This window comes from Myotis daubentonii, chromosome X, assembly GCF_963259705.1.
Source record: "Myotis daubentonii chromosome X, mMyoDau2.1, whole genome shotgun sequence".
In the NCBI taxonomy this organism is placed as follows: Eukaryota; Metazoa; Chordata; class Mammalia; order Chiroptera; family Vespertilionidae; genus Myotis; species Myotis daubentonii.
The window spans coordinates 16631279-16703367 of record NC_081861.1 but is presented as its reverse complement, the minus strand read 5'-3'; the positions used below and the strand labels follow the sequence as shown (position 1 = coordinate 16703367).

Sequence of the window (72089 nt, the reverse complement as noted above, 5' to 3'; positions counted from 1 at the left end):
AAGGGTCCCTAAAGACAACTACAGTTTGCTAGGAGTTTGCTAATTTATTTTGATCAACACCTCACTATTTTATAGATGATAAAGTCAAGGAAACAATCTAAGAAAGTCCATCAGAACTAGTAGAGTTCTACCAAAACATTAGCCAACACAATGTCAACTTACAAGACTATCATTAAGAAACAATTTAGCCCCAGCTGGTTTGGCTCAGTGGCTAGAGCACAGGCCTGAGGACTGAAGGGTCCCAGGTTTGATTCTGGTCAAGGGCACGTACCTTACTTGTAGGTTCCACCCCGGCCCAGGCCCGGGAGGTCAGAGTATATGCAGGAGGCAACCAATCGATATGATTCTCTCATATAGATAGATATTTCTCTCTGTCTTTCCCTCTCTCTTCCACTCTCTCTAAAAATCAATGGAAAAATATCCTTGGGTGAGGAATAAAAAGAAAGAGGAGAGAGAGAGAGAGAGAGAGAGAGAGAGAGAGAGAGAGAGAGAGAGAGAGAGAATTTACCTTTCTATTGGAACTGCCAAATGCAGAGAGACCATTGCCATTTTGTGACAGAGAAAAACAAAAATATTGTGTCTCTGGAGACTGGGGACTTATATATAGGCATAGATACACTTATGCATATTGGCAGAAACTTAGGTGAAGGAAATATGGAAATCCAGGCTTCACAATTGTATGACTGTATGAACTTAAGGCACTTCCCTTAGCTTATTGTATGGGGTAAGAGCATGAATCCTGAGCTAGACTGCATGAGTCCAAGTGTCAGCGTCACCAATTAAGAGCTCTATGACTCTGGGGAAGCTGCTCAAACCTTAGATGCCTCAGTTTCCTCATAAAGTTAAATGAAGATTGAGTTAATATTTGTAAATACTTAGAGCTGTACTGGGGCATTGAAAATGCTTTGTAAGTAACTGGAGAATAAAAAAAGAATCCTCTATTATGGGGAGCCGGCACGGCCATGGCATACTCAGCCCCAGGGCGCCTTATGTGCCATGCCAGCTCAGCCTGGTTCAGTGACCCTGGGGGGGGGGGTGAAAGGATTGAGAAAAGGCAGACAAGAGAATGAAAGCTGGGACTCGGTGGGACGCTGCTCCCTGATGAGGAGACAGCGCCAGCGCCCACAAGCTGTGTCTTTATTTTATAGCAGATGCCAGGAGGCAAAGTAGGAGCGTGATCATGTTGTTTACAGCATTCTCATGAGTTCCAACCTCACTCAATTACATTCACCTGAACTCTAGCACACAGGCACGTGGGGCCACGTGTTTGGACCATAGGTTCAAGCTTACAACCATAGCTGTTGGCTATAATTGTGCTGGGAGGGCCCTGCCCTTCCAGCTGGGACTTGCACGTGGCAATGAGAGGACCCTGTCCTTTCATTAGTCCGAGGCTTGAGCCTGGCCAAAACACTGTAGCCGCGCCCCATACTCTATATATTCAGAGCTTCCACCTTTACAATATACTATATACCTCCCATGGGTTTTCAGAGGAGATAAATAAATTCATTAAGTACAGGCGTGCCTTGGAGATATGGTGGGTTCAGTTCCAGACCATGGCAATAAAGCAAATAACAAAATAAAGCAAGGCACACAACTTTTTTGTTTGTTTCCAAGTTCATATAAAAGTTATGTTTACAATATTAGGTGTACAATAGCATTATGTCTAAAAATACCTTTCTTAATTTTAAAAATACTTTATTTCTAAAAATGCTAACCATCATCTGAGCCTTCAATAAGTCATAATGTTTCATGTTTGTTTCTTTGTTGCTGGAGGATCTTGCCTTAATGTTGATGGTTGGTGAAGGATGGGATAGTTGTGGCAAGTTGTTAAAATAAAAAAATAATGAAGTTTGCCACATAGATTGACTCTTCTTTCATAAACTAATTCTCTGTAGCATACAAAGATATTTGATAGCATTTTACCCACAGTAGAACTTCTTTCAAAGTTAAAATCAATCCTCTCAAACCCTGCTGCTTTACTAAATAAGTTTATTTAATAGTCTACATCCTTTGTTGTCATTTCAACAATCTTCACAGCATCTTCACCAGGAGTATAGTCCATCTCAAGAAACCACTTTCTTTGGGCATCTATCTGAAGCAACTGCTCATCTGTTAAACTTTTATCATGAGGTTGCAGCAATTCAGTCTCCACTTCTAATTTTAGTTCTCTTGCTCCATCCACCACATTTGCAGTTACTTCCATCACTGAAGTCTTAGTCCCTCAAAGTCATCCATGATTGTTGGAATCAACTTTAAACTTTTGTTAATGTTGGTATTTTGACCTCTTCTAATGAATCACAAATATTCTAGAATGGTGAATCCTTTCCAGAAGGTTTTCAATTTACTTTGCCCAGATTTATCAGAGGAATTTCTGTCTATGGAAGCTATAACTTTACAATATACATTTCTTAAATAATAAGAATTGGAAAGTTTAGATTACTTATTAATCCATGAGTTGCAGAAGGATGTTCTGCTAGCAGGCATAAAAACAACATTAACCTCATTGTATATCTCCTTAAGAGCTCTTGGGTGACAAGGTACATTGTAAATGTACTTTAATATTTTGAAAGAAATCTTTTTTTCTGAGCAGTAGGTCTCAACAGTGAGCTTAAAATATTCAGTAAATTATATTATAAATAGATGTGCTATCATTCCATTTCTAGAGCACAGGCAGAGTAGATTTAGAATAATTCTCAAGGGCCCCAATTTTTTTGGAATTGTAAATAAGCATTGGCTTCAACTTAAAGTCTCCAGTTGCATTAGCCCCTTATATGAGAGTCAACTTGTCTTTTAAAGCCAGGCAATGACTTCTCTTCTCTAGCTATGACAGTCCTAGATGGCATCATCTTCCAATATAAGGCTGTTTCATCTACAATGAAAATATTTTGTTTAATGTAGCCACCTTCATCAATTACCTTAGCTATACCTTCTGGATAACTTGCTGCAGCTTCTATGTAAGCACTTGTTGCTTGACCATACACATCTATGCTATGAAGATGGCTTCTTTTCTTAAACCTCATTGACCAACCTCTGCTAGCTTCAAACTTATATTCTGCAGCTTCCTCACTTCCTTTAGCCTTAAGAGAGACTTGAAGAGAGTTGGGGTCTTACTCTGGATTAGGCCTTGGCTTAAGGGAATATTGTGGCTGGTTTGATCTTCTATCCAGACAATTAAAACTTTCTCCATATCAGCAATAAGGACTGTTTTGCTTTTTTATCATTTATGTGTTCACTGGAGTGTCACTTTAAATTTATCTCGAAAACTTTTCCTTTGCATTCACAATTAGATAACTATTTAGCACAAGAGCATTTGGGCTATCTAGGCTTTTGGCATGCCTTCCTCACTAAGCTTAATCATCTCAATCTTTTGAGTTAAAATGAGAGACTCACAGCACTTCCTTTCACTTGAACTGGGTTATTTTGGCACCTAATTTCAATATTGTTCTGTATCAGGGAATAAGGAGGCCTGAGAAAAGGGACAGCAATGGGGAAATGGCCGATCGTTAGAGCAGTCAAAACACATTTATCGATTAAGTTCACTGCTGTATATGGATTCAGTTGGTGGCACCTCAAAAACAATTATAGATCCTATATAATAAAGAGGGAATATGCAAATTGACCATCACACCATCACAAAGATGGTGGCGCCCATAGTAAAGGCGGGGTTTCCATAACACAAGATGGCTGCACCCACAGCGGAAGTGGGGTTTCCGTAACACAAGATGGCTGTGCCCACAGTGGAGGCCAAGTTCCTGTAACGAGCCTTAACAAGCAATCAGCAGGGACCTGAGGCTGCATGGTGCTGGGCCAGGGAAGGGAACCTGAGGCTGTGCCCCCTGCCTGGTGGGGCTTGACAGGCGACCTCAGGTGGTAACCCCCGCCCTGGTGCCATGTCAGGAGACCTCAGGCTGTGCCCCTGCCCAGCAGGGCTTGATGGAGGACCTCAAGGTGTGTCCCCCACATTGGTGCTGGGCTGGGGGACCTCAGGCCACACTCCCCGCCCTGGCACCAGGCCAGGGATCTCAGGCCATGCCTCCACCCCGGTGCCAGGCCGGGGGACCTCAGGCTGTGCCCCCCACCCAGCAGGGCTTGACAGGGGACCTCAGGCCGTGCCCCCTGCCCAGCAGGGCTTGACGGAGAATCTTAGGCTGTTCCCCTGGCTTGGCAGATTTTGATGGGGGATCTCAAGGTGAGCCCCCTGACCTGGCCTAGGCTTGGGGACCTCAGGCCATGCCCCACCCCAGGCCAGGCTGGGGGACCTCAGGCTATGCCCCCTGCCCAGTGGGGCTTGACAGGAGATCTCAGGCTATATCCCCCACCTGGTGGGGCTTGACAGGGGACCTCAAGGTGTGCCCCCTTCACTGGGCCGGGAGACCTCAGGCCACGCCCCCCACCCAGTGGGGCTTGACGGGGGACCTGAGGCTACGCCCCTCACCTGGCAGGGCTTGACAAGGGTGGGGCCAGATGGGTCTGGGTCTCACACGATTTTAAGGCACCGCAGGTGGGCAGGGACTTGACTCTGCGTCCCGTGGCATGCCCCAGACTCTGATAGGAAGAAGATTTTCATATACATTTTACTAATTTCCTTTCATCTCTGATACTTCTATTATAGAGAAAGGGCAAATAGCAATATTAAAATATTTCCTCTAATTAATCCCATTTTAATGTGCACGAATTTCATGCACCAGGCCACTAGTATAATAATAATGAAAAAGTTTGAAATATTGCAAGAATTACCAAAACATGACACAGAGACACAAAGTGAGCTAAGTACTGTTAGAAAAATGGTACTGATACATTTGCTTAAGGCAGGGTTGCCAAAAACCTTCAATTTATCAAAAATGCAGTATTTGTGAAATCTAATAAAGCAAAGTGCAATAAAATCAGTATGCCTGTATATTAAATTATACATCACCATTCCTTTATATTCCTTATGAATATTCTAAAAAATAACAGTAATAATAACAAAGTTCAATTCCTATGAAGAGATTCTAAAATCTCATGGGATCAATCTTATATAATAAAAGCCTAATATGCTAAGTGTCCAGTTGACTGGTCGGCCATTCAACCAATCAAAGTATAATATGCCAATGATATGCTAAGGCCGCTCAACTGCTCACTATGACATGCACTGACCACCAGGGGATAGACAGTTGACCAGTCAACCAGTCACTATAACGTGCACTGACCACCAGGGGGCAGATGCTCCGACCAGTAGGTTAGCTTGCTGCTGGAGTCCAGCTGATCAGGACTGAGCAAGATGGGCCAGACATGCCCTGGAGCCTTCCCGTGGGCCCTCCCCAGCTGACCAACCTTCCACGTCTCTTCCTGGCCCTGATCTTGCACTGGTGGGGTCCTTCAGCCTGGCTTGTACCCTTTCGCAATCCAGAACCCCTCAGGGGATGTCGGAGAGCCTGTTTCGGCCTGATCCTGTAGGCCAGACTGAGGGACCTCACTGGTGCACAAATTGGCCTAGAGTAAACAAATGAAAGAAATAGAGTAAAATCTTTCTCTACTTGGGCATTAGGTGTGTAGCTTCCACAGGGAAGTAATTAGATTCAGTACTCATGGGATGTAGTGAGAGTTCATTCTTCACCAAGGATGTAGGAAGTAATCAATCATGTAGTTGGAAAAAGTAGACACTAAAAGACTAATAGAACCACAGATTCTTATGAAACAGGAAGTGCAGCCCTTTGCTTAGTATTAGTAAAGGGGGCAATTAAGATCAAGAGACAGGGTCTGGGTGGAGTTAGGCAAATAGGGAGAAATGGGGAAATCTGTAATAGTGTCAACTTTAAAAATAAAGTTAAAAAAAAAAACACACCTCGTCCAAGGTCACAAGAATCAATCAGTTAAGGTACTGGGACAAAGACTCAATCCAGGATTCTTTCAAACAAGTCATGCACAAATTCAAACTTCCATTTATTAGAAGTTCACACACCATATTTTCTTCAAGTTATTCAAAGGAGATAAATTGGAGGAGATTGTTCATTTTGAAATGAAAAGACTTTGTGTTAAAAAAAAATCTCACAGCAGGGTTCCTTTAAATAGCAGCTCTCTTACTGCATTTGAAATTAGACCTCACTCTTCCTGAAAATGAGAGGCCTCTGTAGTAGCTCACAGTCCCATTCCCCCAGTCACTAAATAAAGACTATGATGAAGTTTGAAATTAATTTCATTTGCATAAATAATCATAGTCATGACTTCACAAGCATATAAATCAGAAATGTTCTAGAGATGAGCATATGTTATTTTTATAGATACAGAAAAATTGCAGTTGGAGGAGCCTTGGGGAAGGATACATTTGGGTTTGACTTGGAGAGTGAATCTTTTCCTGGTTTGTTATGAACAGCCCTTTCCTCTTTGTCACTCACACAGCCATGTGACACTCCCTCTGGGAAAACTGAAACTAGTATCTTTCTCCATGATTAGACTATGATTTCCTCAAGGGCAAGGACAAAGTTCTTCATGTCCTTATCTTTCCGTCCCTACACTTCAGCATGTCACACAGAAAATAAGGTATTCAATGACAGTTGGTTGAAAAAAAATTGAGGGAATCAACTAATATTTCTCCAAATCAAGCAATATATATATACCTCTACAAAAGGTTTTGTGGATAGAAACTGACAATGTAAAAATAAATTATATAGTTCATCAGATAGTGACAAATCTGTGAAAAAAAGCAGGGCGAGGTTGCAGAAAGTGCTGGGAAGGTAGAAGGGAGTTTGAATATTTAAACAGGGATATCAGGAAAGCCCTTACTGTGAAAGTGGTATTTGGGCAAATATTTGAAGGAAATAGACTAAATTATGCTGTTGAATGGGAGAAAAGCACTCCAAGTAGAGGCAAGGATCAGTGCAAAGATCTTATTATGAGAGTCTACCTGTTTGAGGAATAGCAAGAAGCCTGTGTAGCTGGGGGAGAGTGAGTAGAACGAAATGTGGTATGACTTAAGGCCAGAATAGTAACTGGGGTACAATATCCTGAAGGATATGGTAGGCCATTGTAAGGGAAGCCAGTGGAAGGTTCAAAGCAGGAAACTGACATGATCTGACTTAGTTACCCTTTATTTAAAATAAGAACATCAATCTTATTGGAATAGAGTTATCTTAATGACCTCATTTTAACTTGATTACATCTGTACAGACCATATATATAAAAGCCTAAGTGACTGTCAGACCATTCAACCGGCTGGCTGGTAGCTATGATGAGCACTGACAACCAGGGGGCAGACGCTCAACACAGGAGCTGCTGAGCTGTGGTGATTTGGCAGCTGTGGTTCTCATGTGACGCACCCGGAACCAGAGAGGAAGGAGCCCAAATCTGGAGTGTGTCACCTGAGAACTGCCCTCTCGCAATCTGGGATTGCGAGAACAAGGGATGATGCAGGGAGGCCTATCAAGTGGCTATCTTCAATAATTTAAGTGGAAGTGGATGGTGATTTGGATCAGGCAGGTAGCATAGGATATAGAGGGAAGTGGTCAGATTCTGGATGCATTTTGAATATGGAACAGAGAGCATTTGCTAAAAGATTAGATGTTGGATATGAGACAGAGAGAAGAGTTAACAATTACACCAGGAATTTGGGCCTAAGAAATTGAAAGGATGAAGTGTCCATTCACTGAAATGGGGAAGGCTATGGAGAAGCAGAGATTTGTTGCCAAGATCAGAGTGTGGTATGGGTGTATTAAATCTTAGATGTCTATTAGATATCCAAGAGGATTCATAAAATAAGTTGCTGGAATTAATGGCAGGGGCCTAGAGTGGAGACATTATTTAGAAATCTATCAGCATATGAATGGTAAATTAAAATTGTTCCTCACTGCCAAAGTTTTGTATAACCTCCTCTGAGTGTGCTCAGATTTATTGAAATCTTCCTAATTATATTGCTCCAGAATTTCTATGCATGGGCCTATTTGATATCAATCTGGTTGAAAGGAATGTCACCATTCAGACATTGTATGACTAAGAAAATGACAAGTCTCCAAAACAAAGGTTACAGGGAGATGTGGGGAGAAGGGGCCACTGAAGGTGATGAATATCATGGGAGATTAAAACAAAAACAAAAACAAACAACAGTAAAATAAAACAGGACATTCCTGGGTTGGTTACAACAGAACTGAAGGGGGAGATCCAACCAGCACTGAGAAGTGATATCAGTATTATCATTTCTCCTGTTCTGGATTTTATACTTCTATTATTGTAGATTACTTTGACTCTTATTGCATTTATGATCAATGAATATTCTCACTTTAAAATATCTCTCTCCTGTCAAGTTGCTTTTTGGAGCCAAGGGCATGGTGGACATGCCTTTACTATTTTGTTTGGATTAGCTACTCCTTCTAAACCATCAAGATCTTTTTTTTTTGGATCCTAAGGCATTAGCTACCTTTAAAGCCTTAGCAATGTCTTCCAGTCTCATATCATTTGTGAATTTGCAATGCATAATCATTTGCTTAGAAAATACATGTGCTCATGTGTAATGAAAGCTAAATAAAAGTGGTTAGTTTACATTTCTAGTATTTCATTCAGCTTTCTTAGATCCCTAATAAGGCAACAGTTTTCTTAATGACTCAATTGATCACTTCATGCTATTTAAAGCAAACATATGGACTTTAATGCAACAGGTTCTAGAAGTTAAACATTAAAGTATAAAATTAAAACATAGGCTCTGTAAAACCTGCTACTGAAACTATCATGGTATTCAACACTTTGGGAAATAAAGATAACCTCTACCCTGAGAAAAGGAAAGAAGAAGAAAGTTTATAAATGTGAGAAATATGAAGTTATGTTTTCATAGTCAAACCCAATTTATACAAAATGCCAGTGAGCAAGATAACTGTCATGAAAAGCAAGGACAGGAATAATGCCCCTTTCCTTCTGTAAAGGCATTTACCATATTTGTGTGCTCTGGGCAACCTTATACACATTCTCACTCAGAGAGTAACCATGAATCAGCATTTTCTACCTCCTGGTACACTGATCTCCTCTGTGTTGTAATTATTTTTCCACATTGAGAAAGGCAGATCAAGCATGCTAGTAGATATTCAGGATTTCTAAATTCTGAAAACAAACAGAATATTGGAAGCTCAGGATTCTGGTGAATTCTATACCTAGATTTGGCCTGCTCATTCAATCAGTACAAAGCAAGACATGGAATCTCAAAATCAGGGCTTTGGTACTACCACTGACTAGTTCTGGTTTCTTAAAAAGATAGAGTTCTGTAAAATGAGGGATTAGATGAGATTAATGACTTTCTCACTCTTAAAAAAAGTTTGAAATCTTAAGAAATTTAAATTGAATCTTATGAAAACTCAATAAATGAGATAAAAAAATATATAAATTAATTTTCTAAGTAAAGCAAGGTGGTGGCCCAGGTACTTGCCAACTTAGCATCAGAAACACGTTTCAGAGACTCATAAAATTTCTGTAAGCACAGTTGGAAAACCATTAACAAGGCCCCTTCCAGCTTTATAGAATTCTATTCTGGCTTATAATAAAAGAAATATAAACTACTGTTCATCTCCTAAATTCTATGGGTGCATAAAGCAGTAGTTTGGAGGCCTGTAACAGATTGTCAATATTAGTAATAATCTTAATGACTACCATTTGTTGAGGTTTACTGCTGAGGAAGCTTATAATCTCAAAAGTCAGGTGACAAAACCAGGTTTTGAGTATAAGTCTGATATGATAATAGATAAATGCACTACATTGTACCAAATGCTAAAACAGCTCTAGCTACCTAATATAGGTGTCACAAAACAGGATGTAATTAGTTCTACTGAGAGAAGCTGAACCTTGGTCTGAAACTTGAAGGATCAACAGCAGTTTACCAGAAAACAAATTTTGGAAAGGAAGTAAGGGCTGTGGACACAATATGTACAATGGCAAGAAGGTGTAAAACATCATGCAGTAGGGGAGACTAATTCAAGACAAGGCTTCAGATGTAGGAGCCTTGTCTCATAATGAAGTAAGCATATCATCATGAATACATATGTGTCTCACACTAAGGAATTTAGACTTATCCTATTGGGTTGACACCATTGCAATGTTTCAAACAGCAGTGTGAGATTATTTCTCTTCCTGGAACAAATTTTCTCCAACTGTCTTCCTTTCTCATCCTTCGGAGCTCTGCTTACCTATATTTGACTCTGAAAGGCATTTCTTAACCTTTATCTAAAGAGGGTCTTGTTTCTCTCTCCCCTAATTAGAACCTAAGTTCCATGAGAGGTGGGGCCTTGATAATCTGGTTCATTGTTATACCGCTAGCACCTAGGAGAGTGCTTAGCACATATTAATTTCTCAGTAAATATTTGTTGCATGAATGAAAGAAACGAAGTCTTTCCACTGTTGCAATACCACTTTGCTAGGCCTGCTTTGTTAGTGACTCCACCCTAAAATAAGTAGGGGATATTGTATTGACCATCACAAGACAGTCTAAAAATAGAGGCAAGAATGAAAGCTCTAGTATCTCATTAAAAAAAAAAAAAGGGAGCAGTCTGTGTATAGAAGGCTCCTTATTGGCCTTAAATCTGCCCATCCAGATATACCTACCTAACTATTGGGAATCCTAGGTCCCTGGGGAAAATATGCCCTATTATTTTGCACTTATAGCAGCTCTGATGATTTAGATGATTTTATTTTATGTATTAAAATCATAATCACACCTTTCTAAATGTAAAAAATGCATTCTATCTTTCCAACTACAAAAAAAGTACAATGAACCTAATTGGCTGGAAGGAGGCTTATTATTATCTCTGGCAAGTCCCTTTGCCAAAGTTTCCTCAATTTTAAATTAGAAATTATAGCAGCACATCCCGCATAGGTTTGTTTTGAGGATGGAACCAGTTAATGTACATAAGGCACTTCACACAGTGCCTGGCACATAGGAAATGTTCAGTCAAAGTGAACTTTTGTGATCATTATTGTTATCAGTAGCATTATTAACACAGAGAAGGCGTTTATGGAAAAGAGCAATGCATTTTTGTGAAGGGAGCTCAATTTCCCTTTCATAAACCTACCCCTTCCTGTATTGCAGGTTTTAAACACTGACCACAAAAGGCACAGATTTGGTATCTATTCTTCCCCAAAATATCTTCAAACTTCCCTTTCATTTGTCTTTTTCCCTGACTAATAAACCATTCACCACTAATTACTTATAATCATTTTCTGCTGCATAGTTTTATATTTGTTTATTATTACACTCACAGCTGTATTGCCTAGCAAGGATAGAAATCTATTATATCATATGATGATACTCTAGTCTCCTGCTCACAGTGTCCTTGACTTCCATTCATTTCCTCCAAAAATATATTTTAGGCAGGACAGGATTTTCCGTCCTCCTTACCCCTTCCTTTCTATCCTGCACACACTTGTAAGGGAAGTGGTGTTTAGGGTAGATACAACAAGACAGGAACTTGTTAGCATCTAAACCAAACTAGTTAAACCATGAGATATAATTATATTACAAAAGATGGTCAAATATTTGTCTTACAGAGAGTACACTCCAAAAAATTTGTTTATTAATTAAAATATTTATTTAACATATTCTATGTTCAAAGTTTTGAGGATTTGGCTGTGAACAAAAACAGATTAAGTCCTTCCCTTTCATAAGCAGGTCTTATAATTTGGGAAACAGACAACAACTATGTATGTGTCATCAAACAGTGATTAATGTTGAGGAAAATAAAACTGGGTAAGAGAATAGAAAGTGTTTAGTGCATTGCTCGAGGTAGTATGATCAGGATAGGCCAGTGGTCGGCAAACTGCGGCTCGAGAGCCACATGCAGCTCTTTGGCCCCTTGAGTGTGGCTCTTCCTAAGCCTTAGGAGTATCCTAATTAAGTTAATAAAAATGTACCTACCTATATAGTTTAAGTTTAAAAAATTTGGCTCTCAAAAGAAATTTAATCATTGTACTGTTGATATTTGGCTCTGTTGACTAATGAGTTTGCCGACCACTGGGATAGGCTGTTCAAGAATGTTAATCTGATAATTGAAAGTTCTCAGAGGACTTGCAGGATTTGGTGCTTTCCCCTTGTCGATAAAGTCAATACTCAGGAGAAAGGGAGGGTGATAAAAAGACAAGAGGACCATGGGAAAGGAGTAGTAAATTCCCAACTCTTCATTTAAGATTGCCTCTACATTGAAAATGAAAGGGGAATGTTTGCACCATGCTGGATATTATAAAAAACGTTGCTCAATTAATAGTAAGATTTCAGTGGTATCATCTTGGACTTCCAAACTTATATATCATCAGGTGCATTAGTTTTAAAGTTGGTTTGAAGGGATAGTGTGGACAATGGAAATGAGACTGTTCTATAGCATCTAATCCCAAGATGCAGTGGAACAGGCCCCAGATTATTGAGTGGACAAGGGAATGGCAGGTCATCATTCCAGGTGGTTATTGTCAAACAGCTACTTCAAAAAGACACAAGATGTAGGAAAGCAAAAGAGCAAGACCAAATCTTCTCATTGTTTCTATAGGCCAGAGAATGCTGCCCTCTGAAGATAAGTAACAGCTAGGGAGGCAGCCACAAACATTTGAGTTGTACCACTATTCTATTATGCTTACTAATAAAGTCCATCATCATCCTAGAGGTGTTTAAGTACTTTAGAGTTTAAAAAATATTTAGTTGGAGAAACTAAGATGGCGGCATAGATAAACACTGGGACATTGCCGCCTCCCACAACAATTGAAAAATACCGCAAAGGACAGAGCGGACATCATCCAGAACAACAGGAAGGCTGGCTGAGTGTAAATTCTACAACTAGAAGGAAAGAAAAGCACACTGAGAGCCAGAGGAGCTGCAGAGGTGAAGTGCAGAGGTACAGCGGCTCGCGTGTGCGCGGAAAGGGGGTGGCACCTGAGGACGCGGCTGTCTTTTTGAATCACAAGCTCCCGACTGCTCTGAACTCCGGTTCCGGGAAGTCTCTGGGGACCCAGGACTCATACAGGGAGAAGCTGCACTGTCGGGCAGCGGGCGAACTTGAGGGCGGCTTTCCCTCAGAGGTGCTTGCAGCAAGTATCTGGTCACTGAAACACGCGACTCCTTAGGGCAGGGCGGAGAATCCACCATGGCTGCTTCCTCCGCCCTTTGATTCCCTGAGACCCCGCCCCACCCAGGCTGCAGCAGAGGCTTTTGCATGTGAATGTACCTAACTGCAGCCGAGCCAGGCAGACCCAGAACTTCCAAGAGAAGGCCCAAGGCCCCGCAGCGGCTTGCTTTGCTTCACAGCTGAGCCTCTTCGTGGCTCCTGCTGTGTGGCCTCAGGCAGAGGCTGAATTAGCACCTCCTTAGATCCAGGAGCCACTGTACCCAGTGGTCAGAGGGGGACCATCCAGATTGCAACTCCTCAGATCCATAAGGGACACACTCAGGGAGCAGACTCAGTGAGCACCAAAGCCCCACTGAAGCAAGTCTTGCCCCAGAAGGGTGTCTTCAGCACAGAAGTTCTCCCACTTCAGACACAGCTGATTCTCACAGCCAATTGACCTGGAGGTCAATTCCTCCCAGTGATCCTACAACAACCAAGGCACCAAGAGTGCACCAAGAGTGTCCACCTCAGGTAACTGGGGAGGCTGAGCCACTGGGCCCTACAGGACACCTGGCGCGCAGGGCCACTCTATTAACACAGGGAAGCAGCCAAAATGCGGAGACAAAGAAACAGGTCACAAATGGCAGAAATGGAGGAAAGCAAACAACTGGATATAGAGTTCAAGGCCACGTTTATAAGGTTTTTCAAGAATTTTATGGAAACCGCCGATAAATTTAATGAATCCCTCAATAAGTATAGTGAGACCATGGAGGACATGAAAAAGGACCAACTAGAAATTAAGCATACACTGACTGAAATAAAGAATAATTTACAGAAATCCAACAGTAGACAAGAGGATCCCAAGAATCAAGTCAAAGATTTGAAATACAAAGAAACAAAAAAGACCCAACCGAAAAAGAAAAAAGAAAAGAGATTCCAAAAATATGAAGATAGTGTAAGGAACCTCTGGGACAACTTCAAACGTACCAACATCAGAATTATAGGGGTACCAGAAGGCGAGAGAGGGCAAGATATTGAAAACCTTTTTGAAGAAATAATGACAGAAAACTTCCCCTACCTGGTGAAAGAAATGGACTTACAAGTCCAGGAAGTGCAGAGAACCCCAAACAAAAGGAATCCAAAGAGGACCACACCAAGACACATCATCATTAAAATGCCAAGAGCAAAAGATAAAGAGAGAATGTTAAAAGCAGCAAGAGAAAGACAGTCAGTTACCTACAAGGGAGTACCCATACGACTGTCAGCTGATTTCTCAACAGAAACCATGCAGGCCAGAAGAGAGTGGCAAGAAATATTCAAAGTGATGAATAGCAAGAACCTGCAACCAAGATTACTTTATCCAGCAAAGCTATCATTCAGAATCGAAGGTCAGATAAAGAGCTTCACGGATAAGAAAAAGCTAAAGGAGTTCATCACCACCAAACCAGCATTATATGAAATGCTGAAAGGTATTCTTTAAGAAGAGGAAGAAGAAAAAGGAACTCTTACCATTTGCCACAGCATGGATGAAACTGGAGAGCGGATAAATACCACAGGATCTCACTCATTTGTAGAATATAATGAACAACATAAACTGATGAACAAGGACTGATCCAGAGACGGAGAGGCATTGATTGGATTGTCGGGCCTTGGAGGGAAGGTAGGGGAGGGTAGGGGTAAGGGGGAAAGATCAACCAAAGGACTTTTATGCAAGCATATAGGCCTAACCAATGGACACGGACAACGGGGGGGGGGGGGTGAGGGCATGAGCGGGGGGGGGGGGTAGAGGGTAACGTGGGGACAAGGACACATATGTAATATCTTAATCAATAATATATATATATATATATATATATATATATATATATATATATATAGTTGTTTAAAGCAACTTTTACACACATCATTTCACTTGAGCTTCTATAAGAGAAATAACTCAGCCATTATTATCCAGTTTGATATATGAGAAAACTGAGGTTATAAGTGACTAGTTCAAAGTTCCCCAAGTAAATTGGGAATTTGAAGCCAGAACTTTATGCCTCCTTAACCAAGCATTTACTGAGCTTCAACCTTCAGTCCAGCATTGATTGGAGCACCAACAAGATACTGAAATCATGAAGAATTATATTTATATAAATAATTTCTGGAAAATCACTGATAGTATAAATATGTAAACTATTGCTGAAAATTATTCATTTGAATAAAAGTTAATCGAAACCCATGAGGGAGGGGGGAACCCTCTACCCAAGCATCACAAATTACAAATAACCCCAATTAAAAAAAAAACACGGATCATAGACCTAGATGTAAAATGCGAAACTATAAAACATTTAGAAGCAGAATAGGAGAAAATCTTCAGGACCTATGGCTACATGAAGAATTATTAGATATGACATCAAAAGCATGATACCAAAAATAAAAAATGGAAAAATTTAACATCACCAAAATTAAAAACTTCTGTTCTGCAAAGAAGACTATTAAAAGGATGAAAATACAAGGTTAAAGACTGTGAAAAATATCTACAAACCACATACCAGGATATAATACCTTTCTAGAATATATAAAGAACTCTTAAAACTCAACAGATAATAATCCATTTAGAAAATGAACATAAGACCAATTTAAAAAATGGGCAAAGGTCCTAAATAGACACTTCTCCAAAGAGGACATACAGATAGCCAAGAGACATATGAAAAAATGCTCAACATCACTAATAATTAGAGAGATGCAAATTAAAATGACAATGAGGTATCACCTCACACCCATTAGAATGGTTACTATCAACAAATTAACAAATGACAAGTGCTGGCGAGTATGTGGAGAAAAGGAAACCCTAGTACACTGCTGCTGGTAATGAAGACTGGTGAAGCCACTATGGAAAACAGTATGAAGTTTCCTCAAAAAGTTAAATATGGAACTGCTATTTGACTCAGCGTTCCCACTGCTAGGAATATAGCCCTAAAAACCTGAAACACCAATCAGAAAGAATATATGCAGCCCTATGTTCATAGCAGACCAATTTACAATAGTTAAGATCTGGAAACAGCCCAAGTGGTCATCAGTAGATGAGTGAATAAAAAAGCTGTGGTACATCTACACCATGGAATACTATGCGGCTATAAAAAAGAATGATATCTTACCCTTTGAGACAGCATGGAAGCACCCAGAGAATATTAAGCTAAGCAAAATAAGCCAATCAGAGAAAGACAAGTAGCACATTATCTCACTCATATGTGGAATCTAATAAAAAAAATAAACTGACAAACAAAATAAATCCAGAGACATTGAAGCATGCAACAGACTGATGAATTTCTGACGGGAGTGGGAAAAAAGAGATTAACCAAAGAACTTGTATGCATGTATGCATAACCCATGGACATAGACAATACTGAGGTGAAGGCCTTGGGATGGGGTGGGAGAGGGGTGAAGGAGGTCATGGGGGGGGAAAGAGTGGTATCTATAATATTTTCAACAATAAAGATAATTTTTAAAAAAAGACAGGAACCAATACTTCACTGAAGAGAATATAGAGATAGCTAGTAAGTACATGAAAAGATATTCAACATCAGAGAAATGCACATTTAAACCACCATGAGATGTCACTACATAGTTTCAAAATGGTTACAATAAAATATAGTGACAACACCAAATGCCAGCAAGGATGTGAACACACCAGATCATTCACCCATTACTGGTGAGAATGTGAAATGCTACAGCCACTCAAGAAAACAGTTTAGCAGTCTCCTATAAAACTAATGATATATTTACCATATGACCCAGCTATCTCAGGCCTGGACAATTGCCACTGAGAACTGACAACTCAGGCCCATGTAAAAATGTATACACAATATTTTTAACAGCAGGAAAGTAGAATCAAAGCCCAGATGTCCTTCAATAGCTGAATGGTTAAACGAAATATGATACACCCATACCATTAAATACTACTGAGCTACAAAATGTAACAGAATACTGATGCATGCAAAACTTGGATATAGCTGAAAGATATTAGACTGAATGCAAAAGCCAGTCTCAAAGGTCACATACTGTATGATTTCCTTTTACATGCCATTCTCAAAGTGACAAAAGTATAGAGATGGAGAAGACATTAGTGGTTGCCAAGCAGTGGGGGGATATGGTGTAAATATAAAGGGCTAACATAAGGGAAATCTTTATGATGATAGTACAGTTACTCGTATATATCTTGATTGTGATGGCAGTTGCATGAATCTATACATGTGATAAAATTGCATAAAATCACATCCATACATTCGAATGGATACATGTAAAACTGGTGAAATCTGAATAAGCTTTTTGAACAGTATTAATGTCAATTTTTGGGTTTTAATATTATACTATCATTACACAAGGTATGAACATTGGGAAAAGTTGAGTGAAAGATATATGCAATTTACTGAGAATCCATAACCATTTCAAAAATATTTTAAGTAAATGTACGGGACCTTTGCATACTTCTGAACAGAATTCCTTCTAAGATGAATTACTGTGGAGGGGAAAAAAACAAACAGAATACAACAATATGGCACAGTGGGAAGAAGAATGGGACCGAGAATGAGAATATTTTGAGCCAATATTTAACCTCTGTTATCTCTATAGTTTTGCCTTCTCTGCAGTTCAGCTTCCAGTTATAGACCTTGCTCCCCTGACCATATATATATGCCTAACTAACATAGGCCAGATTAATCATAGTCCTGTATCTCCCTGAGTGCAGATTTTGATCCAAGAAATTACATGTAACCCAGAATCTTTCAGTGGGGTTTCCAGAGTTGGTACTGAGGAGGATGTGGATACGGTTTCTCTTCTCCACTGTATTTCAACAAAGCAAAATTAGGGTCCCCATACCTGTCAGTAACCATATCTCTAGTTAATTAGAAGAACCTGAGAGAAAAATGCTAATATGCAGATCAAAACAGGAACGGAGGAAGGAGCAAGAAAGAAACCAAAGATCAAAAGAGTCTAATTGCTACATGAACTCCTGGATCTTTTGGATGCCGAGGCCAGCTCTTCCCACCCATCCCACATACATGAACCAAAGGGGAGGAGGCAATGGGGAGATAAGGACACATATGTAATACCTTAATCAATAAAGCAAAAAACACACAAAAAAATCCTTTTTGGTAGTTTTGAGATTATGCTAGACTTGCATCTAAAAGTATTCTGAACAGTGCAATCTTGTAGAATCTCAATTTGCACATCTCTAAAATGAAAATAAGGATATCTGATGTACTTGCCTCAGAATTTTACAGTAATAATATAAAGAGACACTGTACATGAATGTTCTTTATAGCACTATATAAATGTGAGGGACTGATATTTACTATTATAGACAGAAGAAAATCTAAAAAATTCAGCTCTTTTCCTGGGGATTTAAAAAAATATATTTTTATTGATTTCAGAGAGGAAGGAAGAGGTGGGGAGAGTTAGAAACATCAATGATGAGAGAGAATCACTGATTGGCTACCTTCTGCACACCCCCTACTGGGGATCCAGCCTGCAACCCAGGCATGTGCCTGACCAGGTATTGAACCATGACCTCCTGGTTCATAGGTCAATGCTCAACCACTGAGCAACACGGGCCAAGCTGGGGATTTTTATAATAATTGTATTTCAGTAATTTCCAAAGCAACATTGAAAGAAACAGACACAAAACGCCACCATAAAAAAGAAACAGCTTATGATTCCTGTTCAATGATTCATTTATGACTCAGAAAAAAAAACAGCATTTAAATATATATTAAAGTGAAATAAGCCAGTCAATGAAGGAAAAATCCCACATGATCTCACTTATTCATGGATAATAGAGACCATTATAAACTTTTGAACAATAATAGATACAGAGGCAGAGCTGCCTCAAACAGATTGTCAAACTGCAGCGGGAAGGCCAGGGAGGGTTGGGGGGGGCAGGAGGGAGGCGGGTAGGAGATCAACTGAAGGACTTGTATGCATGCATATAAGCATAACCAATGGACATAAGACACTGGGGGGTAGGGGAGGCCAGGGGATTGTTAAGGGCGGGGGGGGGGAAGGACACATATGTAATACCCTTTGTAATACTTTAAGCAATAAAAAAAATCTTCTCTAAAATATAAAAATCTAAAAAAAAGTTTAGATATGTTTGTGAGACGAAGCTCCTGTGTCAGAATATTTAAAATTGAGCTACACTTCCATTTTGAAACATCCTGTTTTGATTACTGTATGGAGCCACATTTATACACTGCACATTCTGGCCAGACTGATTCTCTAATTCGTAAGTGGAGTAAAATCTTCAAGTTGCTTGTTTCTTTCTTTTCACCTCAAATGTGTCAAATTTCAATCGAGTTTAAGATGGCTCCATTTTCTTAAATTAAAAAATCTCAACCAGAGTCCTATATTTATATCAATTAAATTTGAGTTAAAGCTAGACATCTACTTTAAATTGGTAAGCCCAAGCCCAGGAGTCACCAGGTGGGTAAATCTACCCTCAGCATTAGGTCTACCTGGATTGCAGGAGCTACATATAGTACAGACAAGAAAAGTATTAATCCTAAAAGTCATGTCTAGCTTGTGTAAGAAGGACATGTGTATTGAGTAAATGTGGGAAATCAAGAGCACCAAAGCCAGGAAAGAAAGTGAGAAATGTGTATTTGCTACCCTTCTAGCCTCTGAAATGTCTGGAAATATAAAATCCTTAGCACCCACCATGAGGCTAAGTAGTACTTCAAAGTGTGAGGGGGAAAGGAACCAATGACAAGGGTGTTTTTTGTTTTGTTTTATTTTTTTAGAATGAGAGCTCTTGGTAGATTTACTCTTAGCAAGTGGTTTATTTCCCTTCTAAAAATTGCCACTGCATAACAAGTAAAGCCTTATTTACCAAGCTATACTTCTGATATTTCCTGGAATGGAAAGGAATGGGCAAACTTTTACTCTACCACCAAACATTCACCTGGAGCCAAGCCAATTCCCCTTTACACACTGCAGAGCCACAGCAGTGGTCCTAATGCTGACCACCATTTATAGCATTCTCATTCTCTTACAGTAAAGAATGGTGGTTGAAGGACACAGACTTACACTGAAGTGTAAACTACCTTGGTTCTCACCCCAATTCTCCGATCTACTAGCTATATAAATATCAACATGTAACTTCCATAACTACTTCCTTGCTTCAGGATGCCAGATATTCCAATTGATCTCCCTTCCAATTAAGAGTTGTCATTTACCTACTTGGTTCTGTGGATTTCTGTTCTCTAAGACAGCCTAAAGAAAAGATAGAGGATTCCCTATTACATACTGTTTTTTTTTTTCTTTTGGTCTTGAGAGGCATGCTGTTACTCTACCCTGTGGAATAATAGAGAATGTACCAGTTCACAGGAACCATTGAAAAAAAGGTAGTCAGAAATAAAACAGTAGAAACATACATCTGACACAAGATATCTGAGGAAATTATGGTTACAGAACATAATTAAAATGATTAAAAATATTAAAATGCTAAAAATTTTGACAATATAAAAATAAAACCAATGGGGCCATCTTAGAGGAAGGCTACTTTTAAAAATCAGAATTCCAACCCCAAATTATTTTTCATATTTTTATTATCTTAAGAAGTACAGCATCTAATATCTCTTTGAAAAACAATATTTATTCAATGTTTAGAGATTTCCTCAGTAATATAGTTTATTTTTTTCTTTGTTAACTCAACTGGAATTCAATTTAATATATATTATTAAAAACATCCAGTGAAGTATGATTTGTAAAACTGTATTGAACTTTATAAATGCATAGATCAATATATGTAATTAAATTTATTAATGTGTGTCAAAATGAACCAGACTATTATTTTGTCAACAAAGTAAGGCCAAGGACACCTGCAGGAAATGCTCAAGGAAAAATCTTCACCAAGGAGACATTTCAAACCCAAAAGTTCCAGTCACTGAGGCTTCCAAAGCAAGCCCTGGTCACTGCCTTTTTTTGATGGATTAATATCCTTATATACATTTATTTTCTCTCTTTGAAAGAAATAAAATGAAATCATTGCTAACCATTTCCAACAAAATAGTCAAATTAAGAATCCAACATTATAGAGAGGAAAGAATACTGGACTATGAATGGGAAATATTTGCATTGTAGTTATGTGTCTACCACTAAATTGCTGTGTGATCTTGGAAAAGTCTAGATTCCTTTCTATAAAATGAGGGTCTTGTATCAAGCCATCCGCAGAATTAGATGATCCAGGAAACCAAAATTAAAAGATGGCACCATGATCAAGAGAGTTTGGAAAATGTCAAATACAATTATCTGGAGAGCATTATTATATTTAAGGATTGAATTGCTCCTGAAGTAAAAAAAAAAAAAAAGTTTAAAATTATTTAAAGTTTCTCAGTGTATAAAGCTTTTTATGTCATATATACTGTCTTTATATCACTATTCCTGCATGAAGTAAGCATAATGACTTTATAGATAAGAACATCTTTACTATTAATAAGATCACTTTTAGCAAGTAAAACAAATTATTATATTAGTTTGTGTTTCCATTTGAGAAAAGATGTAATTTGCATTTGAGTCCTAACCACAAACATGAACATGCACTGACCATACTTCAAATATATGACTAGAGAATAGAACACTGCTGTTTACAAATTTCAAAGTGATCATATTCTGGAAAACAGGGCAATAACTGACACTTTCATATGAAGTCATGATAAGAAATCAAATCATACTTTATGCAATTGCTTTATCTTTCATTCCTCCACTAAATCCTTCAACTGCTCATAAAGTCATTTCCCAAAGCAATTATATTCTTAATCATTTAATTTTCAACTGACTGTATTATTTAAAAAGTGATGATATTTTTCATCTTTTGCCTCATGAATTGTTATTTTTTTATTTTACAAATAAAGGTGAAAGAATTAAAGTTAGAAACTACCCATAAACTTAATAAGAAAAAGATCAAATAATTACAAAATATAATCACAAAAGGAGCCTTATTATATTATAATCCAAGAAATGTCTGCATTATTTCAATAGGTAAGGAACACTTTTGGTTTAACCTTCAATAATTACAGAGAAACAAGTAATAACAATAACAATTACTTACTGAATACTTATTATATATCAGGCACTGACCTTAGTGTTTTACATGTTTAATTTAAGCCTTTCAACTACCCATAATTTTGGTATTATTATTAGTTATATATAAGAATGGAGTATAAAACAATGTTCAGAGAAGCAAAGTGACTTACCCAAGCAAGTGGTAGAACCAGAAGAAAAAAAATATATCCTTCTCTTAACTTCTATGCCATACTATATACAATCTATCTGTTTTAAAAAACTTAACTATAATGTTTAAAAAATGAAAAGAGATATTACATAATATAATTTAATAGCACCCTGGTTAAAAAAAAAAAAAGCTGAAAATCCAAAATGGCCTCCATTAAGAGCATCTATATATATCTCCCTAATATGCATCTATATATATCTCCCTAATATGCAAATAGACCAAACAGCAGAACAACCCAACAGCCAAACAACCAGTCACTATGACATGTGATGACCACCAGGGGGCGCTGCGGGACATGGCAGGTGAGTGGGGGCACCAAGGTGGGGTGCTGGTCACTGTCATAAGAGCAAGCCTCTGAAAATTCTTTGGTCCCATGTGCCACCGTCCCACAGGGCACTTGCACCTGCTACTGGTACCAGAGATGCTGCTTGCACCTGCTGATGGCACCGAGTGATCAGGGCCGGCAGCAGGTGTGAGTGGCAGCTGCCAGCCCCAATTGCCCCTGAGGACTTCTCTACCTCCCTTGCTCCTGAGGGGTGATTGGGGCAGCAGCCACCTCTTGCACCCACTGACAGTGCCGGTGCTGGCCCCACTCGCACCCACTGCTGGTGCCAGCCCCAATCACTCTGCACCGTCAATGGGTGCAAGCAGGGCCAGCACCTTCAGTGAGTGGGAGTGGCGGCAGTGGGAGCGGGGCTGCTGGCAGACAGGGAACCAGGGAGTCGTGGCAGGAGGGGCCAGGCAGGGGCATGGAGGATGGGCCAAGACCTGCCCCTGTGCCCACTGTAGCCTCGTGGCCCACATTTCCTTTCAAGGTGCACAAATTCATGCACTGGGCTCCTAAAACAGTGATGGTGAACCTTTTGAGCTCAGCGTGTCAGCATTTTGAAAAACCCTAACTTAACTCTGGTGCCATGTCACATATTGAAATTTTTTGATATTTGAAACCATAGTAAAACAAAGACTTATATTTTTGATATTTATTTTATACTAGAGGCCCGGTGCACAAAAATTTGTGCACTCGGGGGGGGGAGGGGGGGTCCCTCAGCCTGGCCTGTGCCCTCTAGCAGTCTGGGACCCCTCGGGAGATAATGACCTGCTGGCTTAGGCCTGCTCCCGGGTGGCAGAGGGCAGGCCCAATCCCTAGGTGCAGCCCCTGGTCGGGCTCAGAGCAGGGCTGATTGGGGAGTTGGGGCGCCGCCCACTGTCACACTCAAGGCAGGGTCGATGGGGAGGTTGTGGAGCAACCCCCTGTCACACACAGAGCAGGGCCCATCAGGGGGGTTGGGGCTCTGTACCCTGTCACGCACAGAGCAGGGCCCATCAGGGGGTTGGGGTGCTGCCCTCTATCACCCACAGAGCAGGGCGGATCAGGGGGTTGGGGCACCGCCACTCTCACACTCAGGGCAGGGCCGAGGGGGAGGTTATGGCTCTACCCCGTCACACACAGAGCAGGGCCCGTGGGGGGGGGAGCTCCCCCCTATCAGGCACAGAGCAGGGCTGATCAGGAGGTTGGGGCGCCTTCCCCTGTCAGGAACAGAGCAGGGCGGATAGGGAGGTGGTGGCCCCGCCCCCTGTCACACACAGAGCCGCAGGGTGATCAGGGGGTTTGGGTGCTGCCCCCTGTCACGCTGATCCTGGTGCTGGGAGGCCTCGCGGCTCCGCTGATCCCGGTGCTGGGAGGCATATTACCCTTTTACTATATAGGGTAGAGGCCTGGTGCACGGGTGGGGCCGGCTGGTTTGCCCTGAAGGGTGTCCTGGATCAGGGTGGGGGTCCCCACTGGGGTGCCTGGCCAGTCTGGGTGAGGGGCTGAGGGCTGTTTTCAGGCTGGGGGTGACTGAACTCCCAAACGCTCCTTTTTTCCTTTTTTTTTTTTTTTTTTTTTTTTTTTTAATTCTGGGCCAGCTTTAGCTTGAGGCTTGGCTCCAGCTCTTAGGCCTCCGGCTGAAAGTAGGTTTCTGGCCTTTGCTTACAATGTTGCCAATCTGCTGGCTGAAGTTGGGCGTATTTGTTACAGAGTTTCTTAAACTGCCAGCTCAGAGGCAGCGGCAGGCGGGGAACGTTGGTTTCCTCCGTCACTGAAGCAAGCAAGCCTCATGTTAGTTTCAAGCTGCCTGGCTGCCGGCCGCCATCTTGGCTGACAGTTAATTTGCATATCTCGCTGATTAGCCAATGAAAAGGGTATCGGTCGTACGCCAATTACCATGTTTCTCTTTTATTAGATAGGATATTTAAATGCCATTTAACAAAGAAAAATCAACCAAAAAAATGAGTTCACGTTTCAACTCTGACACGCGTGTCATAGGTTCGCCATCACTGCCCTAGAACTATATATAATGATGCATTCTGACACTAAATGAGATCATAGCCATCTTAAACTAAAATGTAAAAGGGCCCTTGGTAGCCATCTGGTCCCACCTTCCATATGATATTCTCAACAGTCTTCTTAAATGCCACACAGACTTAATTTGCTAACTCCTAAAGACATAAAATTCATTACTACCAAAGGCAGGACATTTTACTTTTAGACATTTTTAGATGTATTAAAATATAAAGTCTCATTTTAAAGCAAAATTGTCATTTGTTTAACTTTTACCCATTAATATTGCCAATTGACATAACCCAATACTTGGTCCTTCTGCAGGACCATGCTTCCAGTGTAATCCCCCCTCCCCATCTGTTAGTCACTTGTGCTCCAGTTTGGTATTTTCCAGTTTCAGCCTTTCCTAGTTGAAAGCAGACACTTCACTATCCAGCTTACCCTCCTTTTGAGGCATCCTAATTTGGCACTATTTCCTTTAAATTTGAATACAATATTCTTTACATATTTGAATCAATACAAAATTAGTAATCTATTTATTCTGTGATCTGGACATTGTACTTCTGGTATTACAAAAATTGCATCATTTTTTAACAGTCACATCTAACTGTTGGCTTATAAAAAAACATACAATTTATTTAACATACACCATTTCCAAGACAGATCTCTTTTATCTTGTGATAACATTTAAAAAATTAAATTTGGAATTAAATATTTTTAAAGTTTCTTCTAGCTGATTTCAGCCCAGCATTCTAATTTAGGTCAATTAGAGGAGTTTAACTCTTTCACTGCTTTTGAACTCATATCTCATGCTAAATTAAACACAAAAAATACTGCTTAAATCTGACATTTGCCTTATCAGAGAAAAATATGAATAAATGTGTCTTTTTTAGGAGAAATATGTTAACACTTCATTAAACTATCTGTGCAACTCGTGTGTGTTTTTTTCTTTTTCCCATCAGCAATTATAAGAATCCTAAAACCACATTCTCTATAGAAATGCACGTCTAATCCACTATGATATCTTAGCCTGGAGTACACCCATTTAATCATCAACAACATATAGAAAGTTCAAACTTCTCCGGTTCATTAATAGTAAGAAAAGCAGTGTAAACAGTGTACATCAAACCAGTTTAAAAGTACTTAAAACATCCCTCACTGGTTTGGGTCAGTGGATAAAGGGTCAGCCTATCTCAGGTTCGGTTCCAGTCAAAGGCAGGAGGCAGCTGATCAATGTTTCTAACTCTCTGTCCCTCTCCCTTCCTCTCTGTAAAAAATCAATAATATATATATATATATTTTTTAAAAAAAAAAGTACTTAAAACAAGCCCATACTTGTGTCTTACCTGGTCATAAGTTTTCAGTATTTTTCTTTCTTTTTTTTTTTCAGCTTCTGACTTTGAATCCCATATTCAACTCTATGGAAGAGATATACACCCTAATACCTGTGTACCATACTAAGGACTCAGTGGAATCACACTGTATTAGGCACTGCATTATGTGTTGAAAAGCAGGCCTGAAAGCAAATACACACTCATAATCTACTTGGGAGACAAGAACAACTCTTTAGGCATGAAGGGGGATGAAGAGAAGAGATCTTCAAAGGCATTCATGTAGGAGAGTGTTTATGTGTAGAGATTAGTATGGCTACAGACTATGGTATAAAAAGAGCAAAAGTAGATAAAACAGGAAAGAATGATTGGGTAAAAAGGCTTTAAGGCCAGCCTAGGGAGTATTAACTTGATCCTTTAAGCAATGAGGTAGAGGAAAGGGCATAAAGGTTTTTAAATCAGAAGGTTATATGATCAGACCAATGTTTTGGAAAGATTCTCTGGTGGTCATGTGAGGAAAGGTAAAGTGTCATGGGGAAAGATTGATGGCATAGGAGATCAGGGAGGAGGCTATAATAATAATTTAAGTGATACATAATAAGGGCTTGCATTAGGGAAATGGCAGTGAGAAAGGAGAGAGGGAAGCTTTGAATGTTTGGGCTGAGGGAGAGGGCACTATATTTCAAGTGTGGGTAACTGAGTTGATGTAATAAGAATAGTAGGTTTAGAGAGAAATATAGTGGGAATGATTGATGTGGATGTGGATGTGTTGTGGATGTGTTGAATTTGAAATGTCTATGACATACGAGGGTAGAAATATCCAGTAAAAACTGTAAAGTATCACTCTGGACTTCAAGAAAAGAATCATATTTGAAAATTAAAATAGCTGAAACCTTTGATGACAGATGCAGAATCCAAAATGAACTTGCTTCCCAGACTGGAGTAATACTTGAGTACTAATGGGGCTCTCTGTGAAGCAGACTCTGAGCTAGAAATTAGCATGCAGGAGGTTTATTAGGGAGGGCTCTTGGAGTCAACACCTGTGAAAGAAAGGAAAAGACAGCAGGGAGAAGCAGAGGGAGAGACTGGTTTATGATGCAGTTCCAATGAAGGACCAGCTTTTACTAGACAAGATATTGCCCTGAAAAATGATACTAAAATGTAGAGAACCTGAGTTGATGAATCAGAGATGGAGGCTGCCCCCAAAAGTAACTGTGACCTTGGTGCCAAGGAGTTTTCTTTAGCTGAGGCAAGGTCCAAAGATTGTTGACAGCTGAGGGTTACAGAGAACAGCATTCCCAGAGCAGAAAAAAATAAGTTATTCATTTCTGAAGAAGGATATGGCAATGCATCACAGTATCCACCATATGCACCAAAGTTATCAAGGTTTAATATAAAGTCCTGCACTTGATCACCCAAATACAACTGCGCCATATAGGAGAGTCATGGCTTAAACTTGTGGAAAAAAACTATGGCCCTATAGCTGACTGTAAGATCAATATGAATATTGGTGTGTCTCTGCTTTAAAAAAAGAAAAACAGTGAAAGTGATTTTTAAGCTCTTCAATAAAGGAGCAGTAATTACAACTCAAGAAGTGAGCGTCCTGGTAAATTCTGTTACTGATAAAATCAAACCTGAAGTTTCATTTTCACCTTTGGGTACCTCAAGTGGATTATTGACAAACTGGCATATGTCTAGAGCAAAATAACCAGGAGAGGACATAATGGAAACCTGAAAACCTGCCATAAAGAAATTAATTGGAAACTTATCCAGAAAATTCTATGTAAAAAAGAGTTTTAGTAAATGGGTATGCAGATATGGGAAAAATGGTGGTGGAGTAAGCGGAAGCTACAATGACATGCTCCCAGAACTAAACTGGAATTACAACTAAAATACAGAAAAATCATCCTGAATAATCAATAGAAATCTAGCTGGAGAGAACACTGATAACCAAGGATCCAGTTTGCTAATATTTTGTTGAGGATTTTTGCATCTGTGATCATCAGGGATATTGGCCTATACTTTTCTTTCCTTGCAGTGTCTTTATCTCATTTAGGAATTAGGATAATATTGCGCTTATAAAATGATCAGGGGAGTTTTCAATCCTATTGAATTTTTTGAAATAGTGTGAGGAGGCTAGGTTTTAGTTCTTCTGTAAATGTTTGGTAGAATTCACTGGAAAAAGAAAAATAAGAATAAGGAGAAAGGAGAAAATTAATAAGAAAACAGGATAAAAAAAGAATAAGATACTAGCAAGAGAAAGGAAAAAGAAATAAATAAATGGAAAAGAATCATGAAAAAAGAATATAAAAATAAATAGTGGGAATTGGCCTCAGTAGAGTTTAGTGCCTGCTGTGATCTTCCTTTGGATATGTAGTTTGTGAAATTTGTTGCATTATGCTTCTATGTTTACTGATTCTGGTCTTAGGGTGTTGGTTCTAGAATTTTTGGGAGGGATTCTGGTGTAGGCCAATGTCAGATGCTGCCTGCACCTGTCCCTGGGCAACTTGTTTGAAGCTACATGGGAATTTTATACCCTGGCCAATGCTGCTAACCCCTCAGCTGGGCTTAAGATTTGTAGCATGGGGTGAGAGTGATTTCAGAGGGTGAGGTAATTACTTTTCCCCAGGCTAATGCCACTTGGAGAGGATTTCTCTGCCCACAAAAGATGGTGATTGTGGTATCAGAGGATGATTCAGTACAGGGATCCTAGTGTCTATCCCCCAAGTCTTTTCCCCAATGACTCAAATCGCAGACTCTCTTCAGGCAACTCTAGTCCACACCACACTCCCTTCACTCAAGTACAGCGTGAATGGCTGTGAATTAAATTTTGTATGTTGGCCCTTTAAGAGGATGTCTTTGTCTCTTTCTCCCCCTGGTGGACAGAAACCCTGGTGCTTTTCACAGCGAGATATGTAAGTGCCTTTCCCTGGTTCTTGTGCTCTGAGCTTGGGAGCCTGACCTAGGTTTTAGGCCCCATGCTTCCCAGGGGGAACTGTCCCAGCTGAAGTATGTATCCCTCTGGAATCTCAGCTGCTGACCATGGCAGCAGCACCAGCCCTTTATGTGTTTCCACCCTTCCTCCCAGTGCTGATATGGGTTCTTCTCTAAATCCTTGCTTATAAGTCTCCTCTACAGCTAGGCGTTAGTTTGTTATTCAGGATGATTGTCCTTTAATTTTGTTGTATTTACAATTTGCTCCTGGGAGCAGGTGACTGTATGATCTGCCTAATCTGCCGCCATCTTGAAAGGAGCTATGACCTGATTTGGATTTCCCCTAGTCTGCTTTAATGGATCAGTATGGTTTGCGAAATTGTGCCTACATCTTTACCCACTTATATACCAACCATATATCAATTTCAACATAGAGAACTTTGTGTAACTTCATTTGGTCTTTATAGAACCCTTTATGACCTCTTTTTTAATCTACCTGAATTATTCTTCTGCTTGATTCCCTGTCTGATGTTACCAACATTCTGTTATAACAATGAAAGAAGTCAATATACAATCATCTGCACTGATACTCAGAATCAAATCCTCAATTCTCTGTGTTCCTTACATTTTTTCATGAATTTATTTCTGCGTAAAGACCCACTTTTTATATAGTGTCCTCTACTCTAACCCTTTAAATATACTTTATCCCAATGCAGCCACAAAAAGATGACTGCCAGCTAAATTGCACTTTCCATTTAAAAACATTAAGTAGCTTTTATAAGGGGAAGATGGCATATTTCAATCCAGCCAATGGATTTACTGCAGAAATTGTTTTAAAAAGTCACTGTAGAATTTTAAGACTATATGTGTGACTTGCTCATGGGTCTTTAGGGCACACTCTGCAGGCTTCAGCAAGGTGATTCTATAAAAATCTATACACATTAATGACTTCAAGTTTCATGAAATCGTTAACTGCATTCAGTGAGAAAATATGTGGTGTTACTTTTTACAATAGTTGGAAATCACAGCAGAGGAAACTCCTGGAAATTGGAAGGGGAAGTATATACAAGGTAGCAACATTTTTTGTTTCACCTCTGGTTAACCTTGAGCACTGCCCCCATAGGACTCTAAGGTAACACCACTTGCTGGGAAATTTCACTGGAGTGTATTTGAAACTATACAAAAATAATGCAAGCAATTCCTATTTAGATCTGACACACTTCAGGCTGCTCCAAAGTTGCCCAAACACTTGGATACCTAATTTATACTTATAATTTTAAGTACCAAAAAAAGCATCTACAGAGGTTAGGAAAATGGTGTTTCAATACTGACTTTTTCATAAGCTAGAGAAGGAAAAGTCAGTTTTCCTTTTTCAGGAGCAATTTCCTTCTTTGTAAATGGGAAATAGATCCATATTTGGCCTACCTGCTTGTGTTTGTGAGGGTCAAATGAAATAGCATCCTTTTTGGGAAAGGCAGTTCACTACCCACCCTCAGCATCCCAGCATGTCCTTGCTGACTGTGCTAAACTGTAAGGCTTATCAGCCTCCTGATACTAAGTTGTTTCTGCGGCCAGTCACATAGGCAACTAAGTAGGTCAAGGCAACCACAGCATGACTACTATGGCAATGCTCACTCCCTTGGGAAATGTTATTGGCTTGGCTTGTTTGCTTCTTGCTACAATGTTTGCTTCTTCCTCAGACATGCTGATGAGACCTTGATCCTTGTTTTCTCAGCAATGGTGCAAAGCCACCCACCATGTGTTTAACATGGCGATTTTTAACCTTTTACATTTTATGGCACACTGAAACTAATTACTAAAATTCTGAGGCAAAAACAAACAAACCAAAACAACCCTAGATCTGACCAAAAAATATATATATAATTTGGATTCATTCACACTAGATGGTTATTGTTTTGTTGGTTGTTGTCATTTTTAACTTGACAAACTAAAGGAAAATATAGGTCAGTGCTCCAGAGTATACAGTCAAGTATTGCATGTTTTAAAAATACTTGTGGGACACCAGCTGAAAATCACTGGCCTGGCATCTATCCGGGCCTATCACATTGTCCAATGGGACTTGAAAGCAGGGAAACTGTACAACTATGCTGATGTTTACCTTGTTTGTTGTGCCATAAAAAACAAACTGTTTTTGCTTTACTTCATTAAACCCCATTATGTACTTCCAACACTTCTGGGGTTGTAACAGGCTTAGTAATTGCCATCCTCTATAAAGTTGGGATTCTTCTCTTAAAGTTCTAAACCTTCAAGTCTACTTTTAGCTTCAGTTATCATCTATATGCTAAGGATCCAAAATTTATGATTTCAAAATGAAAAAAAAAACATAAAAAAGAAAAAAATATGTCTTTAGCTCTTCTATGTTTCTAGATCTCATATCCATCTATCTACTGAATGGCTACTCTGAATGTCCCACATGTCTTCAAGTCCACCTACCACACTTGAGCTCATTATTTCCTTCAACCTCCACTCAGATCTGTTCTTTCCCTTTTGCCTTTTGTGGTTAATGAACCACTAACTGCCTAATCTTCCCAGTTTGAAAACATGCATCATTTTCAATCACTCCTTTCCTCTTATCAATACCCCAAAATACACACATTCAATTCATCAACATATTCCTTAATTTCTATCCACTTACTATGTGTTCACTCTATTCCTTCTTATCCATCTCCATTACCACTGCTCTAATTTCACAACCTTTGCATACATACACCTTATTTTTTCCCCAAAACATGAAAAAATTATTCCTATTTTGGGAATTTATATTTGCTTATTCTTCTATACTTGTTTAAACTATATAACATTATCACCAGCACCATCTACTTATCTCACCAGAACCATCTTTTGCCATCAGCCTAATACCAACACTATACTCCAGTAATTTAAAAAATACTAACTGATTTCTAAAATAGACAAGCTATGTTACTCTTAGTTGGCATTTATAATGCACCACACAGATCCCTTTTCAAGGAAAAACTTCTTGCCTAAGCTGCTGGGAATTTGGTCAGTGGGCAGCTCTCAACAGGTAGCTTCAGTTGCAGAGAGGTACCTTGTTTAAGGTCACACCCCTTCCCAGAGGCAACTGAATCTAATGACCAATACAGGAGTATAAATACATAGACATTTTGACAGAAGGAGGACCAACTCACAACCATGTGAGGCCATGTCACTTACTGAGATTCTTGTGATAACCTGTATTACAACTAGACTTCTCCCTCTGATCAGTTCTGCTTCTTCTCTTCCCTTCCTTAACACACTTTCCTAAGTATTAAACCAAAGGGCATTCCTTTATAAATAGCCTGAAAACTAATTATAGCTCAAAGTCCTCTTCCCAGGAAATAAAAACTATGACACCTTCACACTTGCTATTTCCTCTTTGGGACAGCCTGATCCTCTACTTATCCTCATGGTTAATACTCAATAATCCTTTAAAAATCAAATCACTTAAGTCCTGTGTGCCTTTCTCCCAGACTAACCAGTTGCTAACATTTTCCTTGCAGGTATGATTTGCTAACATCATACGTGTCAAATGGTATGGTAAATACACTTTCTGTTACTGTTATCACTGAAAAAAATATCAAATCAAGCATTACTTCTTATGTGACACATTTTTATTTTACTTGTGGGAAAAGTACAATGACAGATAGAGAACCAAAAAAAAAAAGGCAATAAAAAACTTCCAGAAGTTCCAAATCTTCCCAGATTTGTTCTAATGAACAAAATGAATTGATCAACAAAATAAAACCTGTATCATAGAAGCATGGAACAGACTGACATATGGTGATGTGTTGGGGAGGGGGAGAGATAAACCAAAGAACCCATATATTCATATGCATAGCCCATGGACACCAGCATTAGGGTAGTGAAGACCTGGGGGTGAGTGGATAGAGGCTGTGACACCTTTCTTGAATTTTCACCTTTACTGCCACTCCACCAATAGAGTTCATTTTTGAATAATACTTTATTTGTGTTACTATAACATTTTGTAGAAAATTCTATCAATGCACTCATCACAGAGTATCATGTTATTCATTACCTTGCTTGTATCTCTTCATTAGATCTTGTACACCTTCATGTGAGGATCTATATCTTGTCTACCTTTATATCCCCACCACCTAGCACAGCCACTGGCACATGACTGGGGCACAATAAATACTCATAGGATTGCAATATTTCAGTGAAGGATTGGGAAATAACATTTCAGGTAAATTGGATATGAATTTTATATGGATATTATATAGAAATTCACCAAGTAATAAATGTAAGTCACAAGACCATAAAAATGCTAGAGGAAAACATAGGCAGTAAAACTTCAGAAATTTCTCATAACAATATTTTTGGAAGTATATCTCCTTAGACAAGGGAAACAAATAAAAATAAACAAATGCGACTACATCAAGCTAAAATGTTTTTGCACAGCAAAAGAAACCATCAACAAAAATGAAAAGGAACACACTGAATGAGAGAACATATTTGCCAATGATACATATGTTAAGGAGTTAATTTCCAAAATATATAAATAACATACAAATCAACAGCAAGAAGACAAATCACCCAATTTAAAAAAGAGCAAAGGACCAAAATAGACACTTCTCCAAATAGGACATAAAGATAACCAATAGAATATGAAATAATGATAAAAATCACTAGTCATCAGAGAGTTTCAAGTTGAAACCATAATGAGATATCACCTCATGCCTGTCGAGTGGCTATCATCAATAAATCAACAAACAAGTGCTGGTGAGGATGTGAGGAAAGGGGAACCCTTGTGCACTGCTGGTGGGAATGCAGACTGATACAGCTACTGTGGAAAACAGTATGGAGTTACATCAAAGTATCAAAAATGGAACTGCCTTTTGACCCAGCAATCCCACTTTGGGAATATATCTGAAGAACCCAGAAACACTAATTTGAAAGAATATATGCACCCCTATATTCATTACAGCATTATTTATAGTAGCCATTATCTGGAAACAGATCAAGTTACCATCAGTGGATGAATGGATAAAAAATATGTGGTACATTTACACAATAATTACTACTCTGCTTTAAAAAAAAAAAGAAAAAATAGAGGGGAGGACAAAATGGCAGTGGAATAGACAGACATGTCCAGAGCCTTGTCCCAGAACAGATACAATGAGCGGCTGAAATGAATAACGTCCATCCCGAATTGGTGAAGGAGACTCAGCTGGTGAGACAATTTGCAGCCGGGAAGGATAGAGGACCCCTGGAGAAAGGTAAAATCAAGTATCTGGGCAGGAGAGTCTGCCAGACCTCTGAGCCTAGAGCAGGGGTGGGCAAACTTTTTGACTCGAGGGCCACAATGGGTTCTTAAACTGGACCAGAGGGCCGGAACAAAAGCATGGATGGAGTGTTTGTGTGGACTAATATAAATTCAAAGTAAACATCATTACATAAAAGGGTACGGTCTTTTTTTTTTTTTTTTTTTTTTTTTTTTTTTTTTAGTTTTATTCATTTCAAACGGGCCGAATCCGGCCCGCGGGCCATAGTTTGCCCACGGCTGGCCTAGAGTGTCAGAGGGAAACCACATGGCACGAGCCGCATCCCTTGGGACAGGCACAGCATTGGACTGTGGAAAGGAGGTTCGTAGGACTGCTGGTGGCAGGGAATTCTAGGTCTGGGTCCACAGTCACAAAAGACTGAGCCCAGAGAAGGCAGCCTGAAGGGCTGACCAGACCAGGCAGTGCCAGCAGGAGAGGAGCTCACAGAGGCGCAGCTCTTTCCCCTCTCTTTGGCCTGTGCTTTTCTTCACTGAACCTAGTTCATAGGACCTTTCAGATACGGATATTCACCCATAGCTGGGGTGCAAGAGAAGGTGGGGGCTTGCGGAGTCTTGGGAGAGACTGGGGAGAGGAGAGGGTCCAGGAGAAATGGCAGTGAGCCTGGCGTTGAGTCATACCTGACTCACAGGACCTAGGCAGCCATTTTATCCTGAAGAGATAGCCCCTCCCTGCAGTCACCAGGCAACCAATACAGCCACACCCAGATTCCACCCTGAATGGTACAAAGGATTAAAAAAAAAATCTGAATAGTCCCTGAGAGTCCACAGGGACTGGCCTAAAGAGATGCCTTGAGTCCCAGCAACAGGAAACTGAGAAACCACAGACAATACAGAATAGTGGGATCTTAAGCCAGTCAAAGGAATGACACTTCACTTTTTCATTTTTATTTTTATTTTATTTTATTTTATTATTATTCTGTTATCTCTTTTTTTCTTTATTTTCCTTTCTTGTTTGTTGATTTATTTTCTATTTTTTTGCATTATTTTTCCATCATTTTATTTTATTTGCTATTTTTATTTTTATACCATTTTTTAAATCAATTTTTTTGTAAATTTATTATTATTTTCTTCTCATTCTCTTTCTTCTTATCCACTCATCCTCTTTCTACTTCCTCTATACTGAACTGAGGTTTTCTCATATTCATCCAATTCTTAACCTTATTTTCTGTATATAAGCTTAGCTTCTGCAGATTCTGCCCCCACCTTCTTTGCAGGGTGTTTGGTGTTTGCATTTTTTTGGTTTATCTGTTTGTTCTGTGGTGTTTTCTTTTCTCTCATATTTTTTTCTCTCTTAGATATAATTTTTGCTCTCTTTTCTCTCCGCTAATTCTCTTTTCTTAGGTGGTCACTTATATTGGGGTTATCAGTGTTGTGAGTACATTTGTGTTTTGTTCCCTTTGTGTTGTGTCTTGTCGAGGTGAATTTTATCCTGTCCGACCAATGTGCTAGAGAACGAGCAACATAACCAGACACCTGGAGAGGAAACTCAATCAATGAATGGGTCAATAACACCCCAGCTCCAACTACAGAGGCAGTAAGAAGGCGGCAGTGAGGGAGAGAGCAGAGTGAGTGAGGGAGCAAACAAGGAGTGTGTGGTCGTGTGAGGTGTGTGTGTGTGTATGTGAGTGAGGCACAGTTAGATCCCAAAGGACCTTCAGGGGTGGGTTAACCAGTCTCACCTAATTAGACAGCCTCTGCTACCATTGCAAACAGTACCAGGTGGCCGGCTCTTCCTTAGAGGCTTCACCTTTTTGAAGGGGAGAGCGGCTGTAACTGAAAGCCCATCCTTACCTCACCCAGGGTGCCCTCAGATAACACCTGGGATGCTACAGCCACCCATGCCAGGGAACTGCTACCTCAGCTGTGGTCCCATGGTCACAAAGTCTCCAGCCACCCTGGGTGCAGGATCCTGTGAGTTCTGAAGCACACTCCACTCTGACCGGCCCAACGCTTTAGCCCAGGGCACTGCAACCATGCAAGCATCAGACATGGGAGCAACCTGCTCCTGTACAAGGAGCAACAGATCCATGAGCAGCCCACCCCAGGCTGAAGAGCAGCAGCCTCAAGTGGCCTGCCCCTGTCCAAGGAGCAGCAGCTGCGTTAGCAGCCCACTCCCCCATCTGAGGAGCAGCAACCATGCAAGCAGCCTACCCATGTCCGTGGAGCAGCAGCTGCATGCAGCCCGCACCCTGCACCCATCCAAAGAGCAGCAACTCCGCAAGCAACCTGCCCTTGTCTGAGTAGCAACAGCCACACGAGCAGTCTGCCCCCATCCAAGGAGCAGCAACTGAGTGAGCAGCCCACACCCATCTGAGGAGCAGCAACCCTGCGAGCATCCTTCCCCCATTAGAGGAGCAGCAGCCACCTGAGCAGCCCACCCTGGTCTGAGGAGCAGCAGCCACATGAGAAGATCACCAACGTCTGAGGAGTGGCAGCCCTGTGCAGCCCAAACCAGTCCGAGGAGCAGCAGCCATACCCAGTTCATACCCATATGATGAGCAGCAGCTGGATGAGTGACCAACCCCTGTCAGAGGACCAGCAGGTGCACATGCAGCTCACTCCTGTTCGAGGAGCAACAGCCATGCAAGCAGCCTGTCCCCCATACGAGGAGCAGCAGCTGTGTGAGCAGCCCATTCCACGTACAAGAAGCAGCAGCCCTGTGAGCAACCTGCCCCTGTCCATGGAGCAGCAGCCTCATGAGCAGCCCGCCCTATCTGAAGAGCAGCAGCTGCTCACAGCCAGCCCCCATACAAGGAACAGCAGCCATGAGAGCAGTCTGCCCCCATCCGAGGAGCAGCAGCCATGCGAGCACCCTACCCCCATCTGAGGAGAAGCAGCCATGTGCAGCCTGCCCCCATCTGAGGAACAGAAGTCTCATGATCATCCCACACCCGTCCGAAGAGCAGCAGCGGTGCTAGGAGTCTTGCCCCACCAGCCAGAGGAGCCACCACTGCTGTGAACAGCACACACCAGAGGAGCCACTGCCAACTGAGGAGCAGCCACTACCATGACTTCCCAAGGAGCAACTACAGCCCAAGGAGCCACTGCCACCCAAGGAGCAGCCGCTGCACGAATTGACATCTACATTCTTCAGTGACATCAAAAATGGGTAGACGAAGAAATGCCAAAAGTAAAGGAGAAATTGCCAGTAAAGCAGCTAAGTGAAACAGAGGCATGCAATATACCAGAAAAAATAATTCAGCCATAACTGGTTTGGCTCAGTGGATAGAGCGTCAGCCTGCGGACTGAAAGGTCCCAGGTTCGATTCCGGTCAAGGGCATGCACCTTGGTTGTGGACACATCACCAGTGGGGGGTGTGCAGGAGGCAGCTGATCGATGTTTCTCTCTCATCAATGTTTCTAGCTCTCTGTCCCTCTCCCTTCCTCTCTGTAAAAAATCAACAAAATATATTTTTAAGAAAAGAATTCAGAATAAGGGTCATACAGTTCATAAACTGGATAGATGAAAAATCAACAACTTATGTCAGAATCAAGAAGAAATGAATAGTGATATAGGTGTAATAAAAAATATCATGGAAAGTTTTAACAGTAGACTAGGAGAAGCAGAGGACCAAATTAGCGAATTAGAAGACAGGGAAGCAAAACAGACCCAAACTGAACTGAAATTGGAGAAAAAATTTAAAAGACACTAGGAGAGCCCTAGGGAGATATGGGATAACATGAAACGAAGCAACATACTAATAATAGGGGTGCTAGAACAACAGGAATAGAAACAAGGGTTAGAAAACCTATTTGAAGAAATAATGTCAGAAAACTTCACTGATGTGAGGAAGAAAAAAGTCACACACTCAGAGAGTCCCAAACAAGTTGAACCCAAACACACCCACACCAAGACATGTCATAATTACAATGGCAAATGTTTAGGGCAAAGAGAGAATCTTAAAGGCTGCAAGAGGAAAACAGAAAGTTACATACAAGGGATCTCCCATTAGATTATCAAATGATTTCTCAACAGAAACACATCAGGCCAAAAAAGAATGGACGGAAATTTACAAAGTGATGCAAAGCAAGGAACTGAATCCAAGAATACTATATCCAGCAAGGCTATCATTGAAAATTGAAGGGGAAATAAGGAGCTTCACAGACAAAAAACAAACAAACAAACAAACAAACAAAAACAGTAAGGGAGTTTATCACTACAAAGCCAGCAATGCAAGAAATGCTAAAGAAACTGGTGTAAAAAGAAGAAATAAAAAGGTAAGAAGGAACACAGGCACAGAAAATAAAAATGGCTACAAACAAGTACCTATCAATAATAACTTTAAACAGACTGAATGCTCCAATCAAAACATATTGAGTGGCTGAATGGATAAAAAAAATGACCCATATATATTATGTCTACAAGAGACCCACCTCAGAACAAGGAACTCACACAGACGGAAAGTGAAAGGATGGAAAAATATCTTTCAGGCAAATGGAAATGAAAAAAAAAATAAAGCTGGGGTAGCAATACCTATATCTGACAAAATAGACCTCAAAGTGAAGGCCATAACAAGAGATAAGGAAGGCCTATTCATAATACTAAATACAACAAGAGAATATAACCCTGATAAACATATATGCGCCTAATGCAGGAGCACCCGAATACATAAAAAAAACTCCTGGAAGATATTAAGGGAGAGAAGGACAACAATACAGTCATAGTAGGGGACTTTAATACACCATTGACATCACTGGATAAATCCTCTAGACCCGTGGTCGGCAAACTGTGGCTCACGAGCCACATGAGGCATTTTGGCCTCTTGAGTGTGGCTCTTCCTAAGCCTTAGGAGTACCCTAATTAAGTTAATAACAATGTACCTACCTATAAAAAAGTTGGCTCTCAAAAGAAATTTCAATCATTGTACTATTGATATTTGGCTCCGTTGACTAATGAGTTTGCCGAACACTGCTCCAGACAAAAAGATCAGCAAAGAACCAGCAATCCTAAATGTCTCACTAGATCAGATGGATTTAATTGACATCTTCAGAACATTTCACCCCAAAGCCATGGAATATACATTCTTCTCAAGTGCACATGAAACATTTTCAAAAATAGACTGCATATTGGGTCACAAGCAAAGTCTCTCCAAATTCAAGAAGACTGAAATCATATCAAGCATCATCTCAGACCACAATGACATAATATTAGAAATACACTACAATAAAAACTATCCAAAAAATTCAAACACTTGGAAGCTGAATAGCATGCTGTTAAACAATGATTGGGATACCAAAGAAATCAAAGAATAAATTAAAAACATCCTGGAAACTAATGACAATAAAAACATAACAATCCAAAATCTATGGGACACAATGAAAGCAATCCTGAGAGGGAAGTTTATAGCTCTACAGGCCTACCTCAAAAAAAACAAGAAAAAGTGGTAGTAAATCATCTAATTCTACAACTTAAAGAATTAGAAAGACAGCAACAAGAAATGCCGAGAGTGAGCAGAAGGAAGGAGATAAGAAAGAACAGAACAGAAATAAATGACAAAGAGACCAAAATAATAATAATAATAATAATAATAATAATAATAATAATAATACAAAAGATCAATGAAACCAAGAGCTGGTTCTTTGTAAAAATAGACAAGATTGATGAACCTCTAGCCAGAATCACCAAGAAGCAAAGAGAGATGACCCAAATAAACAAAATCAGAAATGATAGAGGCAAAATAACAAGAGACACACAGAAATACAAAGGATTGTTAAAAAATACTATGAACAACTCTACTCCAACAGACTAGACAACCTGGAGGAAATGGACATATTCCTAGAAAAATACAACCTTCCAAAATTCAATCAGGAAGAATCTAAAAATCTCAATAGGCTGATAACTATGGAAGAAATTGAAGCAGTCATCAAAAAGCTTCCAGCAAACAAAAGCCTGGGCCAGATGGCTTCACAGGGGAAATTTACCAAACATTCAAGGAGGAACTAAAACCTATCCTCTTCAGAATATTCCAAAAAATTCAAGAGGAAGGAACACTTCAAAGCTCATTCTATGAATCCAGCATCACCCTAATACCAAAAAAAAGATAAAGACAGCACAATAAAAGAGAATTACAGGCCAATATCCCTCATCAACATAGATGCCAAAATCTTCAACAAAATTCTGGCAAATCGGATCCAGGAGAAAGATCATACACCATGACCAAGTAGGATTTATCCCAGGGAGGCAAGGATGGTACAATATCCACAAGTCAATAAAAGCTATACATCACATAAACAAATTGAGAGATAAAAACCACATAGTCATATCAATTGATGCAGCAAAAGCATTTGACAAAATCCAACACCCTTTCTTGATAAAAACTCCCAGCAAGGTGGGAATAGAAGAATCATACCTCAACATAATAAAAGCCATATATGAGGAACCCACAGCCAACATCATACTCAATAAGAAAAAATGAAAACCATTTCCCCTAAGAACAGAACAAGACAGGGATGCCCACTCTCACCACTCCTCTTAGACATAGTACTGGAAGTACTAACCATTACAATCAGACAAGAAGAAGAAATAGAAGGCATCCAAATTGGAAAAGAAGTAAAATTGTCATTATTCACAGATGACATGATACTGTACTTAGAAAACCCTAAAGACTCCATCAAAAAATTATTAGAATTAATAAATAAATTCAGCAATGTAGCAGGATACAAAATTAACACCAAGAAATCTATGGAATTTCTATACACCAATAGTGAACTAACAGAAAGAGAGGCTAAAAAAGCAATCCCATTTACCATCACACCAAAAAAAAATTAAGATACCTAAGAATAAACTTACCTAAGGAGGTAAAAGACCTATACGGGGAAAACTACAAGACACTGAAAAAAGAGATAGAGGAAGACATAAACAGGTGGAAGAACATACCGTGTTCATGGATAGGTAGAATCAACATCATTAAAATGTCCATACTACCCAAAGAAATCTATAGATTCAATGCACTCCCCATTAAAATACCAATGGCATATTTCACAAACCTAGAATGAACTTTCCAAAAATTCATCTGGAATAAAAAAAAGACCCTGAATAGCTGTAGCAATCCTGAGAAAGAAGAACAAAGTAGGTGGGATCTCAATACCAGATATCAAGATATATTACAAAGCAACTGTTCTCAAAACTGCCTGGTACTGACACAAGAACAGACATATTGACCAATGAAATAGAATAGAGAACCCAGAAATTGACACAAACCACTATGCTCAATTAACATTTGACAAAGGAGGCATAAACATACAATGGAGTAAAGACAGTCTCTTCAATAAATGGTGTCGAGAAAATTGGACAGATACATGCAAAGAAAATAAAACTAGAACACCAACTTACACCATACACAAAAATAAACTCAAAATGGATGAAGGACTTAAACATAAGATAGGAAACCATAAAAATACTAGAGGAATCCACAGGCAGAAAAATCTCAGACATATGCCGAAGCAATTTCTTCACCGATACCACTCCCAGGTCAATGAAAACTAAGGAAAAAATAAACAAATGGAACTACATCAAAATAAAAAATTTTGCACAGCAAAAGAAACCACAATAAAACAACAAGAAAGCCCACTGCATGCGAGAACATATTTGCCAATATTATCACCGATTAGGGTTTAATTTCCAACATTTACAGGGAACTCATATAACTTAACAAGAGGAAGATAAAGAAGCCAATCAAAAAATGGGCAATGGACCTAAATAGATACTTTTTGAAAGAAGACAGAACAAAGGCCAAGAGACATATGAAAACATGCTCAAAGTCACTAATCTGAGAAATGCAAATCAAAACGACAATGAGGTACCATCTCACACCTGTCAGCATGGCTATCATCAACAAATCAACAAACAACAAGTGCTGGAGAGGATGTGAATAAAAAGGAACCCTCATACACTGCTGGTGGGGATGCAGACTGGTGCAGCCACTGTGGAGAACAGTATGGAGTGTCCTCAAAAAACTAAAAATGTAACTCCCATTTGACCCAGTGATCCCACTTCTAGGTATATATCCCAAGACACTAGAAAGATCATTCAGAAATGATATATGCACCCCTATGTTTATAGCAGCACAATTCATCATAGCTAAGATTTGGAAACAGCCTAAGTGCCCATCAGCAGATGAGTGGATTAAAAAACTGTGGTACATCTACACAGTGGAATACTACCCTGCAGTAAAAAAGAAGGAATTCTTACCATTTGCAACAGCATGGATGGAACTGGAGAGCATTACACTAAGCAAAATAAGCCAGTCAGAGAAAGATAAATATCACATGATCTCACTCATTTATGGAATATAATGAACAACATAAATTGATGAACAAAAACAGATCCAGAGACAGAGAATCATTGATCAGACCTTCAAACCTCAGAGGGAAGTTAGGGGAGGGTGGAGGTAAGGGGAAGAGATTAACCAAAGTACTTGTATGAATGCATATAAGCCTAACCAATGGACATAGACAACAGGGGAGTGAGGGCATAAGTTGGGGGCGGGGGGGGCAATGAGGGGATAAGGACACATATGTAATACCTTAATCAATAAATAAATTTTTAAAAAGGAAATATTACCCTTTGCAATAGCATGGATGAACCTGTAGATTATTGTGCTAAGTAGAATAAGCCAGCCAGAGAAAGGTAAGTACCATATGAGCTCACTTATATGTGGAATCTAATGAACTAAATAATCTGAGGAACAAAATAAAAACAGAGATATGGATACATGGAACAGACTGAAAGCTGTCAGAGGGGAGGAGGTTGTAGGGCTAGATAAAAGAAGGCAAAGGGATTATGCAAAATCTATATGAAATATATATATATATACATGCACACACACACACACACACATAAACAAAAACAACAATGTAGTAATAACCAGAGTAAAGGGATATAGGGTTTAGGTGGGCAAAGCATGGGAAAGGGGAATGGAATGAGACTGCTGGGGGTGGTGAGTTCAGGATGCAGTGTGTAGATGATGTTTAGTGAGTGGTACACTTGGATCATGCATAGTTTTGCAAATCAATGTCACCCCAATTAATTCAATTTGAAAATATATATATAAAATAAATTCACCCATTCATTAGAAGTATATGATGTGTTCATATATCAGTTAACATTCATTCATTCAACAAATATTTTTTCAGTACCTACTATTTGCCCATCACCACATTTTTACAGGTACACAGAGATGGCCAAAACAGATTTTACAATTGAGCAAAGAAGACATATAGGGAGTAAGTTACTAGAAGAGTTATGAGTGTTCAAAGGAGAAGTGGGAAACATTATAGAATACTATAGCAGGATAGTCCAGTGGTCGGAAAACTGCGGCTCAGCAAACCGGGGCTCACAAGCCACATGAGGCTCTTTGGGCCCTTGAGTGTGGCTCTTCCACAAAATACCGGCTCTTCCACAAAATACCAACTTCTGCGCATGGGCCACAAAGTTTCAATCGCATTGTATGTGGGCGCCCACACATGGTATTTTGTGGAAGAGCCACACTCAAGGGGCCAAAGAGCCGCATGTGGCTCATGAGCCGCGGTTTGCTGAACACAGGGATAGTCTAATCTAGCCTAAAGGTATTAAATTAAGGTTTAACAGAGGAATTAATCTTTAAGATGAAACCTTAATAGAAATAGTTAGCTAGGTAGAGTAAGGAGGGCAAGAGTGATCCAAGAAGATGAAATAGCATGTGTCAGGACCCTGATGTGGCTAAGAGTATGACCTGTTCAAAGACAGGAAAAAGACTGGAAAGAAATGCCAAGAAATGTCACTAGAGAGATAAATTGGATCCAGACTACTAAAAAAATATTAACTAATGGTAACATGTTAGAATCATTTAGCATAAATCTGCATCTACTGAAAAATGATTTTTCCAAATATCAACATGATTGTGTGGTGCATTAATGATATATTAGAAGAAACTAGAGGCAGAAAGGCATTAAAATGTTCATTACCTTATTTATATTTTAAAAAATATATTTACCTGATAAATTATGACTGTCTTAAGGCAGTAGAAGAGAGAATAGAAAGTTTTACATAGTAGAGATATTTGTGAAGAGGTATTGGAGGGCTTCATAACTTGTTAAATATAGGAGGTAGAGAAGAGGAACAAATTGAAAAATGCCTTAGACCAGTGGTCAGCAAACTCATTAGTCAACAGAGCCAAATATCAACAGTACAATGACTGAAATTTCTTTTGAGAGCCAAATTTTTTAATCTTAAACTATATAGGTAGGTACATTGTTATTAACTTAATTAGGGTACTCCTAAGGCTTAGGAAGAGCCACACTCAAGGGGCCTCATGAGCCACAGTTTGCCAACCATGGCCTTAGACTGTCTTGAAGAATATCTGAGGAGAAGAAATTAAGAGTTCTTCTCTACAAGACAAGAACTAAAATACTAGAAGGAAGAAAACTGGATTTATATGGCTATGTCCAATCAGGTGTTTATTGATGATAAACATGATTTTCTCTTTATATAGAAGTCAAAATACCACAGCAGTAGGACTTGATATTTCCTCTCACCAAGCTTAGGTTATTTATTCATGCAGCTAATACATATTTATTTAAGCCTTGTCTGCCATGTGCCAGGCAGTGGGCTAGGCAACAAGGATGAAAATCACAGATTCATTCCCTATCATCAAACAATTTAATTTTACCAAATGAATAATCTGATCATTTATATTCTAATGGTTCCATGTTCTATGTATTTTCTTTAATTTTGCGAAATTTCCATCATGTAGACTGTAAATGTTTGTCATTTTATTAAATTGTAAAACTACTAGGAAAAAATAATATATATATATATATATATATATATATATATATATATATATATATATATATAGCATTTATTTTCAACATTCACTTAATATTCATTCTTCTTCTTTTTTTTTCTGTAATCCTCACCCAGGGATATTTTTCCATTGATTTTTAGAGAGAGTGAAAGAGAGAGGAAAAGACAGAGAAAAATATCAATGTGAGGGAAACACATCAATTGGCTGCCTCCTGTATGAAGTCTGACCAGGGTTTGGGCCAGGGAGGAGACTGTAAGCGAGGTGTGTGCTCTTGACTAGAATCAAACTTGGGACCCTTCAGTCCTCAGGCTGATGCTCTATCCACTGAGACAAACCAGCTAAGGCTATCCATTTTTCTTTATAGTAACAACTAGAGGCCTGGTGCATGAAAATTCATGCACTGGAGGGGGGGCGTCCTTCAGCCAGGCCTGCCCCCTCTCACAGTCCGGGAGCCCTCAGGGGTGGGAGGTGACCCAGTGATCAGGGGAAGGCCATGTCCCCATCACACCTCTGCTGCTGCCACTGCTGGCAGCGCAAGCCTCTGTCAGCCCTGGTTACCTGAGCCTTGGGCTGGCCCGGTGCTTCGGGCCAGCCCTGGGCAGGTGGGCAGCTGCCATCCAAGGCTTGCCTACACCTCGGCTGGCTCTGCTTGCCTGAGCCTCAGTCAGTGGGGTGTGCAGGAGGACCCGAGGCCCCCAGCGGGACTGAGGGGACCTGTGCGGAGCAGCCGGCCCCACCTCTGCTGTGGGCACTGTCATCATGTGAGGGTGCGATGGTCAATTTGCATATTACTTCTTTATTATATAGGATACACCAATTTAAAGAAGCTTTACAAACTGATTTTAAGCACCCAACCAAAATATTGAGATTAAATAGAGATTAGGCACTGTCAGCATGGGGGATTGCTTCTTCAATTAAAATCAGTGATGGCTACTTTATTTTTATGTTCTAAATATATTTTTATTGATTTCAGAAAGAAAGAGATAGGGAGAGAAAGATAAACATCAATGATGAGAGAAAATCATTGATGGGATGTCTCCTGCACACCCCCTACCAGGGATCGAGCCCACAACCTAGGCATGTGCCCTGCCAGAAATTGAACCATGACCTCCTGATTCATAGGTCAACACTCAACCACTGAGCAATGCCAGCCAGGCAAGTAATGAGTATTTTAATATACATTTATCTTTGGGGAGAATTTCCAAATACAGTTAAGTGTTGCTAAATGAAGTGCATTTGGCTGTTGTTTAGACACAATTCTGAACATGTAGAAAGGTAAAATGCCCATTGCAGATTTTTTTTTTAAAAAAAGGTCACAGTCTATACATTTCATAGCTCCATATTCTTTGACTTCTGGTAACTTGGTATTATGGCCTAAAAAAAGGACTGTGGCAGTGTCTTGCCAGGCTCATCTTTGGTGATGCAGGTGCAAACTTGAGGTCTCTGTAGACCCCTATTTCAGTAATGAATTCATCATACAACTTCTTACTGTCTAGCCTGAAAGCATGGCTATCATAAAAGGAAGGCACAAAACTTCTCTCTTCATCTGAACTAAAATTCAAACAGGAAATTGCTTAATTTCTGCTCCATACATCATTATACATGATGCCCTCATTGGCATATTTTTTTCATTTGTGAAAATTAAATCTCTATAGAGTGATGTATGGATTTTTGATAAAGCAGGAAATTAATTAACTGTCCCTGAGGAGTTATGAAATACCTCCTTGTGGTATACATCTTGGCCTTACAGCTAGGCCAGCACGTTTTTGTTTTTGTTTTTTTCATGTCCATGCTGTTTTAAAAACAGAATAGAAGACTTTTGACACAACTGAAAAGAAGCTTGTCTATGTGAACCATACTAACCATTTAAAATCTAAAGGATGTGAAATAGAAAACTCCATAGTGACAGATAGTGTCAGATACCTTCCTGGAGCTTTAGCTACATTACCTCATTTAGTACCCACAACAATGCTGCTAGTACTATCTCTACTTTTTAAAATTATTAAAGTAATGTTACAAGTGCTTACAATTCTTGTCCAAATTTGTCCAGCTAGTTACTGAAAAGTTATAATTCAAGCCTAGATCCTACTCCAAATTCCATGTTGTGAACCATAGAGCTGTTTTCATTTGAAGATGCTTACTATGTTCCTCCCCATAGGAGCACTGTTTTTATTAATCCCCTTATGTTCTCCACAAATCACTTTGGGTTGTAGACCATGTGATCATCTTATATTTTCTAAAACCCAAGAAATCATTCCCTCTTGAACCATTCCTATAACCATTTGCTAGGAGAGCAGATCACAAGGACAGAAGCAACATGTCTAGAGCAACTACACCAGACCTGGAATGCCTATTTCCACATTTTTTAAAAATATATTTTTATTGATTTCAGAGAGGAAGGGAGAGGAAGAGAGAGATAGAAACATCAATGATGAGCGAGAATCATTGATCAGCTGCCTCCTGCATACTCCCTACTGGGGATTGAGCCCACAAACTGGGCATGTGCTCTAATCGGGAATCAAACCATGACATCCTGGTTCATAGGTCAAGGTTCAACCACTGAACCATGACGGGCGGGCTCTCTACATTCTTTTTACATGAGGAAATCAAGCCCTTAAATTCTGTGACATTTGTCTTTTTTAGCTTTATTTTTAATGTTGACACTATTACAGATGTCCCCATTCCCTCCCCGCTTTGCCTACTTCCAACAAACCCCAACATCTACTTCCCTCTGGCCATCACCACACTGCTCTTGTGTCCATGGGCTATGCATATATGTTCTTTGGCTAATCTTTTCACCTTCTTTCATCCAGTCTCCCAAACTAACTCCTCTGTCAGTTGTCAATATGTTACATATATCCATGCCTCTGTTTCTATTTTGTTTGCCAGTTCCTTTTGTTCATTAGATTCAATATATAAGTGAGATCATGATATAGTTGCCTTTCTGACTGGCTTATTTCACTTAGCATAATAATCTCCAGGTCCATCCATGCTGTCACAAAAGGTAAGAGTCCCTTTTTTATGACTGCATAGTATTCCATTGTGTAAATGTAGCACAGCTTGTTTTATCCATTCATCTACTAATGGGCACTATGAAATTGTTTTTATTTTTTCATTCAGTCAAATGCAATAACGGCAGCAATACAATCGCAACCAATAAAATGTCTGGGAGCATGGATTTTTCAAAAAATATGCACACAGAAATACACACATTTTGACTGAAAAAAATATCAACATGTTTGTGGTAAAAACACACACAAAGGATACTATCTAATAAAGAGGGAATATGCTAATTCACTCTCACGCCATCACAAAGATGGCAGTGCCCACAGCCACTAAGGAAGGAATATGCTAATTGACCCTCCTGCCCTCAAATATGGCAGTGCCCACAGCTACAAGATGGTGGTGCCCAGTCCCCTCAGACCCTCAGCCACCCAGGCCTGGCCCGAGGAACAGGCAAGCCTCGGATGGTGGCTGCCCAGCCTCCCAGGGCCCCCTGATGCTCAGGTAACCAGGGCCTGCCGAGGCTTGCGCTGCTGGCAGTGGCAGCAGCAGAGGTGTGATGGGGGCATCACCTTCCCCTGATCGCCGGGTCACCTCCAGCCCCTGAGGGCTCCCAGACTATGAGAGGGGGAAGGCTGGGCTGAGGGACCCCCCCCCTCCAGTGCATGAATTTTCATGCACCGGGCCTCTAGTGTTTAATAAAATGTAAACATGGTATAAAACACAAACAATAAAAAAGGACACATGGTGAAAACCTAGTTTTCTTCTTGCCTCCCCCCAATCCAACTCTCCCAGTTATACTTCCCAGAGATAACTGATAAATTTCTCCTTCACCTTCCAGCAATTTTCTACACAAATCAAGGCTAAACTGAAGCATATATTATACACATTTTTACCTTGAATTTTTCCCTTAAAATGTGTCTCAGATATCATTCCATATCAGAAGTCCCTATTCTCTTTTTAGTGGCTGTATGCCATTATATGGATCTACTGTCTTTGACAACTGCCTTATAAATGGACATTTAGGTTGCTTCTAGCCTTTTGCTTTTATAGACAACTAGAGGCCCAGTGCACAAAAATTTGTGCACTCGGGGGGGTAGGGGGGATGCCTCAGCCCGGCCTGTGCCCTCTCACAGACTGGGACCCCTCAGGAGATAACGACCTGCTGGCTTAGGCCTGCTTCCGGGTGGCAGAAGGCAGGCCTAATCCCTAGGTGCAGCCCCTGGTCGGGCTCAGAGCAGGGCCGATTGGGGAGTTGGAGCACCACCCCCTGTCATGCACAGAGCAGGGCAGATCGGGAGGTTGCGATGCCACCCTCAGTCACGCTCAGGGTAGGGCCAATTGGGGGGTTGGGGAACCGCCCCCTGTCACACTCAAGGCAGGGTCGATGGGGAGGTTGCGGCGCCACCCCCTGTCACGCACAGAGCAGGGCCAATCAGGGGGTTGGGGCGCTGCCCACTGTCACGCACAGAGCAGGGCCCATCAGGGGTATTGGGGCTCCGTACCCTGTCACGCACAGAGCAGGGCCATCAGGGGGGTTGGGACTCCATACCCTGTCACACACAGAGCAGGGCCCATCAGGGGTTTGGGGAGCTCCCCCCTGTCACGCACAGAGCAGGGCCCATCAGGGGGTTGGGGTGCCGCCTTCTATCACCCACAGAGCAGGGCCGACCAGGCGGTTGGGACTCTGCCACTGTCACACTCAGGGCAGGGCCGATGGGGAGGTTATGGCTCTACCCCATAACACACAGAGCAGGGCCTGTGGAGGGGGGATTGGGGCGCCGCCCTCTATCACCCACAGAGAAGGGCCAACCAGGGGGGTGGGGCGCTGCCACTCTCACACTCAGGGCAGGGCCCATGGGGAGGTTATGGCTCTACCCCGTCACACACAGAGCACTGCCCAAGGGGGGGGGGGGTTCGGGTGCCTTCCCCTGTAACACACAGAGCCACAGGGCAATCAGGGGGTTGGGGAGCTCCCCCTTATCAGGCACAGAGCAGGGCTGATCAGGGGGTTGGGGTGCCTTCCCCTGTCAGGAACAGAGCAGAGCGGATAGGGAGGTTGTGGCCCCGCCCCCTGTCACACACAGAGCCACAGGGCGATCAGGGGGTTTGGGCGCTGCCTCCTGTCACACTGATCCCGGTGCCGGGAGGCCTCTCAGCTCCGCTGATCCCGGTGCTAGGAGGCATATTTCCCTTTTACTATATAGGATAGAGGCCTGGTGCACGGGTGGGGGCTGCTGGTTTACCCTGAAGGGTGCCCTGGATCAGGGTGGGTGTCCCCAGTGGGGTGCCTGGCCAGCCTGGGTGAGGGGATGATGGCTTTTTGCAGCTGGTCACACCCCCTTCAGGGTGGGGGTCCCCACTGGGGTGCCTGGCCAGCCTGGGTGAGCGGATGATGGCTGTTTGCAGCTGGTCACATACCCTTCAGGGTGGGAGTCCCCACTGGGGTGCCTGGCCAGTCTGGGTGAGGGGCTGAGTGCTGTTTTCAGGCTGGTGGGTGACTGAAGCTCCCAACTGCTCCTTTTTTTCTTTTTTTTTATTCTGGGCCAGCTTTAGTTCTGGCTCCAGCTCTGAAGCCTCTGTTGCTGAAAGCAGGTATCTGGTTTGTTTGGGTTCTATAATCAAAACACTGTATCAACTCCATCTCTGAGATCCTGGCAGGCTGAAGGCAGGTTTCTGGGGTTTTGTTTAGCTTCTATATTTGTAACAATGTTTCAAACTGCAAGCTCAGAGCCCGGCAAGGCAGGCGGGGAACATTGGTTTCCTCCATCACTGAAGCAAGCAAGCCTCATGTTAGCTTCAAGCTGCCTGGCTGCCAGCCGCCATCTTGGCTGGCAGTTAATTTGCATATCTCTCTGATTAGCCAATGGGAAGGGTAGTGGACGTACGCTAATTACCATCTTTCTCTTTTATTAGATAGGATGCTACAGTGCTAAGAATATGGCAAGCATGGGATGAGAGACAGTAGATAGAATCTACCTTGATAGGCAGGATTTTAACAGTGACAAAGTTTAGAATTACCTGCACATGATTAAAAAAAAAGATGGATATTTAGTCAATTTTTTTACTGTTCTTAAGTTCACTGCCAACAAGGTATTCCCTTATTGTCTCTACTTCCTTAGTAAGTAACTTTTTTAGTGAGTAACCTTGCACATACTTCTTTGTGCATATAGGCAAATTTATATGCACTACAATTTTGAGAGATATTAACAAATTGACTCCCAAAGTGGTTATAACAATATACATATTCATCAGGAATAAATAAGAATACTGGTTTTCCTACACTTCTGACAACAATGTATAATGTGATTTGTTGTACCTTTCTATTCATTTAAGTAGAAACATTCTCTTGTTTTAATTTACATTTATTTAATATGCATAGGGCTTAGTATCATTTCACATGTTTATAAACTAGTCTCCCTGTGAATTGCTTTTTCATGTGTTTTGTGGCTAATTCTAATCTTTATTATAGTTCAGTCTTGCTGAAGATTTGTGCATTTTAATGATCTTTTCAAAGAAATGACTTGTTTCACCTCATTTCTCTATTGTTTTTATATTTTTAAAATATATTTTATTGATATTTTTACACAGAGGAAAGGAGAGGGAGAGGGATAGAGAGTTAGAAACATCGATAAGCTGCCTCCGGCACACTCCCTACTGGGGATGTGCCTGCAACCAAGGTACATGCCTTGACCAGAATGGAACCTGGAACCCTTCAGTACGCAGGCTGACGCTCTATCCACTGAGCCAAAAACAGTTAGGGCTCTATTTTTTATTCCTAATCTTTATTATTTCATCTATTCTGATTACTTGGGGGACAGTTTGTTCTTCTTTTTCTAGTTTATAAAGATTGAGCATTAAGTCATTGATTGGAGATCTTTCCTTTTTAAAATAAGGGCATTTACAAATGTAAATTTCCCTCTAAGCATTGTTTTAGTTTCACACCATAAGTTTTAGGATATGTTTCCTGTTTCATTCATCTCAAAGTACTTGCTATTTTTTCCTTATCATTTCTTCTTTGAAACATTGGCTATTTAAGAGTGTGTTATTTAATTTTCACATAACTGTGAATTTCCCAGATTTCCTATTTTTAATTTCTACTTTTATTACCCTGTTATTAAAAAACATATGTTAAACATTTCCATATTTAAATTTATTAAAGGTTGTTTAATAGCCTAATGTATAACCTATCCTAGAGAACATTTCATATGCACTTGAGAAGAATGTGTGTTTTGCTGTTATTGGGTGAAGTGCTCTAGAGATATCTGTTATGTCTAGTTTGTTTACACAGGGATGGTCATATCTTCTACTTCCTTATTCAACTTTTGTTTAGTTGTTTTATGCATTATTGAAAGTGAAGTATGGAAGTCTCCAGTTATTATTATTAAATTGCCTATTTCTCCCTTGAAGTCTGTCAGTTTGTAGCACATTTTGGTCTAGAAATTTTATTCTGATAATTATTGCATAATAATCCATATGATACTTAGAATCAGTTTATACAGTTTAAATCTTGTTTCCATTTCAGATTATATTACATTTATACATAAGTATATAGAGAATTTGCATCTTTAAAATATTGTGCTTTCCTATCCAAGCTAATTATAGTCTTTTCACTTATTCATACCTATATCAAGACCCGCAATAGATTTTTACTGCTTTAATATTTTCTTCCTACTGATTACTATACATTTCTGCTTGTTTGTCCTTATACATGTTACCCTTTAAAGTAAATAAACATATTTTCAATTGTTCTTTCTAATACATCACTATGTATATAAAGGGAAGCTACTGTTTTATTTCTAAAATGTAACCACTCTCTTGCTGAAATCTCTTTGTCTAATAATTTCTTAGTCGATTCCCTTATTGCTTACAAACACACTGCCATAATGTCTTAAAATCTTAATATTTTTGACATTTGTTTTACACTTATTATAACTCTTACCTAATAATACTGACAGGTGCTTTAAAAAATTGTACAATATCAGGAGTTCCAAAATGGTGGTGGATTAAGTGGAAGCTATACTGACACTCTCCCAGGACCAAAGTGGCATTCCAACTAAAATACAGAACAACCACCCTAAATAATCAACTAAAGACTAGCTGGAGAGAAAACTGATAATAAAGGACTGAAAGTAAAGACTGCATAGAGACTAGTAGGAAGTGCTCTTGCCTCCTTTGTCCAATATTTATTGAGTGTAATAGCTTGGGTTAATTTCTTGGTTCTCTATTCTGTTCCATTGATCTATACGCCTGTTCCTGTGCTAATATCAGGCAGTTTTGATTACAGTGGCTTTGTAGTATAACTTGATATCTGGTGTTATAATTTCTCCATCTTTGTTCTCCTTTTTCAAGATTGTTGCAGCTATTTGAGGTCTTTTTTTGGTTCCATATAACTTTTTGGAGAGTTTGTTCTAGGTCTGTGAAATATGACATTGGTATTTCAATGGGGATTGCATTGAATCTAAAGATTGCTTTGGGTAGTATAGACATTTTAATGATGGTAATTATACTAACCCATGGACACAGTATATTCTTCCACTTGTATATATCTTCTTCTAAATCTTTTTTCAATGTCCTGTAGTTTTCTGAGTACAGGCCTTTTAACTCCATGGTCGTTCATTCCTAAGTATCTTAATTTTTTCTTGTAATGGTGTATAAAAATGCCATCGATTTCTGGGTACCTAAGATCTGGAAACAGCCCAAGTGCCCATCAGTAGATGAGTGGATAAAAAAGCTGTGGTACATTTATACCATGGAATACTATGCAGCAGTAAAAAGGGATCTCTTACCCTTTGAGACAGCATGGAGGGCCCTGGAGAGTATTATGCTAAATGAAATAAGCCAGTCAGAGAAAGACAAGTATCACATGACCTCACTCATCTGTAGAATCAAATGAACAAAATAAATCCAGAGATATAGAAGTATGGAACAGACTGTCAAATCTCAGAGGGAAAGCGGGATAAGTGGGAAGAGATCAACCAAAGAAGTTCCATTCATATACAGACAGTCATTGGTTTACGTCGGACTCGATGTACATTGTTTTGTGGTTACGTCGCCATCTCCTATTTACAGTATTTATAAAAAAAAAAGTTTCATCATTTCAACGTATGTACATATGTGCTTTATGTTATTTATTATGTATTTACCACAAGTAAAGGTCAGGAATTGTTATCTTTTAATTTTTTTTTTACTGTTTCACTTCATTACTGCTGTGTATGTGCTCCATGTGAGTGACGTAGCTGCGTATGTAGGTGGCTTCCAACTTACAGCGAAAATCGCTTTAAGTCGCGTTGTAGGAACGGATCTCCAAGGTAACCCGAGGACCTACTGTATGCATAACCCATGGATACAAACAATAGGGTGGTGAAGACCTGGGGTGGGGGGCAGAAACAGGTTGAAAAGGGCCAACAGGGGGGAGAGGGGACATATGCAATACTTTAATAATTTTTTTAAAAAATTAAAAAAGAGTTTTCTCTTTGAAGACTTGTTTCACTAATACATGGAAATAAAATCACATGTACTTGTGTTATCCCATAAGTAAAACAAAACAAACAACAACAACAACAAAAACAGCTGATAAACAATTCTGTAACACCGGGGTAAATTTCCTAAAGATGGAAGTCAGCCACCAGTGGAATGGATAGCTTTAGGAAGTAGAAAGGATTTCCTATCACTGAAACTTCTGGAAGAGGCTGAGTAGCCAGTAGTAGGGAAAGAAGTGAGGAGAGAAATAGCCAAGAGCAAACCAGAATTCTATTAGTGGTTATGCTAGATTTCTCCATGACCCACTGCAGGCCTCAGATATGTCGATCTTTCTTATCTGATGAGTGATTTTTAAAAAAGTAATAAATGAGATATCGGTCATCAGAACTTGGTAAATTAAAACTATCTCCTCCTTCTGTTTACACCTCTTTCTCAAGTATGTATCCTCAGTGACATGAGAATGATTTTTTCATACCAAGTTATTCACTTAGTAGGAGGAAATTAAGTGTATTTAATCAAATATATCTAAATGTCACACTGAATAAAATTTGCATATCTTCAGAAACAGCCCATGTTACAACACTTTATGCATTAGAACAGATTTGTTAAACAGATATAGTAAATAGGAATCTATAAGTAGTAAAGAAAATAGACTAATAAACCCAGAAGCACTAGCAATAGTGGAGGTTGGTTATGCAGAAAGTCTCCAGCCTTGCAGTGTGTGTATGAAAAGAATGTGAGGAGCTCAACATTGCACTCAAAGAGTTGCTCACTCTAGAGTCCAATTCTCAAACTCTTAGCTGTTCAATACCACAGACACTAGCCACTTGTTACTATTTAAATTACAATAAAAATTAGTCCCTCAGTCACACTAGCCACATTTCAAGTCAATAGTCACATGCAGCCAATAGCTACAATACTGCACAGCACAGACATAGAACACTTACACAACTGCAGAAATTTGCATTGGCTAGCACTGCCTCAAACCTTTCCTCTGGAGTTAACATAATTACACAAATACTACAAATAAGGTCTTAATTCTCATTTACTTTTCTCTCTGTTTTTTGTTTTTGCTTAACTCTCATAGTTTAGAAATAACTTCTATATACCAACTTCTCTGATAAAGTGTCCTCCTCATTCAGATGTCATCTTAGGCTCATCCCTAACTATCCTTATGGACTTGAAAAAAGAACAGGTTCAATATGTAGCAGATGGCTCAACCCAACATGAAATCATGGATTTCTAGCCATTATGCATTATTTAAATGCAATTTATTTGCACATTTATTGCAAATAAAATAAATAGTACTGGGAAGGTCAAGAATATTCTTTTTTTATTGATATTTTTACAGAGAGGAAGGGAGAAGAATAAAGAGTTAGAAACATCTATCAGTTGCCTCCTGCACACCTCCTACTGGGGATGTGCCCGCAACCAAGGTACATGCCCTTGACCAGAATCGAACCTAGGACCCTTCAGTCCGCAGCTCTATCCACTAAGCCAAACCGGTCAGGGCAAGAATATTCTTTACCAGTAGCAGATTTCTTCCTTCCGAAGTTGCCCAACCTTGCTGTGAGTCTCTAAAGGAAAAGTAGCTTTAGTAAGAAGAGAATAAAAATGAAAGTCAAAATAATTGCATGCTTTCCTCACACAGCATCTAGAAGCCAAAGGCATTTTGGTATTTTGCTAAAATATAAATATACATAGAAAATATATTACAACCTATGGGTCTTATGAGAAAAACAGTTTAAGAATAAAAAATAGCCCTAGTCAGTTTGGCTCAGTTGGTTGGGCATGGTGCCAATGCACCTATAGGTTGCCAGTTCCATTCCAAGCCTCTCATATTTATGTCTCTCTCTCTCTCTCTCTCTCTCTCTCTCTCTCTCTCTCTCTCCCTGTCCCTTCCTCTTTCTCTAAAAATCAATAAAAAATAAAATACACATGGGTCAAGGGGTTAAAAATCACTGAGGAGATACTTATGTATATTCATACTTTAATGTCAGCATTTCCATATTCCAGACCCAGGAAAAAAACACACTAATTTGGTGGTGATTGGTAGTAGCAGGGAACAAAGAGACAAAGGTTCCATTTGGTCTGTCTGTAAGATAATAGGATACTCTTCAGTGTCAGACCTGCAGATAGTAGGGAAATTGGAACAAGAGAACCTTCCCTAGAACTGAAAGTTAATTTAAAGGATCTAAATCCAATAGAAAACCAAAGGTCTAAAATGGTTGAACGTGATAATAAAATGTTTCCTGAAGGTCAATGAGTATAGCAAGCTCAAGACTGGTATGCTCAAGGAGCTTTGGTTAACAGAGGTTATCCCAAGTAAGCCAGGTCATGTAGTCCTTTCCTGCTATTATGTAGAGAGCTCAGAAATACTCAGGTTTGATGGTATTAATACAGCTGATAAAGTGAGGAAAGGCCGATAACAGGCAGAAATGAGTGAGATATAAAGAAACCAGGGGCTACCTCCTCTATCTGATGGGTTGCATTGCGTTCTGTCATAATACTGTCATGCAGGCATTAGCCAACTTTTCAGTTTACAGTCAGGTGGAGGAGTAGGGACAAAAGCATGGGATTCATGAAGCAATTTATGCAAAGACATCCCACAGTGCAGGGGCAGGGGCAGTATTATCTAGAGACCTGTTTACACACAGCAGTATATCAGCCAAAAGGCCAGAGTGGGGAAGGCAGGAGGATCTATTTCTGAGGAAAGGGAGTGCCAAAAACCTGATCAGTACCTAATAGGACCAAGCCATGGAGGGCAGGGTGTATGATTCAGGGCTTTGCCTGGCCAAAATTTCTTTGGTTGCATTGGGTAACATAGAGAGGTGGGAGAGATGACACAAATCCACAGTTTGGATCCCTAACCCCATTTTTGGGAAACCACATTTATTCCCCAGACTTTGTGAACAGAGAAGATGGGGAGGTGAAGGCTATTGAGAATTATAAATTCATTTCTTATCCTAAGAATTGTAATGAATCTAAAAAAAGTATTGGGGAATCTAGGGAGATGGGAGAGAGAGAGAGAGAGAGAGAGAGAGAGAGAGAGAGAGAGAGAGAGAGAGAGAATATGAATTATTTGGTGGTGGTGATGATAAATACAAGGAAACAAGGAGGCCAGGTTGACACTCCTCAACCGTAATAAAGTATCCTGATAAACCACCCTCTTTATTTACTTGTTCTACTTTCTATCTCCTCTCCCCCAGTACTCAGAACATTTTTAACAATAATATTCCCGTTATTTATTTCCTGGGCATAACATGATGCAAACATAGCAAAAGGAGCCAAAGTAGATAGATTTCTAATTACCCTGCCTGAGTCCCATTTACCTCATGGAGAGAGAGAGAGAGAGAGAGAGAGAGAGGGAGAGAGAGAGAGAGAGAGAGAAAAGGTAATCCTAGGTTAAGTTGTTTCCAAGAAAATATTTGAATAAAAAGATACACAGCTGTGGCACACTGCAATTTCAATTTGTGATAGTGTTCTTTAGACATCCCCAGAGGGGTGTCATTCTCAAAAGCAAACTCAAAACATCCAGGAAATAGGAAGGCACCATATTCAACTTGACAAGTACCTTTTCTTCTAAATTTCATGCCACCCCCACCCAATTGTAATTGCTATTATGCTTGGAATAAAAAGCAGTAAAAATGAAGAGACTCAGCTAGAATTCATTAAGATCACAGCTGAGCTTAGAAAGACATTAATGGAACCGCACTGGCTGCAGCGGAGCTTCCATGCTGAGAGCCAGACTCTTCATGCTACCTAGACATGTAACCCACAGAAAACTAGTCAACTGATGCAGCCCACTGACAACTCGTGCTGCTCAGTCTGGCCCACAGGATCTCTACCAGCAAGCTTTTCATAAAACCGATGTCCTTTTCCCCAACACTGCCAACAATTAATTCAGAAGCTCCAGCTATAAGGTCCAGACATCAGCATTTAAAAAAAAAAAGAAAGGTAAAATAAAAACATACAATGCAATATACAGATATTTCATTATAGAATTGTACACTTGAAACATACTTTTATTAACATGTGTTTTTTTTTAATTTTTTAAAGAAAAAAGTTCCTCAATGGATTCATATGCAGTTAGGGTTCAGAATCATTAACAACGACTCTATTTAGTTTGTATTTATTTTTAAAATTTGTTCTGATTGTGGATGAGTTTCTTTCTATTTATTTATTTATTTATTTATTTATCCATTTATTTTGTTTTATTGCTTAAGGTATTACAAAGAATATTACATATGTCTCCTTTTTCCCCCCCTTGACCTTCCCCAGGCCTCCCCTATCCCCCAGTGTCTTGTGTCCATTGGTTATGCTTATATGCATGCATACCAGTCCTTCAGTTGATCTCTTAGCCACCACCCCCCCCCCACCGCACCAACCCTTCCTGCTGTAGTTTCACAGTCTGTTTGATGGTGCTCTGCCTCTGTATCTATTTTTGTTCATCAGTTTATAATGGTCTTATTATCCATAAATGAGTGATATCATGTGGTATTTTTCTTTCATTGACTGGCTTATTTCACTTAGCATAATGCTCTCCAGTTCCATCCATGCTGTTGCAAATGGTAAGAATTCCTTCTTTTTTACAGCAGCATAGTATTCCATTGTGTAGATGTGGATGAGTTTCTTGATCTTTGATGAACTTCCTCTCAACAAATAAGTATAATATATAGCCTGTACTACTTTTCTAAAGTCTACTTTGATTATATGGAACTATCTCTTATGGAGTAAAAAAACAAACAAAAAAAAGAGCATTAATAGTAAGTGAGCATTTATGACCCATGTAGACAGCTATTAATTTTCAGATCTTAATAACAATTCTTCAGTTATTGCTATTGCCTGGAACATAAATGATAATAGGGTGAATGAATTCTTAATATAGAGTTAAGGAAATTTATGCTCAAATAGGTTAAGGGATTTTCCCAAGTTAATGAAACTGTTAAAACATGCCTATGCGCCAAAACCGGTTTGGCTCAGTGGATAGAGCGACGGCCTGCGGACTGAAAGGTCCCAGGTTCGATTCCGGTCAAGGGCATGTATCTGGGTTGCGGGCACATCCCCAGTAGATGTGCAGGAGGCGGCTGATCGATGTTTCTCCCCCATCGATGTTTCTAACTCTCTATCTCTCTCCCTTCCTCTCTGTAAAAAAATCAATAAAATATATTAAAAAAAAAACATGCCTATGCAACTTCAAAAACTATGACCCCAAGCTCCATCTGGACCATGAGATCCTAAGTTTAGCCTTGATTCTGGCTCTAACTGGGTGTCAAGGCCCTTAAGCCACTTACTTTTTGTAGTGTTCCCTTTCCAGGAATGTAATATAAGAATGTTAATTTAGGCCATACCTGATGGTGCTGTCAGTTCCAAGATTCTACAAGCATGAGATTTGATGTGTTGAGACATGTTAAGTCCAAGTTTTTCTGTTTCCTCATATGTATTTTTTTCATTTTAAATATGATGCTTATTCAAATTATAAGTCAGCTGTCATTAAGAGCAAACCATCTAATTTTAATTTTAAAGTTACCCCTACTTAATTGTATATTTCCTACATGTAATAGTTATCTATAAAGAGGTTACAAAATAGTCCTACATACTATGATGGTAAATAAAACACATTGAAATTCTACATGAAAATAAGGTATGCAAAAATTTTTTGTGGCTGCTGTTACCAAGTGGGAAAAAAATAACTTATTCCATCAGCCAAAATGTACTATGCTAATAAAATGCTTTCATGGATAAATTTCTGTGTATATGTAATATAGTATATATATATATATATATAATATGTACACGGTATTTGTGAACATATATCAGATGCATACCTTTGATGATAAAAAGAATAGTAAGGAAAAAGAAGAATAGAGAAAAACAATAACTCAACAGTCAGAATGTAGTGAAAACAGCCCTAGCTGGTTTTGCTCAGTGGATAGAGTGTCAGTCTGTGGATGGAAGGGTTCTGGTTTCAATTCCAGTCAAAGGCACATGCCCGGGTTGCGGGCTCAATGATCGTGCAAGAGGCAGCCAATTATTCTCTCTCATCATTGATGTCTCTCTCTCTCTCTCTCTCTCTCTCTCTCTCTCTCTCTCTCTCTCCTTTCTCTCTGGAATCAATAAAAATATATTTTAAAATGTAGTGAAAACAAATCATAGTTTTTAAACAAGACTGTAACCTTGTCTTTAGGAACAGAGTATGGAATAGAGGAACAGAGTTCTCATCTAAAATACAGCCAGTTTCTTTTTTCAGTAGACACTGCCCACCCGCTCCAGGAAAAATAAATTTTATATATATATATATATATATATATATATATATATATATATATATATATATATTTATTGCTATCTTCTATTTCTACAGAGGCAAATTAATCTGTTCCATGTGTTGGCTGCCCATCAAATGGGAATCTGATCTGACAAGTAGCAAATCCTTCTATTCACAGTAAGTGATCATTAGCTTCTTAAAACAATGTTTAACATTTTTAAATACTAAACTTCAGCATAGTGCCATCCTGCCCAGCCACATTAATGTTAGTATATTTTCATAGTGTTGATTCCTTTTTGGGGTTTTTTATGATCCATGATAAGTGACAGTCTCTTCATATGCTTCTTCACAAAAGAGATATCAGGTATACTCCTACTAATTATACAGTGTAGGTCAGATACCATTAAGTTTCCCTCTGTAAATAGGGATAGCAATGGTGATCTTACAAGGCAATCATAAAAGTTCATAAAATCATTTATTTATCACATAGAAAATTGTAAGTTATTTGGGTTTTAAATATTTTGAAAATCCTATAAAATGTAAACTGTAACTGCATTCATTATTCCCATCATTTTCCCTCTAAACTTAGTCTTTTCTTGCTGAGTTACCTCTATCACTAACATCTTAACATTAGTGTGATACATTTTTGCAAATGTTAAACCAATATTGATATCAAAAATTAAATAATCAGTTAGATATCTACCAAAATATATACAAAATATATAATGAAAAAACTCTGATGAACAAAATAAAAAAAATATCTAAATAAATGGAGAGATAATCCATGTGCATGGATAGGAAGACAATATTTCTAAGATGTCAGTTTTCCCAAATTGATCTATAGATTTATGCAATTCCAATAAAAATACCAACACATTATTTTGTGGATAGTGAATATTGATTCTAAAGCATATTTAGAAAGGCAAAAGAACTGGAATAGCCAACACAATACTGAAGAAGAACAAAGTAGATGACTGACACTACCTGACTTCAAGAGTTACTACAAAGCTAGAATAAACAAGACAGGGTGTTATTTATAAAAGAATAGACAAGGAAATCAATGGAACAAAATAAAGAACCCATAAATGGACCCATCCAAACATAGTCAACTGATATTTGACAAAAGTGCAAAAGCAATTCAATTGAGAAGAGACAGTCTTTTCAACAAGTGGTACTGAAACAACTGGACATCCACATGTAAAATAAAAAATCTAAACACAGACCTTATACCCTTCACAAAAATTAACTCAAGGAGGAGTTATACATCTAAGTGTGAAACACAAAGCTATAAAACTAGAAAATCACATAGGAGAAAATCTAGGTGATCTTGGGTTTGGTGATAAGTTTTTAGATACATTGGCAAAAGCACAACCCATAAAAGAAAAAATATGATAATTTGAACTTCACTAAAAAATTCTGTTTGGCTAAAGACACTGGTAATGGAATGAAATTATAAGCCATAGACTGGGAGAAAATCTTAGCAAAACACATAACTGATGAAGGATTAATATTCATACAATCCTAAAAAACTCTTAAAACTCAAGAATAATAAAATAAACAATTCAACTTAAAAAGTGGGCAACACCTCACCAAAGAACACTGGAAAATAAGCATAGGAAAATATGTTCAACATCATATGTCATTAGAGAATTTCAAGTTAAAAAATAAGATGCCACCACAGACCTATTAGGATGTCTAAAATCCAAAACAATGCCAACACTACTAGTAAATGCTGGCAAGGATGTGGAGCAATGAAGAGGCTTCTTCGTTGCTGGTGGGAATACAAAATGGTGCAGCCACTTTGGAAGGCAGTTTAGTATCCATACAACCCAGTAATCATGCTTCTTGGATATTTACCCAAATGAGTTTGGAAACTTACATCCACACAAAAACTTGCATATGGATGCTTGTAGCACCATTATTCATAATGGCCAAAATGTGGAAGCAACTAAGATGTCCTTCAGGAGATGAATGGATAAATAAACTGTGGTAATCCAGATAATGGAACTGTGGGAAGCTGCCTATTATCTTTTCTAGCAAAGAGGTGTGGACAAGGAGCCCAGAATGCTGGTGACCCTTGAGCCCTGCAAAGGTCAGGGCTATGCACCTACTGTTTAGTCCAGACAATGGTAGCTGAAACAACTTCCCCACCAGATAGTTATGTAAATCCTTACTGGTAAGATAATCTGTCTGTTACTAGAAATTGCCTGCCTAAGGGCTATAGGAGTATCCCAAATTGAATAAAAGGATGGCAAGGCCTGAGCCCAGATGGAGTCCTTCCTCTTGTGATGGGCTCCTGCATGCCCCCCAATTTCCAAATTATTATCTCTTGTCTCTTTCATTTGTGTGCGGCCCCTTCTCCAGATCCCGAACCCTGAGCCATGGGGGATGTGGGGCACTTCACATGGAACATCATTCAGTACTAAAAATAAATGAGGAATCAAAACACAAAAAGACATGGAAAATCTTAAAGGCATATTACTAAGTGAAAGAAAACAATTTTAAAAGACTATATGCTGTATGATTCCAATTATATGGCACTGTGGCAAAACTATGGACACAGCAAACAGACCAGTGGTTGTACTCCTCACTCTGAGTCCAAGGATATGTTTACCACCCTTTATCATCACTGTTTCCCTATTTTTCTTATAGTAGAGAAAATAATCTGTAGATAAATCTAGAAAATAAAAGAAAATAAGAGCTGGATTCTTGCTTATTTTGTCTCTTTATACAATTTAATTTTAAAATAAAATCTGGAGTATCATACATGTTATATTACATGTTTATACAATAATTCAGTAACATTTTTTAAAATTTTTGATTTAGCTTTCTGGTAGTTTTTTTTTTAACTCCTTATAGAAAAAAAAATAACTTGGTTTTCTTCACTCATTTATCTTCCTGACCATGGTAGAAAGCTGAGTTTGTAAACCCTGCTCCACATCAAAAGAAAAATGAAAGGAAAGTATGGTTAATTTTTCAAACAACTCTGTCATCTTGTATTTCAAGATGATGTGGCAACTTGCCTCACACTCATGCCTGTCAGTCTATTATAGCATACTGGTGGCCTGGTGCATGAAATTTGTGCAGGGGTGCGGGGGAGATTCCCTCAGCCCAGCCTGCACCCACTCCAATCTGGGACTCCTTGGGGGATGTCCGACTGCTAGTTTAGGCAGTTGGACATCCATCTCACAATCTGGGACCGCTGGCTCCTAACCACTCACCTATCTGCCTGCCTAATCGCCTATAATTGCCTCTGCCTGCCTGCCTGATCTCTCCCCCAACTGCCCTCCCCTGCAGGCCTGATCTTGCCCCCACCTGCACTCCCCTGCCAGCCTGATAACCTCTAACTGCCTCTGCCTCAGCCCCTACCACCATGGCTTTGTCCAGAAGGAAGTCGGACGTCCAGAAGATGGCCAGTCAACTCGGTCTAATTAGCATATTACCCTTTTATTAGTATAGATAGATTATATAGGATAGGATTGCTTAAATGGGGGGGAAAGCCTTTTTCAGCATCAGGAGATGCTCTTGGCAGACAAAAACACATAATCCCTCTATCTGGACCGATAGCCAGCCATATGCACTATACTGTCAAACTGGTCATTAAAAAATTGAACCACTTTCTTACCCTTACACCAAACAGCTGTTGCCCTTAAAACCCCTCCTCAGCCCCCACCTTAGGTTCTGCCTTCACAGTTCACCCAGATTAGGTTCTGATTGGTCAGTTTCTATGCCAGTCAGCATCAAAAGCTCCGCCTCCTAGGCAGCCATTGGCTCCTTGCAGTTCACCCAGATTTGGTGCTGATTGGTCAGTTTCAAAGCCAGTCGGCATTGAAAGCTCTACCTCCTAGGTAGCCATTGGCTCCTCACAATTCACCCAGATTTGGTTCTGATTGGTTGGTTTCTATACCAGTCAGTGTCTCCAGGCCTCTCTTCAGGCCTGATCAGAGAGGCAGGGCTGATCAACAGCCACCCCAGGCTGCTGGGAGCAGGCTGAACTGCTGACTTCTCAGAGAGAGAGAGAGGTGTGGCTGCTGGCGAGGCCAGGAGAGAGAGAGAGGCAAGGGCTGATCATCAGCTGCCACAGAGGCTGCAGATCAGACCCTGCTTCTCTCTCCGGGCCTTGCCAGCAGCCATGCCTCTCTCTCTCTCTCTCCAAGAGGTCAGCAGTTCAGCTCACTCACCAGTCCCCACCCACCAAGCCTGCTACATGTACAACCTGGCGTTCGGTCATCCCTTCAGTCATTTTGGACATTATGGACCCATTTAATTATATATATATATATATAATTAAATGCATATATTGTCATATGAATCCTTAAGGGAAGTTAATCCCTCCTATAGCCTCCCTCTTTTAAGTCTTGCATGTACTAGGACTCTTATACTACTCACACTAGTTCATAGTAAGTGTTTAAGTATCTAACAAGCTTTTCTGCTAGACTATAACTTCCCTGTAATTTCCTAATATAGTCTCAATCTCCTTAATCTCAGTGTTTAGCAAAAGACTTGTCATTGTGCTCAACACATGTGAAATAAACAGAATTGAATTAATGGAACACACAAATGGGGTCTAGAAGATGTGAAAATACACCATGGCTTAACTACCTGTAGAAGTCAGTAAGAAATCTCAGCAAGTAAGACATGAGTTCTGAAAAAGATAGAAACAGAAAACCAGGGACACAGGTCAGGGCTAGAGAGCAGTAAAGATACATCATCAAAAGCACAATTCATAAAAGCAAAATAATGATAATTTGAACTTCAATAAAAAATTCTCTTTGGCTAAAGACACTGATAATAGAATAAAATTATAAGCCATAGACTGGGTATCTTTATCTGGATTACCACAGTTTATTTCACATGTGTTGAGCACAATGACAAGTCTTATTGTTGAGATCCTGTTTGCTCCTTAGATCCCACCTTACTGAGGTCAGGTGTAGTCCTAGAACCTGACATATCTTTCATGAAAAAATAACCCAAGCATGATATACTTGAGTACTGTGTATAATATTTAAGTAGATGCTTGGCTTACTCAAAAGTCAACAAGTCTAAGTTGTACAGTGACTTCAAAATTGAGCTAAATAAAATTTCCATGCCTTTCATTAAAAAACTAGATGCCTGATGCACGAAAATTTGTGCAAGAGTAGGCCTTCCTTCCCCCGGCTGCTGGCACCAGCTTCCCTCCAGCACCCGGGACCCACGCTTCCTCCCTCCTCCAGCTGCCAGCAGGCACCAAGGTTGAGAATCACTGCCTTAATCCAACAAACACTTAAGAGCCCACTCTTTTAAGAGTTGGGCACTGAAAATAACACAGTCACCAATGTGGTAGATTCCTGACAACAATGAATTCATAGTCTAGCCAAGGAGATAGATATTGAAATATTTCAGTGATCATGAGTTTTATGTCATGGAGAACACAGGTTGCCATGAGAAAATATAACAAGGATTCTCACCTAATGTGGGTTCGGGGAAAGTTTCTCAGAGGAAATGACCTTGAACTGAGATCGAAGTAATAAATAGGAATTAGCTGAGTAAAAGTAGCAGCACAGAAGGAATGAGTGGGCTAGATTTCAGGCAAAGGGTCAGCATGTGTGAAGGCCCTAAAGCAGTGGTTCTCAACCTTGGCTACACATTAGAATCACCTGGGAATCTTTTTAAAATCCTGATTTCTGGGCCTCATCCTCCGGGAATTCTGTTTCTTTGTTATGGGGTGGAGCCACAACATTAGTAACAAAGAAACAGAATTTCCGGAGGATGAGGCCCAGAAATCAGGATTTTAAAAAGATTCCCAGGTGATTCTAATGTGTAGCCAAGGTTGAGAACCACTGCCCTAAAGCAAGAGAGAGCACGACTATTTGAGGAATTAAATATTTTCAGTGCAGCTAGAGCAGAGAGAGTAAGAGGGGAAAGGTAGGTGGGTCATAGGGGATGATCAGATCCTCATGTCCCCACAGCTAATGTTAGGAGCTTTTCTCAGGACCTGTCAAGTAAACAAGAAGAAAGTAATCCAGGTTTATGATTCTATTATTAATTTAATTTGTATTTCTGTCGGGGTTCTCATTTCTGCATATATATATATATATATATATATATATATATATATATATATATATCCTATATAATAAAAGACTAATATGCAAATAGACCAAATGGCAGAACTACTGGTCACTATGACATGCACTGGCCCTATCTGACCCCATCAGCCCTCCCTCCCCCCTTAACCAGACGGCTCCCGGTTGCCCCACCCCCCACCCCAGGCTCAGCATCTGCCTCCCCAGGCCACTTTGTCTTCCCTGGGTGAGGCTGCTCCAGAGGGTAAGCTGGCTCACATCTACAGCACCCTGGACCAAATGGCTCACAAGATCAACCTGGCCAAGTTCACCCACGGCAAGTGCTCCACCCTCATCATGACTGACCAGGTGGCCTGGGGCCTCCACATCCCGCTGCTGGACAATGTCATCAACTTCAGCTTCCCGGCAAGGGCAAGCTCTTCCTGTAGTGCGTGGGTAGTGTAGCCCAGGCTGATCGAAGTGGCACAGCCTACTCCTTGGTAGCCCCAGATGAGGTCCCCTACCTTTTGGACCTGCACCTGTTCCTGGTGCCCTCACCCTCGCCGGCTGCCATGAGGAGCCCTCAGGTGTGGTCAGCGTGGATGGTATTCTGGGCCGGGTGCCACAGAGCGTGGTGGACAACAAGGACTGCAGCCTGCAGAACACCTGGAGGCGTCGCTGGAGCTGCAGGGCCTTGGTCCCGGGGCCGACAATGCCCAGCAGCAGTATATGTGCTGGCAGCCGGCACCCTCGCCAGAGGTCATCAAGTGGGCCAAGGAGCTGGATCTCCCAGGGCTGGACCTGCACCGCCTCTTCTGCTCGAGCTTGGAGGAGGAGGAGCTGCAGCAGCTGAGGCTGGTGGGTAACATCAAGCGTACCGCTTGCAGGTGACTATCTCTGAGATCAAAGCCTCCAGCTGGGACCTGAGCAGCCAGGTGATGCGGACCAAGGGGCAGAAGGACTGCAAGGCCTTGGCCAGCTTCCAGCAGGGCTGGCAGGATTGGCAGGAGGGCCTGACTGGCCCAGCCCGGAGCTTTCCAGCACTGCAGGCAGAGCAGCCTGGGAAGGAGGAGGAGGAGGAGGAGGGAGAGAGTGTGGAGGACGCCTTCACAGAGGCCGTGGGTTGGAAAAGGCAGCATCCAGGATCTGAGAGGGGAGCCAAGAGGAGGAAGGAGGAGGCCCAGCCACTGGACCAGGATTTCTATGTCCCCTATCAGCCCAAGGACTTCAACAGTGAACGGGGCCTGAGCATTGGTGGGGACAGGGAGCCTTTGAGCAGCAGGTGGCCAGCGCTGTCCTGGACCTGATGGGGGATGAGGCCCAGATCCTGACCAGGGGCCAGCAGCAGCTCAAGTGGGACCGTAAAAAGAAGCAGTTTGTGAGACAGTCAGGACAGTAGGACAAGAAGATCAAGACAGAAAGTGGTCACTACATCAGCAGCTCCTACAAGTGGGACCTCTACCAGAAGTGGAAGCAGAAACAGAAAATAACCGTATGGTCAACGCCTCAGCCCCAGCGGGCCACCAGCAGTCAGTGGTGCTGTTTCAGTCCGATCCAGTCAGGGCATTTGCAGGAGTCAACCAATTGATGTGTCTTTCTCACATCCATGTTCCTCTCTCTGTCTCTTGCCTTCCCTTCTGCTCTAAAAATCAATGAACAATGTCCTCAGGTGAGGATTTTAAAAAAATATGCATACATACACACATATACATAAATACATGAATATTGGGGGGGCTGAGGGGTGGGGCCCCACAAGTGCATGCATTTTATGCAGTGGGACTATATATATGTATTTGTGTTTCAGTACAGGTAACTGGATTCTAGTAAATGAAGACCAAGTCATAGGCAGGTCATACAAGAAAAAGCACCTAAGCTGGCTCTGAACCTAAACACCACCTGCATTAACTACCTCTAACAATAGTGATTACTTCCCAAAAGCCATATCCAAACAGTACAATGTGTATTTGTAGTGAAAGATAGTCCTTTATCAGATGCTGGATTCAGAGCCTGCCAAACCAGAGGGGAAGTGATTTACCCAGGGGCATATTTTGCCATATTTACTGTTCTATTTCCTGGTACATATTTGCATTAGAATGTGGAACATGGGAATCTCTGTGTTCTTCCATAGATCCCCAGTGTGCAAACAGATGTCACTCGCACACAGCTAATCACTTTCATGTGTTGCCAGAAGCATAGGCATCTATGCTGACATATCATGAAAATAGTTTCCCCATGCTGATAATGCCTGACAGGTGAGAAACACTGGAAGAAAATTAAAAACAAAAAAACAAACACTAAAACTCCATGTTTTTTTTTTTCTGTCATGTTCAACAATTATTGGTAAAGTCAAGCACAGCATTCATTCTAAATATGGACCACCTTAATATTTAAAGTCCCATGTTGCTTTAAGATTAAATAGCTTTAGAGTAAGAGATTATTGCTATAGTAACAAATTATCCACAATTAAAAAAAAAATAAACATGCATGTCAAAGCAAGAATCCATTCAAACTGTATCTATTCAGCAGTTCTCAACTTGTGGGTTGCGACCCCTTTGGCGGTCGAACAACCCTTTCACAGAGGTCGCCTAAGACCATCCTGCATATCAGATATTTACGTTATGATTCATAACAGTAGCAACATTACAGTTATGAAGTAGCAATGAAAATAATTTTATGGTTGGGTCACAACATGAGGAACTGTATTTAAAGGGCGAGAAGGTTGAGAACCACTGAATATATAAAAGGCTAATATGCTAAGTGTCCAACCATCCAACCGGTCACTGTGATGTGCACTGACCACCAGGGGGCAGACGCTCAACGCAGGAGCTGCTGAGCTGCAATGACTTGGCAGCAGTGGTTCTCTGGTGACTCATCCTGAAACCAGAGAGGAAGGGAGATGCGATTCCATCTTTGGCTGTGGGTTATGTTGTTGCTGGGGCACTGTTGACCCGAATCTGGTTTACTGCACACTTGCATTTGCGTTCCACACCCTGTACAACAGCAACTTTGCAGTGTTATCTTGCACTGCAGGACCCCTCGAGGGATGTCAAAGAGCCGGTTTCGGTCCAATCCCCACAGGCCAGGCCAAGGGACCCCACCTGCTGGAGGGACCACGCTCATTCCGTGGATGCCAGGGAGGGACTGCGGGAGGTTGGCTCCAGGGCATATCTGGCCCATCTCGACCAGTCCCGCCTAACCTGCCACCTTCTAATTAATTTCCTTTCAATGTGCACAAATCTGTGCACCAGGTCACTAGTTAGTTAATATTAAGCAAGTAAAATGATATTACTGTGGTATTTAAAAGCATTGATGCCTGGCTGGTATGGTTCAATTGATTGGGGCATCATCCTGTGCAATGAAAGGTTGCTGGTCCAATTCCCAGTCAGGGCACATTCCAGGGTTGGGGGCTTGATCCCCAGTAGGGGGCATGCAGGAGGAAGCAGAATGATATTCTCTCTCATATGGATGGTTCTCTCCCTCTCCATTCTACTCTCTCTAAAAATCTATACAAAAATATTTAAATAAAAATTAAAAATAAAAGCATTGAATATTTTCTATTTTTATTTCTTTAAAACTACTTAACCATACCTAGAATATAAATTTTAGATTGAATCAAAGGCTTCCTATTTGCTCAGCTTGAAGGGGGAGCTTTGTTTTTTAGGCATTAACATTTTTTTTAGCTTTTTTGCAACTACTAATTTTAATAAAGGTCACAACATTTGGAAATATATTCGGCTCTTTTAAGAAGGACAGATTCATTTTTTAAAAAGGAGATCAGCTTTTAACTACACAGAAGGAGATTTTGTTGTAAATATAGGCTGAAGTTAGATTGACCTCATTCTTTCTTCAATTTTTGGTTTATAAAAAACGGGGGCAACCCAAGACATTATGCTCAATTAATAAAGTCTGACTGGATGGGAGAGTGCTGAGTGCAGGTGCCAGTAATTTACAGATGAGAAAAATAAAGCTCAAATAAGTATTGTTTCAAATCCAAGGAAACTATTAATAAAGTGCAAGATTCGGCCTAAATCCAGGTCTTATAATTTTTTAATCTGCTCTTCTTCCATTAAAGTAACCAAAGGAAATCTGGGTAGCACTTGATTGCTGAAAGGATAAGAAAGTTACCCTTCCAGTCTGGGTATAAAATCTTTTCTTCAGTTTAACTTTGAAAGACAAACTGTGCAAAGGAAATACATTTCTATCTCAAGGACCATTTGAAGTTATATATCTTAACTAGGGAAGGATAATAAAGTCAGAACTAAGCATGAGGAAGAAGAGACCATTTTAAGGAATGACCATCCCTGAAAAACAAAAAGATGAATATTAACAAGGAAATTGTCGTTCAGTTTTTGGCTTTGAGACTTTTCATCAAGATTTTTAACCATATGAAAACAACTACCTAACATATGACAACACAGCTGATCTAAAGCAGGAAAAACAACCTACCATTGCAGATTAGGTGACGATATCCAATCTCAATAGCAAAGGGTAGATTTAGGATGGGGGCCCCTCCTCAGTCTTAATAAGATAAACTGGAACTTGTCTTGGATGTAAGCTAAATTCTGAATATGACTCAGAATCACTATACAATGGGCATGTATGATTCAATATTGAACAGAAAAGTAGTCATAATAGAAGTGATTGTTTTACCAGAACTGAGTATTGACAACTGGGTACTGACGAATTTCTCAGAGGTCTTTGTGCACAAGTAGCTAGGCTTACCTGTAAGCACCTATGGGGGGAAGCCAGCCTCAAGGGGAAATGGCCTGAGCGCCATCTAGTGTAAATGCTGTTAGAATAAATGTTCTTGAAATGAGAAGTACTCACAAGTGCCATCTAGTGACAAAGGGAAAAAGTACTCCCAGGATTAAGGCACCTGAAGTCTGTGAGCTAAAGCTAATCTGGTGACAAATACCACATGATTTTATTTACATGTAGAATCTATAGAACAATATAAATGAACAAATAAAACAGAAACAGACTCTCAGATACAGAGAACAAACTTATGGTTGTCAGAAAGAAGAGGGTGTTTGGGTTCTGGGTGAAAAAAGGTGAAGGGATTGAGAAATATAGATTGGTAGTTATAGTCATGGGGAGGTAAAGTACAGCATAGGGAATATAGTCAATAATATTGTAATAACTGTGTATGGTATCAGGTGGGTACTGGAAATATCAGGGGGAACACTTTGTAAAGTATATCATTGTCTAACCACTATGCTATAAACCTGAAACTAATACAAAATAATATTGAATGTAAACCGTAATTGAACAAATAAATAAAAATAAAGC

General features: G+C 40.1%; 1 pseudogene; it reads left to right on the top strand.

The window, feature by feature from the left end:
• Positions 1–36707: 36707 nt before the first annotated feature.
• Positions 36708–68388, top strand: LOC132223405 (ATP-dependent RNA helicase DDX54-like; annotated as a pseudogene).
• Positions 68389–72089: the final 3701 nt, after the last annotated feature.